Source organism: Rhipicephalus microplus, chromosome X (genome assembly GCF_043290135.1).
Source record: "Rhipicephalus microplus isolate Deutch F79 chromosome X, USDA_Rmic, whole genome shotgun sequence".
Lineage (NCBI taxonomy): Eukaryota > Metazoa > Arthropoda > Arachnida > Ixodida > Ixodidae > Rhipicephalus > Rhipicephalus microplus.
This window is the reverse complement of record NC_134710.1, coordinates 506,697,835-506,769,923: the sequence shown is the minus strand read 5'-3', so window position 1 is coordinate 506,769,923 and position 72,089 is coordinate 506,697,835. Positions and strand designations below refer to the sequence as shown.

At 46.8% G+C, this 72,089-nt stretch overlaps 1 protein-coding gene and 1 pseudogene across 2 annotated transcripts; one reads left to right on the top strand and one right to left on the bottom strand.

Moving 5' to 3' along the window:
* Positions 1–32,611: 32,611 nt before the first annotated feature.
* LOC119161662 (uncharacterized) lies at positions 32,612–36,986 on the bottom strand. 2 transcript variants are annotated; one of them, XM_075881070.1, is made up of 7 exons: positions 36,283–36,986; positions 34,845–36,164; positions 34,404–34,765; positions 34,090–34,266; positions 33,809–34,015; positions 33,549–33,746; positions 32,612–33,465 (listed from the first exon to the last, which is right to left on the bottom strand). In XM_075881070.1, the coding sequence occupies exons 3-5, from the start codon at positions 34,425–34,427 to the stop codon at positions 33,821–33,823; spliced, it is 396 nt and encodes a 131-aa protein (XP_075737185.1). In that variant the 5' UTR covers positions 34,428–34,765; positions 34,845–36,164; positions 36,283–36,986; the 3' UTR covers positions 32,612–33,465; positions 33,549–33,746; positions 33,809–33,820. The 2 variants fall into 2 exon arrangements, with proteins under 2 accessions (XP_075737185.1, XP_075737184.1); XM_075881069.1 differs by having other exon boundaries at positions 34,845–36,986.
* Positions 36,987–42,009: 5,023 nt separating this feature from the next.
* On the top strand, positions 42,010–43,220 carry LOC119161627 (uncharacterized; annotated as a pseudogene).
* Positions 43,221–72,089: the final 28,869 nt, after the last annotated feature.

Below are 72,089 nucleotides of genomic sequence, written 5' to 3'. Positions count from 1 at the left end.
TCGGCGGAGGAGACGACATGGCGCCATTGAGTCAGAGCGAGAGCGGTGCAGCGCTCTCGCCTGTAGCGGGAAGTTGGTGTGAGCTGTCAAGGGTTCATCGAAAAACGCTCATTCAAGAGCAGCGTGAGGACCTCTCGATGAAAGCGCTAATGGAAGGCGTAAACTTGGGAAAAAAGAAAAAGAATGTTTCTTTCTTTGATAAGGCAGGGCTCCTCTATCGGAGCTACACAAATGTGTGAGGTCGCAAGTATGAGCAGCCCTCGTTGCCACAAAAGTATCGTCGCCAACTCTTGGAACTGTGGCATGAAAATGCATCGGCAGGGCATCTCGGCATAAAGAAGACCAAGACTAGAGTTTCCCTTGAGTTTTATTGGCCGAAATGCTGGAAGGATATTGAAGACTTTGTACGCTTATGCGACAGTTGTCACAGAGCGGGGAAATCCATAGACAAATGCAAGGCACCCATGAAGCTTGTGTCAATTATCACAGAACCTTTATGGCACCTAGTAATTGATATCGTCGGGGTATTGCCAGAGTCAAGACAAGGTTGTCGGTACATCCTGACGGCCCTCTGTGTAGCCACAAAATTTCCGGAAGTGATACCACTTAAAGGAGTACTGACACGAAATTTCGTGGGCGAGATAGCCAGTGGGGTTGATTCTCTCGAACATTAGTATATCATCTGCAAAATAGCAACAGCGAATATAGCTCGGAAGGTATTTTAAAATAATTCTGAATTTTACGTGAACGACCGACTTCATAGCGCTTAGACACCCTTGGAGGTGACCCCGAGGTGACCCTCTACTTCCCTCGCGCCACCACCCTGTGGTCAACAAAACAAGTTATGATGACGTTATAGCCACCATTTTCTTTTGCCGCAATGGTTCCCGAACTCTATATTTCTCGGCGGCTGGTTGCGCGTGCGCGGCAGTGACGCACGCTTAGAAAGTTATGTCTTTGGTGACAATCATGTCCCGTTTCTTATTCGAAAATAATTCTTGATGCGAGCCGTGCGGGAGTGCGTCACAGTTTTGTGTGCTGACGTGATCAATAGCTGCACACGCTAGGTGGCAACAGTTGCACCCAGTTTTCGGAACTCTCTCAAACCGAAACTGAAAGTAACTAGTAGTGAGGGGCCTGTATTTAATTATCTGTTCCGTGCTGCAGCAAACGATGTGTCGTGTCATGACTAACACGGCCCCAGCAACGCATTGCAGCAGAAAAACGCGAGGCCAAAGTATTTGTGTCAGTGCCCCTTTGAAGAGCTCAATTCCCCTCATGTCGTAGAGGCACTGCTATCTATAATCACACGTGTGGGATTTCGTTCTAAAATTTAATGCGACAACGGAAGTGCCTTCACCAGCTGCCTTACCTCTACTTTTGGATAACTTCGGAATAAAAGTAGTGCACAAATCAATCCATCACCCGCACGCTAATCCGATAGAGCGTATGCCTTCCATTCGGAAACGGATACTGAGAGCTCTTTGCTACGAGCACAAATGTGACTGAGAAGCGTGTCTTCGTCCCGCTATGTTTGCTTTGAGATCAGCTCCTCATGAAAGCACTGCTTTTTGTCCTGCAAAGCTGGAAGTTGCAACTTCCAGAGCTGTAACATCAATGCCTCTGCAAAGGCAATCTGTGTCAAGGCCAGCGATCAAGCCCGCCTGAGGCGATCAACTCAACGACGTTATCAAGTGGTGGTGCCAGTCTCTCTTACGCAATGCACAGCGAGCTTCCTCAGCCCACGAGCCCGATGAAGCAATCGGCGCCTTCCAGTCTGGCGAGTCTTACGCAATGCGTGGCAACATCACTCGTCCTTAGGTGCAACCCCACGCAGTGACTCCGGATTTGATGATTATGACGCAACCTAGCGGCACGTCCGCATTGGAGCATTCTCACATCACGGCCAGCGGCGCTTCTGGTTGGACGTTGGTGACGCAAAGGTTCACCTAGTGCCTATAAAAAGCCAAGCGGTGCGTCGCCAGCAGTTGAGCTATGCGCCAGAGGAAAACCGACGTAGGCGTGCGAGAGAAGACATCTCGGCTCTTCGAGTTGCTAAGCGGTCGGCCCCAGGGCTGAATTTGTAACGCCTCTATTTCTATGCTTTACTTCAACCTCCCCTTAAATCACCGTCGTTGTCTGCTCGTCTATAAGCTTTGCGCGGAAGCAGTCACGAGCTGAGAAGCACACGCTACCAAAGGCTGGTGATCTTGGCGGCGAGTTTCGGAGCAGTGGCACCTTCGGGACTGTGTTGGCGGCGCGCTTTCGTAACAGCGCTGACAGCAGAAATTTAATACGTACCTGGTGAGTGTGCCACAATACAATGCCACCCGTCGTCGCTTGAGTATAGCTCATCTTCGTTATAAGTAGCACTCGCAGAACACAAAAAACAAACACAGAGCGCAAGCACACCTCAAAACACAGCAAAAATTGACGCAAGACCGACTCCTGCGAGGCGCACCATGGCGATACCTGCGAGCAGCACGTCCGAACAAGTATCATGGCTACAGCCCCGTAGACGTACACCACATTTGGGCACAAAAAAAAACTTCGTTATTGCAGTTATATATAAAACACAAATGTAAAGATATGTTACACAAATACTTAGAGCGCAAAATTTTTGTATTTTTGTTAGGAAAAAAGTAAAATGTTAAGCGCGCAATTTGAAACGTTCGCCTGTGCTACACAGCGAACGCAAAAAGGGAAAAAAAGAATACCAGCAGTCATAATCACGACAAAACAATCAGGTTATTGGATTTTGCGAATACAGCATAGACCGAATGAACAAAAGTGGTCATAATCGCCACACAACATTCATGTCATTTGAATAACAATTATAAAATATTTGATGCAGACATGCACCTGCGAGCTTTTCTAGCAATTATTGATGGCCCTTATGTACTTGTGAACCATGGCGGGGGGGGGGCAGGGGCGGCAGCCATGGTCACACGTGCATAAGGTATTCATATTGTCACGCAGTTTATATAAGTACAGACCTACTGGAAGGCCGAGGAACGCCAGAAGAGCGAGGAACGCCAACAGGCCGAAAATACAAAACAAACGCAAGCTCGGGTCGCGCGCGTGCACCAACGCTGTGGCTTGCCGTTTCATGCTGCTTCGTCTTCGTTCGCATAGTTCCCTACATTGGCCCCCGGTGAATAGCGTAGCCAACCTGGCGACTTAAGGCGTAGTCACTATAGCGGGGTCGTAATACGGCTTCAGGCGACTCACATGCACAATTTCTCGGCCACGACGGCGTAAGTCATGAGACTGTGTCAAAGGCTCAATCTCATAATTGACTGGTGACGTACGGGCGAGAATGCGGTAGGGCCCGTGGTATCGTGCCAAGAATTTCGACGAAAGGCCAGGAGTGCTCGGTGGAATCCAGAGCCAAACGAGAGCACCAGTCGCGAAAGTAGAGAGATGTCGGTCGGTGTCATGCCGTAGCTTCTGGTGGCCTTTGTCCTCGGTTGTCAGTGAACGGGCCAATCGTCTGCAATCTTCTGCGTACCTGGCAACATCAGAAATTGCAGTGTACTCAGAGGAGTCGGGCGTGTATGGGAGGATAGTGTCCAGCGTGCACGATGGTTCGCGTCCGCACAACAGAAAGAAAGGGGAGAACCCTGTTGTCGCGTGCGTAGCGGTGTTATACGCATACGTGACGAATGGAAGGACAGTGTCCCAATTGGTCTGGTCTGAAGCTGTGTACATCGTCAACATATCACCGAGAGTGCGATTAAATTGTTCTGTGAAGCCATTCGTCTGCGGGTGATATGCTGTCGTCATGCGATGAACCATGTTGCACTGAGCGAGCAACGCTTGAATGGCGTCAGATAAGAAAACACGCCCCCGGTCGCTCAAAAGTTCGCGGGGAGCACCATGGCGAAGAACAATGTTGCGCAGGATGAAAAACGCAACTTCCCTCGCGGTTGCTGCGGGTAGTGCTGCCGTCTCCGCGTAACGCGTGAGGTGGTCCACGCCGACAATTATCCACCTATTTCAAGAAGACGACGTGAGAAGTGGTCCGTATAAGTCGATACCGACGTGGTCAAACGGACGCGCTGGACAAGGCAGAGGCTGAAGTGTACCGGCAGGCGTTGAGATGGGACTTTAAGTCACTGGCATGCAGTACAAGCACGTACGTACTTTCGGACAAATGTGTACATGCCGCGCCAGTAGTACCGCTGACGTAAACGGTTGCACGTTTTGAGAGCGCCAGCGTGAGCGCTTTGTGGGTCGTTGTGGAAAGCAGTACAGATTTCCGAGCGCATGTGGTTGGGTATCACTAACAGCCACTTCCGACCTTCAGACGTGTAATTCCGCCGATAGAGTAGGTCGTCTTGAATAGCGAAATGTGTGGCTTGACGGCAGATAGTTCTTGAGACCAAATTAGCTAACGGATCAGTCAGAAAGGCGAGGAGTTGGGAAATCCACACTTCTTTGCGTTGTTCCGATGCCACGTCTGTGAAGTCGATTGGTGTTATGACAGCTGAAGAAGGTGACGAGGGGGTTGGGTCAGCCGGTAGCGGCGAGCGGGATAGTGCATCAGCATCGGAGTGCTTGCGGCCGGATCGGTATACAACACGAATGTCGTATTCCTGTAGGCGAAGCGCCCAACGACCAAGGCGCCCCGACGGGTCTTAAAGCGATGATAGCCAGCATAGAGCGTGGTGGTCCGTGACGACTTCGAAAGGGCGGCCATAAAGGTATGGGCGGAACTTCGTCAAAGCCCAGACAATGGCGAGGCACTCTTTTTCCGTGACGGAATAATTACACTCGGCTTTCTTGAGGGTTCGACTCGCGTAAGCGACAACGTATTCTTGGTACCCTGGTTTTCGTTGAGCCAATACAGCACCAAGACCGACACCACTGGCGTCGGTGTGGACCTCCGTAGGCGCATCAGGGTCAAAATGACGTAGTATTGGAGGTGATATTAATAACCGCCGAAGCGCGGTGAAGGATTCGTCGCACTCTTTTGACCAAGCAGAAATGCCTTTGGAAGTTGTCAACAGGTTGGTAAGAGGCGCGATGATGGAAGAGAAGTTGTGCACGAATTGACGAAAGTATGAGCACAGGCCGACAAAACTTCGAAGCGTCTTGATGGAATTGGGCTTCGGATAGTCGGCCACGGCACGGAGGTTCGCCGGATCCGGGAGAACACCCTCTTTGCAGACGACGTGACCCAGTATAGTGAGCTGACGTGCGGCAAAATGGCACTTCTTGATGTTAAGTTGAAGGTCAGCAGAGGTGAGACACGTGAGAATAGCACGAAGACTAACAAGGTGAGTTGAAAAGTCGCGAGAAAAAACGACGATGTCGTCTAGGTAGCAAAGGCCCGTGTTCCACTTGTAGCCGCGAAGGATGGTGTCCATCATCCGTTCGAAGGTAGCTGGGGCGTTGCAGAGTCCAACCGGCATGACGTTAAACTCATACAGCCCATCAGGTGTTACAAATGCAGTCTTCGATCGGTCAGGATCAGCCATTGGAACTTGCCAATATCCTGAGCGTAAATCTAAAGAGGAGAAATATTCTGCCCCTTGCAAGCAATCGAGAGCGTCGTCGATGCGTGGCAACGGGTACACATCCTTCCGAGTTATCTTATTGAGCCAGCGGTAGTCGACACAGAATCGGATAGACCCATCCTTTTTGCGCACAAGTACAACAGGGGACGACCAAGGGCTCAGCGATGGCTGGATGACACCATGCTTGAGCATATCGTCGACTTGTTCGTTGATAATACGGCGCTCTTCCGCTGAAACTCGATATGGTCGTTGGCGTAAGAGAGCATGAGTACCGGTGTCTATGTGGTGCGTGATGTTCGCTGTGCGACCCAAAGATGGTTGAGCGCAATCGAAGGCAGAACGGAACTCTCGAAGAAGGGACAAGAGTTCCCTTCTTTGTGTCGGCGATAGCTCAGTGGCAACAGAGGACTGGAATGAGTCTGGTGTGGGCAGTGTGGCCACAGGTGGCGTCATAGCAATGAGCTGGAGGTGAGGTGCGTGTTCGGCGAACTCTAGAGGGCGCAAGAGGTCAACGTCTTGTATGTTACCCAAACATTCTCCGCGAAGTAAGGTAACTGGCGACGATAGCGAGTTCGCGACGAGCATGGCGGTGGCACCGGATTCCATGGTGAGTACGGCAAAGGGCAGGTGTAGGCTACGGCGGCGGGTAAATACGTCAGACGGGGTGAACAAAATAGTTCCGGCAGGAGCGGCCGTACAGGTCAGGGCTACAAGGGTGGATGTTCTCGGTGCTATTTCCGTGTCTGCAACAACGACAAGTTTGTAAGGTTCAGGAAGAGAATCCACCAAACAAGAGGTTGGCAGCGGTGTAAGGGCAACTTCTGCACGTGAGCAATCTATGATGGCCCGATGACGCGAAAGAAAGTCCCATCCAAAAATGACTTCGTGGGAGCATGATGCCAACACAAAATTTCAATGACATAAAGTTCACCTTGGATAATGACACGTGCAGTGCACACAGCTGTAGGTTCTATGCACTGCGAGTTGGCCGTGTGGAGCATCAGGCCCGAAAGAGGCGTCGTCACCTTTTTCAACTTGCGGCATAAGGTCTCAGAGATTATGGAAACGGCGGCCCCTGTATCGATTAGCGCTTGTGCGGCGGTCCCCTCAACATTGACGTCAATAAAGTTTTGCGGCGAGAAAGATGGAGGCCTTAAGCAGTTCGAATTGTATGCAGCTGTTGCCTCCGGAGCTGCAGCGATCAGTTTCCCTCTTCCGTAGCAGGTCGGCGACGCATAGGTGACAGGGAGCGTCGTCGGGGCGATGGTGACCGATGGTTTGCGTAGGGTCGAGGACCGTCAGTGGTGTACCTTGACGGCGTCCTAGACGACGACGCTATTGGCCTGCCCACAGTGTCGACTGGAGAGGGATCTCGGCGACAGTGGTGGGCGACGTGTCCGGCGATACCACAGGCGAAACAGATGGGCCTATTATCCGGCGTCCTCCAAGCGTCTGAGCGACGGTAAAATGGAGCTGAAGATCGCGCGTAGGAATACGGCGCAGCAATTGGGGTTGTAGGCACGACATAGGGTGGCGTGGCAGGTTGAGCATATGGCATACGCTGTTGCGTAGGACGAGCAGCGACGGCGGCGTACGTGAGAGGCGTAGTGACTGGTGGTTGCTGATGCACCGGCGGAAGGGCTTCAGCGACTTGGGTCCGAATGACGTGTTGGAGGTCCGGTGCCAAAGCTTGCGTGGGCTCATGTGTCAGTGGCAGCAGTGACAGCTGGCGCGCTACCTCTTCGCGGACGAAGTCCTTGATTGTCGCAAGCAGCGGCTGCTGATCGGTAGGTTGGGCAGCTAGGTGCAAGCTTGCGAGCGTGTCTGGCGTCGTAAGGGCTTGACGAGCAATTGCGCGCTGCCTACGCAATTCATCGAAGCTTTGACAGAGGGAAACGAGGACAGGAATTGTGGGGGTATTTCTCGCGAGCAACATCTGAAAGGCGCCGTCGTCAATGCCTTTCAATATGTGCCGGTTTTTTCTTCCTCAGGCATGGTAGAGTTGATACGGTTGCATAGATGCAACACATCTTCAATGTAGCCCGTGTAGGTCTCACCTGGTTGCTGCGCACGGTGACGTAAGCGGTGCTCGGCTTGAAGCTTGTGTGCCACAGGTCGTCCAAAGACGTTTGTAATAGCCGTCTTCAATGCAGACCACGTAGTAATGTCAGCTGCGTGGTTATTAAACCACAGTTTCGCGGTGTCCGCAAGGTAGAATGTGACGTAGCCCAGCTTACTTGGGTCGTCCCATTTGTTACTTGCGCCGACTTTGTCGTACCTCGCCAACCAATCTTCGACGTCCGACTCAGTGGAACCCGTGAAGATAGGAGGGTCTCGTTGAGGATACACGGCACCGCAAGTGACATGGACGGTCGAAGGTCCCACCTGAAGAGGCGTCTCGGTGGCCATGTTCGTGTCACGTAGAGGGGGAAGCGCACGGAAGCAAAGTTCCAGGTTTGTACGGGAGTCCACACACCTCCACCAGATGTCACGCAGTTTATATAAGTACAGACCTACTGGAAGGCCGAGGAACGCCAGAAGAGCGAGGAACGCCAACAGGCCAAAAATACAAAACAAACGCAAGCTCGGGTCGCGCGCGTGCACCAACGCTGTGGCTTGCCGTTTCATGCTGCTTCGTCGTTGTTCGCATAGTTCTCTACAATATATATATATATATATATATATATATATATATATATATTGTCATGTACTAGACAGAGAACAAGAGACAACACCCGATCCTGGGCCAGCTGTTCTTATTCTGACTTCCTTCTTCTCATCTTTTCTCTAGCTACCCGCGTGCCGAAGCGCCAGCGTCTTTCTTGGTCATGACACTCGGCCATGACTGCGCGCGCGTGGAGCTGGCGGCAAAGTTTTTGGTGGGCGAGCTTGGCTGCATCGTGGTGGTCAGCCCGGACCACAATGCAACATGGAGCGATGGTCTGGGGGAAGCGTCTCTGAAGGACGGCACTGACTGCCTCGAGCTGGTCGCTTTTTTACAAGCCACGATCTTTCTTGAAAAAGTGCTGTGGACTCAGGCAGCCGGCACTGGCTGCCCCGTTGCGGCCGACGCTCTCGGCCGTGCCGCGATTTGGTCTGGGTATCCCAAAGGTAGATCTGGTGGTCGATATACTGGCTGCATCTCGGAGGTCGGCCTTGGCCACGCTGAAACTGGGTGCCAGAGTCTACCACAAGTCTAGCGGGAGGTCGAGACTGGCTGCATCGTTGTGGTCGGTCTCAGCCATGCAGAGACTCTCTGTGGGAAGCAGCTAAACATGCACCTGACAGCGCGCTTTGGACGGGCTGCAAAATCAGCGGCAGTCGTTGAACTCCGGACGAGGGTAGCTGAAAGAGTATCCCAAAATACACGCTGGGTACCTTGGCTTGTGTCGAGAGTGGGCACGCAACTTCTGAGATGTGCGGCAGAGAACATAATTAACGGCCGGTTTTGGCATCTGCGGCCGGACATTTTGGGAAGGCGTCATCGTATTGGCTGCTGTCTGCATCTTGAGCGCCAACTTTCTCCTCATGATATTGGTCAGTGAGACCATCAGTGGATACCTTGGGCTCTACCGGCGCCATAGCCATAGGCGGCTCAAGCATAGGCGATGCTGGTGTCTCCACTTGCCTCAGTAAAGGTGGTATTGGGGCTGGCTTCTTTAACTCAGCTGTATGAGGACTGGTATTAGCCTCTTCCACTGACATGATGGCGTCGCGTACCGGCGCGGGTACTGATAGCAGCAGTGGCGTGTCGCACCTGCGTCTGACGTAATCATAGCACAGGGGGAGAAGCTTTCTGCCGCGCGGCTAAAAGGCTCCGAGGAACCTTCGAGGTGTTGCTCCACTTCAACTCGGTGTGCGAATGCGGGTGCGTCGGTGAAGGGCCATGCAGCACAGTCGATATGATTCTCTGCGGCTGTTTCGTTGGAGCAACGCCCTTCAAAAGGTCTGACTTTGGTAGCGGCGTCTGGCCGCAGTCAGCTTGCTTTGGGTATCGACAAAGTGTCTAACTTCTCGTGTGGTAAGCTGCAGCGCACAGCTGCAACTCGAGGTGGAAAGCCTCTGGAGCTTGCTCCTTGATACCGGTCAGGTTGGACGGGGTGGTGGTGGAAAAGTGGTAAGGATTACGACCAAAAGCAGCTATGAGCTCGCAGCTCCACTCCGCCCATGACTGCTGCTTCCAGCCTTCATACCGGTGCCACGCCACTGCACCTTCCCGAAGACGGTCTACAGCCATGGTCCGTTTCTGAGATTCCGTCCAGGCCTCGCGCATTGCTGTCGCGTTGACGGTTGCCACCCAGCTGTCGGCGTCGTTCCGGACCCCGTGGAATTCTGGTAGTTCGCAGACGGCTGGTGATTGTGAGGTGGCACGTGGCAACGCAGAGATCACCGACGCGAAGCAGTCGAGCTGGTGTGAGAGCTCGATCAGAGAAGACCGAAGTTCCCTTCGTTGCTCCGGTGTGCTTGCCTCAAGGTCGAATGAGGCAGCTTCATCCAACACTGCGTTAATGTCACACAATGCAGGCAACATTGTAGAAGCTCGCTCAGTGATCAACGCTGTCAGTTTGTTAGTCTCGGCGCGGAGCAGTGCGATGGTACGCCGCAGCTCCACGGCACTGTCGCACGAGGCTTCTGAACCGCTTTGGTTCGCGTCCGGGAAGTACGTGGTTCTAGTAGTACTCATGGTGGTGACACGCACGTCCAAGGAAGCATGAACAGCATTTCTTGGCGGCTCATGAGTTGGAAGAGTACCGGATAGAAAATGCAGGCCGTGGGAAGCTTGAACAGCATTCCCAAGGGACAGCATCCCGTGCGTATTACGGCCGCGAAGTGGTAGAATAGTGTCCAATGGGTGATGCCCTGGTACCACAGAGAAGGCATAGACACCGTCCACTGATGGTCCGATGGGCAGCTGAAGCGGCGGCTGGGTTGTTGACTCCATCGCCAAAGAAGCGTGAACGGCGTTCCTTGATGGAGAAGACCGCGCTGCCGATGAACCACGAAGACACGTACCGGTGGCTTCCCGCAGAGGGTTCACTTGTCAGCTTGCGCGGACGGCAGAATCCGTAGCCAAGGACGTGGGGATAACGTCCCTTGTGAAATGGTAATGGTAACGTGTACTGCAGCCGCCGAGGAGGCCTTGGCGCCGTCCTCAAGCGGCGCTTATCACGGCTGTCCTGGATAACGAAGCCGGACGTAAGACTTCTTCTTCGTTGACTGCGCCATTGTCATGTACTAGACAGAGAACAAGAGACAACACCCGATCCTGGGCCAGCTGTTCTTATTCTGACTTCGTTCTTCTCATCTTTGTCTTGCTACCCGCGTACCGAAGCGCCAGCGTGTCTCTTGTCTTGGTCATGAATATATATATATATATATATATATATATATATATATATATATATATATATATATATATATATATATATATATATATATATATATATCCGTAGGGAAGAAGACGCACGTACGAAGTGATTTTATTGACGTTTCGGCCGTGGGTCCGGTCTTCATCGGAATACAGTTTATGGCACGAGTGCTGTTTATATACATGTGCATATCAATAAGTTACAAATATGCAAACCGTCATGAAAGGCGATATATAGGCAGATATATATATGCAAGTAACACAATTTCAAGGGCACCTGATACACTAGTAAAAAGATAATGTTTCCATGCGCGAGCACGTGGCGAGCACGTTGTTTAGAAATAAAGAATAAAACGCATAAAAGATAAAGCACATAACTTGAAAAGTAGTCCAACCAGTAAAAGCAAAGGAAAAAACTATAAAATAATAATAAAAATCACAAATACGTTGCAAAGCTGCTACGCAATCAACCGATGCAGACAATGTAGTGCGACTTACTGAGCAAGGTTGAAAAAAGATGGACAGGGTGATACAGGTTACGCGGATAGGCTACTAAGTTTTCCTACGTTTACATTCAGACCAGATGCAACGGCGTCGAACTTATAGATGAGGAATGATTCACGGGCTTCTCTATCATAATTTGTGCGGAAACCAGATTCTAGTAATGTGGCCTGTAGATTTTCAAGAGTGGTCAGGGAGGTGCACGTGTCTTGAATTGGGCAAGTGGGGCAAGGTGTTAGCATGAGATTTATGGTTGTTAAAACGCAGTGTAAAAGGCCCTTCTGTTGGACCAATGTACTGTATTTCTCATAGAGCACATACTATCATGTATATCACGTTGTTAGAATCGCAGTCAAGATTGCCTTTGATCTTAAAGGAAAAGTTGGAACCAGTACTGCTCGCATGTGCGCAAGTACGGGCATACTTTGCATCGCGGTTTTTGGCAAGGATGGCACCCGATCGTGTCAGGACTGTCTGCTTTCAACGATGATGATGATGAGAGTATGTCTCGAATAGTTTTAGCTTTGCGATACACTGCTTTAGGTGGTTCGGTGAAAATGGGTCTTAAGCGTTCACTTTGCATTAGAATATTGTGGTGATTTCTCAGCACATTCGAAACACGCGGAACTGACGCAGAAAGGGTAAGGACTAAGTTTGTCTGCGGTGAGGTAGTCGACTTTTTAGCAGCGCACAACAGCGTTCTACGATTATGCATGTCGGCGCGTTTTATTGCGTCATCAATTAATTACGACGGGTATTTTTGTTTGACTAGAGCACCCTTTAGTGTTCTGCAATTTTTTTGAAACTCTGATTGCTCTGAACAGATTCTTTTAAAGCGTAAGGCCTGACTGTAAGAGATGCTAGTTTTGCAATGTTTCACGTGGCTCCTATGAAAGTGCAAATACTGTTGCCGGTCTGTAGGCTTCCTGCATAGAATAGTGGATAGCTTATCACTTACAATCGAAATGCTTACATCAAGAAAACTAAGCGTTGATGTGGAATAGGTGTGAGAAAATTATATTGATGGATGGGCATCATTAATGTCAGATATGAAGGAAAGCAACTCCAGTTCACCATGCGGCCAAATAAGGAAAATGTCATCAATGTAACGTTTATAATAAAAAGGTTTCAGCGCAAGGGTTTGCAAAAGTTCACTTTCAAGCTGGCCCATGAATATATTGGCGTAGTTGGGTCCAATACGCGTACCCATTGACATGCCGCTAACTTGGACATAGTGTTGCCTTTCAAATTGAAAGTTATTTAGCCCTAAAACGAACCTGAACAATACTGCTAATGTGTTGCTGTCGATAAATGCACCCAGTGACGCTGCTTCATACGACCTGGCGACTGCCGCTATTCCGTCTACATGCGGAATGTTGGTGTATAAAGACGCTACGTCTAGCGTGACCAAAAAGGAACCTTGAGGAATAATCAGATCAATTATACCAGAAACAAAGTCGGTAGTGTCCCTTACGTAAGACGGAAGTGATGCTGGGATACTACTGATCAGAGAATCGACATAGCTGGACAATTTTCCTGTGACAGTACCTATACCTGAAATAGTGGGACGACCGGGGTTGTTTATGTTGTGTATTTTAGGCAAGAGGTAAAAACGACCGGGATATGTCGTCCCACCTATTTGTTTGCTGAGACATGAGACATTAAGAAATGCTTCACTACAACTCACCCGAGTTACCCTTGATCATTATCGTTCTTCAAGCAAAAAAATCTTGCACCAACAAGATCAAATGTCAGAATTTGGACTCGCAATTCCAAGAACGTGATATACATGCTAGAATGTGCGCTATGTGAAATACAGTACATTGGTCAAACAGAAGGGCCTTTTAGACTGCGTTTTATCAACCATAAATCTCATGCTAACACCTTGGTCCACTTGCCCATTTCAAGGCACGTGCACCTCCCTGACCACTTTTTTGAAAATCTACAGGTCACATTACTAGAATCTGGTTTCCGCACAAATTATGATGGAGAAGCCCGTGAATCATTCCTCATCCATAAGTTCGACGCCGTTGCATCTGGTCTGAATAAAAACGTAGGAAAACTTAGTTGCCTATCCGCTGTTATGCCTGCGAGTCCACAGCTAACGTCCATGCCTCTGAAAAAGGCAATCTGTGTCAAGGCCAGCCCGCAAGCCCGCCTGACGCGAACAACTCAACGGCGTCATCTTGCGGTGGTGCCTTTCCGCCGCGCACGCACAGTGAGTCACCTCAGCCAGCGAGCCCGTCGAAGCAATCGGCGACTTCCTGTCTGGCGAGTCTGACGCAATGCGTGGCGACGTCACTCGTCCTTGGGTGCAGCCACGTGCAGCGCAGCGGCTCCAGATTCGATGAGAATGACGCGGCGCAGCGGTGACCCCTTAGAGGGATTCTGACTTCACGACCAGCGGCGCTTCTGGTTGGACATTTGGTTACTCAAAGAATCCACCCGGTGCATATAAAAGAAGCTCTGCGGCGCGTCGCGAGCAGTAGACCCATGTGTTAAAGAGGAGAGCTCGGCTCTTCGGGTCTCTAAGCTGTCAGCCCCAGTGCCGAATTTGTAACGCCTCTGTATATATGCTGTACATAGATGTTGTTTAACTCACCGTCGTCTCGTCCGCTCGTCTATCAGCTCTGCGCAGAAGCAGTCGCGAGCTGAGAAACCTACGCTACCTAACAGCTGGTGACCTTCCCGGCGGAGTTCGACGCAGTGGCGCCTTCGGGACCGTGTTGGCGTCGCCGTCTTTCGAAACAGTGGTTGCAGCGGTGAGATTCATGGCGCCCTTCATAACGTTGTGGGAGGCGCGCTTCGCAACAGTGGCTGGCAGCTGCCGGATCGGCCGGCGTCAGCGACATCGATGCGGTGAGTGCCTGATGTTTTCCCCTCAGTTCACTAGACTACTCTAGCTCAGGTTATAGTAGTTTAGAAAAGGGCTGTGTGAAGCATTACAGTGAGCTTAGATCGTTTTAAGCAAAGTCGAAGTGCTTTGAAAGCAAAGTTAACGCGGAGGGGGTAAACACGGGAGTGTTAAAAATTGCTTGCTCGTCTTGCTTGTAGACTTATAGTGGGTACGGCAAGTAGATTCTTAACAGGGGCAAACAGCAAGAGGCTAGTGTGAACGATGGAGAACCTTAAAGTGAAGGAACTCATCGAAACTTGTGAGGAACTCAGGATTACTTTGGGCCGTGCGAAACGCAAGCAAGCGATCCTTGAGATCATGAAGAATGAATGAGTGTCGGCTGAGGAAGTCGATGAGGCCGGGGCGGATATCAAAGCAGGGCGCGAGGAGGCTGAAAGACGAGAAGTAGAAGCTCGCGAACGGAAAGAAGCTGAAAGGCGAAAAGTTCGCGAACGTGAAAAAGCTGAAAGGCGAGAAGTTCGCGAACGTGAAGAAGCTGAAAGGCGTGAACGTCGCGAGCGCGAGGAGGCCGAGAGACAAGAGCACCTCGAGTTGAAACGAATAGAATTGGCAATCCTACAGTGTTCGCAGGCGCCTAGCGTAGCTTCTCCGATGATTCAGGTCAGCGGTTATAAAATTCGGGACCATTTGCCACCGTTAGTAGTAGGCAAGGACATGGCGAAGTATCTCGTAAAGTTTGAACACGTGTGTGAGTGAAGTGCCTTGGAGCGGTCTTTTTGGGCGCAAAACCTGTTAGCTCTTCTTCCCGGCGAAGTGTCCGACGCGATAACTTGCTTGTCGAGGGAAGCGTTTGAGAGCTATGACGAGATTAAGGAAGTGTTCTTTAGACGTTATAAGTTTTCACCCGAGGCTTCAGGCAAAGGTTCCGGTACGCTAAAAAGGGGAATGAGTCACACGTTGACTTCGTGTTTCGTCTTAAAGCCGATTTAGTTGAATGGCTCAAGGGCGAAGGTGTTTATGACGATCGTGATAAAGTGGTGGAATGCATTGCATTGGAGCAATTCTACCGCTGCATCGAAGAGGATGTCAAGCTTTGGCTGCAGGACAAACTTGGTGAAGTACAGCTAAACAGGGCAGCAGAGTTAACAGAGGAGTATTATGCTCACCGAAAGTTGCATAGCAGGGCAGTGCGCTTTGCAAAGAATGAAAGGAAAAAGGGTTTTTCAAAGAAACCTGATCAACGGAAAGCCGCTGCGCACCGTAATTTCAAGAAGGACCCGTCTCTTACGAAGGACACTGTAGGAGAAGGGCAAACGGAAGCGGAGAAATCGAGTGAGGTTCTTAAGTAACGCACTGATATTACACAGGCGTTGTACAGGCGTTATTACACAGGCGTTACACAGGCCTTGTTGTACGTGTAAAAAAAGTTGAGTTCTCATTTTAAGAGTCTTGTGTCCCACATGTGCCTCTTGATGTAGAGGGAACAAAATTCCGATAGACACGTAGCTAGGTATATGTTGTACTATATTTTGTCTGGTGTTCTGTAGGATGACCGAGGGCACTTGCTTGTGTCGTGTGTTGTCTGTTGTCGAACCGTTCTTGACAAGTTGCAGAACCATCGAGAAGTGCTGAGACCAAAGATGGTCAGAAGAGAGGAGCGAAGCTGGCCGACAAGTTGTGGGGTCAAGCCAGTGGAGCTGGGATCCGTCCTGAAGAATGGGATGTGTTCCCGGAACGGAGTCTGGAGCTGCATTCTCCCCATGTCCTTGGAGGCAAACCTGGAGGGACCTGGCGAACGAGCACGCCTTACATCCGAGCCACGTGGAAGCAGCTCGTCTTTCCGGCGCATTGTCTGGCGGCGGGGGTGCTGTTCTGCCTGCGAGTCCACAGCGAACGTTCATGCCTCTGAAAAAGGCAATCTGTGTCAAGGCCAGCCCGCAAGCCCGCCTGACGCGAACAACTCAACGGCGTCATCTTGCGGCGGTGCTTTTCCGCCGCGCACGCACAGTGAGTCACCTCAGCCAGCGAGCACGTCGAAGCAATCGGCGAATTCCTGTCTGCAGAGTCTGACGCAATGCGTGGCGACGTCCCTCGTCCTTGGGGGCAGCCACGTGCAGCGTGGCGGCTCCAGATTCGATGAGAATGAGGCGGCCCAGCAGCGACCCCATTGGAGGATTCTGACTTCACGACCAGCGGCGCTTCTGGTTGGACATTTGGTTACTCAAAGAATCCACCCGGTGCATATAAAAGAAGCGCTGCGGCGCGTCGCGAGCAGTAGACCCATGTGTTAAAGAGGAGAGCTCGGCTCTTCGGGTCTCTAAACTGTCTGCCCCAGTGCCAAATTTGTAACTCCTCTGTATATATTCTGTACATAAACCTTGTTTAACTCACCGTCGTCTCGTCCGCTCGTCTATCAGCTCTGCGCAGAAGCAGTCGCGAGCTGAGAAACCTACGCTACCAAACAGCTGGTGACCTTCCCGGCGGAGTTCGACGCAGTGGCGCCTTCGGGACCGTGTTGGCGCGCCGTCTTTCGAAACAGTGGTTGCAACGGTGAGATTCGTGGCGCCCTTCGTAACGTCGTTGGAGGCGCGCTTCGCAACACCGCATAACCTGTATCACCCTGTCCATCTTTTTTCAACCTTGCTCAGCAAGGTTGAACAACATTGTCTGCATCGGTTGATTACGTAGCAGCTTTGTAACATCTTTGTGATTTTTAATATTAATTTGTAGTTTTTTCCCTTGTTTTTACCGCTTGGACTACTCTTCATGTTATATGCTTAATTTTTTATGCGTTTTATCTTTTATTTGTAAACAACGTGCTCGCCACGTGCTCGCGCATGGAAACAATCTTTTTACTCGTGTATCAGGTGCCCTTCAAATTGTGTGACTTGCGTATATATATGCCTATATATCGCCTTTCATGCCGGTTTTCATATTTGTATCTTATTGACATGCACATGTATATAAACAGCACTCGTGCCATAAACTGTATTCTGATGAAGGCCGGACCCGCGGCCGAAACGCCAATATAATCACTTCGTACATGCGTCTTCTTCCTTACGGATAATCTTACCCGGACCCAGCATCACTCTTGTTTTTGGTATATATATATATATATATATATATATATATATATATATATATATATATATATATATATATATATATATATATATATAAAATCTGCTCTAGAGACGCTGTCTTTCACACGAGCTCACAGAGGCTAAAACTTATGCTCGAGAAACAAAAATACTCCCCACATGTAATTATTGACGCTGTTCAAAAGGCGAGAGAACTAAAGCGTGAAGACTTACTTATGAAGCGACCACCGCAAGAAGACCCACAACGAACAAACCTGTGCTTGATTTACAGCACAAACTTCCCCAATGTAAACAAAATCCTTAAAACATTACAACATTCTGGAACAAAGTTAACGTCTGAAACGCGCATTTCCATCCGCTCCAGGCGTCGTTTACCGACGACCACGTAACCTCAAAGACACACTTCTGCACTCTCAAATTAACACAACACCCCCCAATAATTCATGCCGACCTTGTTTAAAGCCACGAAGTCTTGTATACAAGGTGATGCGAGAAACACACAAAGCAACCAACACACAAACCAAGTTTTCGATTAACATACGAGGAAACCTAACATGCGATTCCTCTAATGTGGTATACCTACTCGAATGCAACGGGTGTGGTATGCAGTACATCGGACAAACAGAAACACCATTTAGGACTCGCTTCAATAATCACAGAGCCCATGCGAAGTCAGCCCCAAGTCTACCTCTATCAAAACATCTCAATCTTCCCGACCGTGCATTCGACAAACTATCAGTAACGCTCTTAGAGACGGGATTTAAATCAAATCGAGAACGTGAACAACCAGAGTCATACCTTATCCACCGATTTAACACCCTCGATAGAGAAATAAATGAGAATCCTGGAACACTTGCAGCAAATAAAGCATTAGAAAACAATAACGGCAATAATGAAAATAGTAACTGAGTTCACGGCACTGCAGCTGCGAAGGGCACTGGACAACTCAAAACAATTCCAAGTGTAACTACTCTTCGTAAGTGCAGCTGTCGTCTGTTTTTCGTTTTATTTTACTACCCAATCAATTGTGCCATGCATGACATTCCCAACAGCAACCCTATGCACAGCCGGGAGGCCCCCACTGCTCGCGTAATCCAGAAGCGGGCAAGGAATTCGCATTGCGCCCGCTTACCAGCCTCTGCCGCAATACGCGGAACCCATCTTTCCACGACGAAATGTTGACGGGACCCCGAGTAGCTTAAGGCTTAAAACTTCCTAAAATGCCCGCTTACCAGCCTCTTCCCCAATACGCGGTACCCCTCTTTCTACGACGAAATGTTGACGGGGCTCCGAGTAGTTAAAGGCTTAGAACTTCCCAAAAAAGCTCTTTTTTGCCCCACACCGAACAGCCAGTGCCAGGAGGCGCCGTCTGGTCGGGAAGAACGCGTTAGTGAAAGGAAGCATACACAGACCACTGACATCAGAAAGTTGAAGGGTAGAAAGGGAAGAGAGATGAAGGGGAAAGTGGAAGGAAGAGTGGAAGGAGGGCGCCCGAGGGGAGTCCACCTTATATTCTTTTTCTCTTTTTTTCTTTTTTCTTCTTTTTTTCTTTTTTTTTCTTTTTTGTGTCTTTTTCCTCTTTCCTTTCCCCTCTGATTTGAGATTGTATAAAGCTGAGCACCAACAAACTGTACCTTTTAATCCTGATGAAGGCCAGACTCTAGGACGAAACGTCGAAATAAACCACGTTGTGAATATATATATATATATATATATATATATACATATATATATATATATATATATATATATATATATTGTTAAAACGTTTATTGACGAACACTCGTTGATGATCCACGACAGCGACAGTCAATGCGGGGACCGTCTCTCTGCACGAGCTGCTCTTATGAAAAGGGCGACGCACTAGAAGGCACTGGATAGGACGACCCACTGTTCGAAGGCTTTGCCACAACTACCCCGGGTACGAAAAGGGAGCCGCCTGGCGACCTAACAGGAGGTTACAATGAGCGGGTCATGGTAGGCCTTGAGGCGCTCCACGTTAACAATGTCGCGTCCTCGACGGCGCATGTCCGAAGATGGTTCGATTGGTTCAACCAGCTAGTTGACAGGGGAAGTGCATTTGACGACACGGTAGGGGCCTTTGTATTTGGGCAATAGTTTTGAAGATAGGCCAGTTGCAGTGGTAGGGATCGAGAGCCAGACGAGCGCTCCAGGGAGGAACGTGGGCGCCGTAGTGCTGGCGTCAGCGTGAATGCTTTTTTGCCGCTCTTGATCGTGCGCAGTAAAAGTCTTTGCAAGCTCTCGACACTCTTCAGCAAGCTTGGCTGTAGCAGAAATAGGCGCCCACTCAGACGGATCTGGCTTGTACGGAAGTATCGTGTCGATGGTGTGCGACAGGTGCCTTTTATATAATAAAAAGAAAGGTGAAAAGCCAGTGGTGCTCTGAGGGGCGGTATTATATGCGTAATTGACGAAGGGTAGAATGGAATCCCAATTTGTGTGATCGACGGCGACGTACTTGGAGAGCATGTCGCCGAGCGTATGGTTGAAGCGTTCGGTGAGGCCATTCGTCTGCGGGTGGTAAGCAGCAGTTTTGCGGTGAACAACGTTGCACTCTTTAGGAATGACTTCAACGACTTCAGACAGGAAGACGCGGCCTCGGTGACTGAGCAGTTCCTGGGATGGACCGTGTCGCAAAATGAATTATTGGAGCAGAAAGGAGGCCACATCGCTCGCTGTAGCCGCGGGGAGAGCGGCCGTTTCGGCGTATCGCGTGAGGTGGTCCACAGCGACAATGGCCCAGCGGTTACAAGCCGACGTCAGTGGAAGTGGCCCATACAAATCGATGCATACGCGCCCAAAGGGCCTGGCAGGGCAAGGTAGAGGTTGCAGACCTACCAGTGACAGGTGCGTTGAAGCTCTTCGGCGCTGACAATCTATGCAGGAGCGAACAAATTTCTGCACGTAGCGGTACATGCCGCGCCAAAAGTACCGTTGGCGAATGCGGTGGTAAGTCTTCCATACCCCGGAGTGCGCACATTGCGGATCGAAATGAAAGAACTCGCATATGTCAGAGCGCACACTGCGAGGTATGACTAGTAGCCACTGGCGGCCGTCACCGTTGTAATTGCGCCTGTGGAGGAGGTCGTCGCGAACGGCGAAATGGTGGGCTTGACGACGCAACGCGCGAGTGGATGGAGTGGATGGATCAGCCAGCAAGTCTATCAGTGAGGCGATCCATTGATCCTTGCGCTGTTCAGTAGCAATGGTATGTATGCTAATAGAAGAAATGGCAAGGTGAGACGCTGAGTTGGGGGCATTGTCTCCAGGCAAGGGAGAGCGTGACAGGGCGTCGGCGTCAGCATGTTGCCTTCCATTGCGGTACAGCACGCGGATATCGTAGTCTTGCAGGCGAAGTGCCCAGTGGGCGAGACGGCCTGAGGGTTCTTTCAATGACGACAACCAGCATAGTGCGTAATGGTCGGTGACGACATCAAATGGGTGACCATGCAAATAAGGTTGGAACTTTGTAACGGCCCAGACGATTGACAAACATTACTTCTCGGTGACGGTGTAATTAGTCTCGGCCTTAGTAAGCGTACGGCTTGCATACGCCACAACATATTCCGGGAACCCTGGTTTGCGCTGCGCAAGGACAGCGCCAAGGCCGACACCACTGACATCCGTGTGTACCTCTGTAGGGGCCGTAGGGTCGTAGTGGCGGAGTATAGGAGGCGACGTCAACAAACTACGGAGCGTTGTGAAAGCGTCGTCGCACTGTGAAGACCACGAATGGAGAGGCCCGTTACTTCCGAGGAGCTTCGTCAGCGGCGATATTATAGTCGCGAAGTCTCGAATGAAGCGCCGAAAGTAGAAACACAGCCCTACGAAACTGCGCAATTGCTTGACGGATGTCGGCTTGGGGAACTCGGCCATAGCCCGAAGCTTAGCTGGATCAGGGAGAATTCCGTCCTTGGACACGACGTCGCCGAGTATTGTCAGCTGCCGAGCTGCAAATCGGCACTTCTTTAGGTTCAGTTGCAGACTGGCGTCACTCAGACGCGTTAAAACATGCCGTAGGCATTGAAGATGCGTCGAGAAGTCCGGAGCGAAAACGACGACGTCACCGAGGTAGCACACGCACGTGTGCCATTTCAGGTCCGACAGAACAGTATCCATCTTGCGCTCCAAGGTGGCCGGCGCATTGCACAACCAAAACGGCATGGCGTTTAATTCGTACAAGCCGTCGGGGGGGGGGGACAAAAGCGGTCTTCGGTCGAGCGTCCTCAGCCATAGGCACTTGCCAATACCCTGAGCGCAAATAGAGGGATGAAAAGAATTCTGCTCCTTGCAGGCTGTCAATCGCGTCATCTACCCGCGGAAGTGGGTGCAAGTCCTTACGAGTGATCTTGTTGAGGCGTCGGTAGTCCACACATAACCGCACAGAACCGTCCTTCTTCGTGACGAGAACGACAGGAGACGCCCAGGGGCTGCTAGAGGGTCGAATAACACCACGGCGAAGCATGTCGTCGACATGCTCCTTGATTACATGGCGTTCTGTAGGAGATACGCGATATGAACGTTGCCGCAGTGGTGGCGGTGTGCCTGTGTCGATGCGATGCGCAACGGTGGATGTGCGGCCAAGAGAAGGTTGGGCGACATCAAAAGAAGACCAGAATTTTCCAACAGGCTCAGAAGCTGGGAACGCTGGCCTGGCGTAAGGTTGTCAGGAATAGAGGAACCTAATACATCATCGGATGATGAAGCAGATGTCGAAACAGCACTAAGCGTACTGGAACTTGAGCAGTGCATGTCATCGGGTTGATCGATAACTTGTTCGTCTTCGATGGGTTCCACGCTGCCGAGACATTCCCCTCGCACCAACGTAACGCTGTACGGGGATGAGTTCACTACAAAAATAATGGTGCTGCCGTGAGTGAGTTGCACGGTCGCGAAAGAAACCAGCAAGCCTTTTCTGATGAGAACACGATGAGATGTCGAGAGGAGTGCAGCGGTGTCCGAAAGGCTTGCGCAGTAGACCGACACCGTCGCGGACGAGTTTGCAGGCACTTGGGTGTCATCTCTGACGAGTAACTTGCTTGCAGCAGATGGACTGGCGGTCGGCTTCAGAGAAGAGAATTGTGTGAGTTCTATTTCTGCTGGTGTGCAATGAATTACGGCGTCATTGCGGGAGAGAAAATCCCATCCTAGGAAGAGGTCGTGAGAGCATGAAGGAATTATGATGAATTCGACCGCATACATCACGTCCTGAATCATAAGGCGGGCTGTGCACATCGCTGTAGGGTGAATGCTTTGGGCGCTGGCTGTACGGAGGGAGAGCCCGGAGAGTGGCGTGGTCACTTTGCGCAGTAATCGGCTAAGTTTTGCGTCCATGACTGATAGAACGGCTCCAGTATCTACAAGGGCAGATGCACGAACGCCATCCACAAGTACGTCTATTACGTTCGACGGGCTTTCCTGAGGGCTTCCCCAGTTCGACAGCGTCGCAGCCCTTGCCTCGTGGACTGCGACGACTAGATTTCCTGGTCGCCCTCGAGTGGACGTGGCCGCATCGGTGACACTGAGCGACGTCGCGGAAATGGTGAACGGTGGGTAGACGGAGCGGGGCAGGACGACGGTGACGTAGGCGGCGGTTGGTCATAAGAGCGTCTTGATTGGCTGCGAAAGTTCGAGGCGACCTGCGGTTGCTGCACACGATTGCAATAGCATGCTACGTGACCGACGCAACCACAAGCAAAGCAGATGGGGCGATTGTCAGAAGTGCGCCATCGGTTCGCTGGTAGCATCCATGTCACAGAACGCGATGGGCGAGGCGGCTGCTGATATGACTGCATAGTTGGCGACGCTCGGTGCACATGGATGGCGTCGGCGTATGTAGGCGGCACAGTATCTCCGAAGGACTGCGGCCTGGCGATAGTTGCGGTGTAACCAATGGGGCCAGTCACAGAAATCGGTGGGGGCGGCCTGGCTACAACTTGGGCGTAGCTGAATGGTGCTGATACAGGAGGCGGCGGGTGGTATTCAGGAACAACCTCCGCGATTTCCTGCTGAATGGCTCGGCGAAGCGGAGGTAGAAGTGTACTTGATGGCTGCTGAGCATGTTTCGGTGGAGCAAAAACCAGTAAAGAGACCTGGCGGGCAACTTCCTCACGCACGAATGATTTGATTTCGGTGAGCAAGGTTGTGTGGTCAGGAACTGCCGACAAAGCCGAGAGACAAGCATAAAGTGGTGGCGGTCGACGGGTCATCAAGCGCTGCCGCCGCAGCTCGTCGTAACTTTGGCATAATGTAGTCACTTCTAACACAGTGTGAGGGTTCTTGGCCAGGAGCATGGTGAAGGCATCGTCGGCAATGCCTTTTAGAACATGCGTGATTTCGTCAGCCTCTGACATGTTCAGGTCGACCTTCTTGCACAAGTCAAGGATGTCCTCGATGTAACTTGTGAAGGACTCGCCGGTCTGCTGTGCTCGTTCACGTAAACGCTGTTCGGATTGCAGTTTACGCAGGGCAGGACGGCCGAACACGTCGATAACAGTTCTTAAAAGCGGACCAAGTCGGGAAATCAGATGCGTGGTTGTTGCGCCACATTCCGGCCACACCCGCGAGGTAGAAAAACAGGTTACCGAGTTTAGCTGTCCTGCCCAATGATTGGGGACGCTCACGCGTTCGTACATGGCGAGCCAGTCCTCGACGTCGGTGCCATCCGCACCGGTGAAGACAGGAGGGTCGCGGATGCGGGGGACACCGGGACAAGGCGTCGGCGTAGGAGGGAGCGTTTGCTGAGAGGCGTCCTGGTGCATGGTAGAAGGCACGGTTCGGGATCGAAGCTTCAAGGGCATCGAATGCGAACCAAAGATGTTTGAAGGGCACAGCACTCTCAGCACTCTCCACCAAATTGATTGATTTCTGGGGTTTAACGTCCCAAAACCACGATATGATTATGAGAGACGCCGTAGTAGAGGGCTCCGGAAATTTAGACCACCTGGGGTTCTTTAACGTGCGCCCAAATCTAAGCACACGGGCCTACAACTCTCCACCAAATTGTTAAGACGTTTATTGGCGAACACTCGTTGATGATCCACGACAGCGACAGTCAATGCGAGGACCGACTCTCTGCACGAGCTGCTCTTCTTCTTATGAAAAGGGTGACCCACTCGAAGGCACTGGGGAGGACAACCCACTGTTCGAAGGCTTTGCCACAATATATATATATATATATATATATATATATATATATATATATATATATATATATATATATATATATATATATATACATGAATAACTTCGGTCGCCGCAAGGTTATAAGTATGAGAAAGTATGAAAGTACATGCGCTTTCACAGAACAACTGTAATTTATATATATGTATATATATATATATATATATATATATATATATATATGGTTGTATGCGTTGGAGGCTTGCGTGTGTGTGTCGTAATGTAAAATGAGGAGGGATTTTACGGCAGATTAAAGAGTTATCAGCTACTTGTGAGAGAATCCAGCGCTAGCTTTTGCCCTGAGTCAGATTGAAATAATGTATTTCATAGACCTGCTGTCTTCTCAGCCGCCATGTTTGCCTTCATTCCCGACCGGTGGTGTCGTGAGTTCGTCGTGACCATCTTTACTAAACCAGAGATTTACAGCGCTGCGTGGCGACGTGTCGAGACCTTCTTGAGACGTTATGGGTGCGGTGAAGCGTAAAATTAGCAGCGCACGCTGATCCAAACGTGTGCACAAAGCACCGCGGCGCAATTCCTAGGTCGTCGAGCTCTCCGAGCGCTACGGAACGCCAATCGTCACCAGCAAAATAAGGGGGACGACTGAGCCAAAAGAGAGTAAGACGGCTAGCTTCCTGATCACTGCTTGTAAATTTTTACAAGCAGGTGACCACTGCCTGTAAAGAATGATCACCTGCTTGTAAAAAAATCCAGCGCTGATTTCTGCCCTGAGTCAGACTAAAATATTTCCAATAAAATCCAACAGACCTGCTGTCTTCTCGGCTGCCATGTTAGCCTTAATTTTCCACCGGTTGCGTCGTGAGTTCGTCGTCACCATCTTGACTAAACCAGGGATATAAAGCGCGGCGTGTCTCGACTTGCCGAGACCGGCTCCAGATTTCGTGGGTGCAGCGAAACATAAAAGCAGCAGCGCACACTCATTCAAGCGTACACAGAAAAACCGCGTGTAAATTCTAGATCGTCGAGCTCTCCGAGCGCGGCGCGACGCGTGCCGTCAACAGCAAATTCGGCGGGAAGACTTAGCGAGGAGAGGGGAGAACGGCTAGTTTTCTTGACAGCGGTTCACACATGGCCCGCATCTCCCGCGCGGTTCAACCCATTGCATGGCAAAGGAAGACTAATGGTTTGCACGCGGCACGCATCCGTCTGTGGTTACTACTGAAAGGTCTATCCGTTCATCGCGCCTGCCTATAGGCTCCGTTACTCCTTTTTTGGGTAATTCTGCCTTAGAGTGTACCTGACAAGAATAACAGAGGTAATTCAAGGTGAGCTCACTCACCATTGTTTTGCCGCACCAGCAACCGCCGTGTCCCTCAACACTTGCGAGATCACAATGTGTCGTACACTGCCAGGAACCATCACACGATTACCGTTCGCACAACTCCCTTCTGTCGTTGATAACCTTCGTTGCTGCATGCCATTTGTGAAATTCAGAAGGTCCTTAGAACAACTTCCTTTTCTTCAATGCGGCCGAACGCTTCGCACAATCCTCACTGCACCGCCTTGGTCTGCGCCATGTTAATTTGTAGGGAACGGCCTCCCAGCGGTGAGGCTGCCGGGGGCCTACGTCACTCCTCGAACAGCCAATGGATGCTTGTGAGCGATGACCCAGAGCGCTTGAGGAGCACCCACCGAGGCAAAAGCGATGCGCGGGAGCATTTCCGGAGAAACCACGGGAGCATAATCAAGGGAATGGCTCCGCTTTCCTCCAGTTGCCTTTTTCTGGCGATGGCCGGAGAAAAACAGCGGAAAACGAGTGTATTTGATCTGGTAAAATCCGGTTTCAGTGAGGTCACCGGAGCAGAGCGGGCGCATTCTTTCCCGATTCCTCCCAGCTGGGTATATTTTTGTTTACAGTGTATGCTGTTCTTGTCGTCAAACACTCGAGGCTGGCTGATTACGTTGACGGTCGGACAGACTGTCGCTAAGACCACTAGCCAAGCACGTAAAGCACGACAAGCATTGGCATCGGAAAAAGCATTGTTCCGCCATGGCTCCCCTGTATGAGTGGCTGAGAACATCCTTTCAAATCTTCGTTGTTTCTGCCAGAGGTGCCTTCATCATATAAAATAAAATAAAATAAAATTTTACTTCCTCCGCAAGCTTGTGTGTTGTGGAACACGAGTGCTCGACAAAAATTGGAGCTTGAGAAGCATCAAGCCCCCGTTTTACAGGACATACAGCGAAAGTGTACAATGCCTATAATTATTGTATATATAAAGTACCTATATAACATAATACGTATACTTGTGCCATAGAGAAGTAGAATAGTTACAAAATACCATATAATACGAAATTTACACTATGCCTAATGATAAATCCTTCCCAAATCATAACAAGAAATCAGCGTTCTTTTACACAATTTTAGGTGAACCAGAAAGAAACAGAAAAAATTTGGAAATGTGTCATACATCAGCCATACCACCCTTCACAATAAGGATACGTGTTAGTCTTTGATGACAAAGAAAGCCTTGATTTTACAGTTTCCAGAGTTTTTTAGAACAATACCACATTTATAAAGTTTATTTACCAGTTTTTCAAGCGTGTGACGAAGTCCTTGTTTTGTTAGAATGATGCGTGAAAACGACATTTTCTAGATATCTTCGTGGGAATCATGAGGCCTTGAAAGAGGTGTCAATTCGGATAATGTGCGAAGCAGTCCTTCTGCATCACGTTTACACTTTCTGGCTAGATTTATTGGGTACAAGTTGTGAACTGACGTGACAATGTATTTCACATACAAGGGTTTTGTCTCAGCATTTTTTTCAACAAACGCAATGGAACGTAGTGCTTTTTTTGTAATATAAGCAACTCGTTGAGATTTGTTAACGTGGTTGTGCCCAAACTAGGCAGAAATAGATTAAATTGAAAACAATGATGCATTTTAAATATTATGCTTGACAGCTGTCCGCAAGTGGAATTTGAATTCCGTCAGTATTCCAATTGCCTTTGCTACATGTATAGCAACATGAATAACCTGAACGTCCCAGTTACGTCTGCACGCAGCCTATAGATGTAGCGTAATAAGCCAGTGCAGGATATTGCACAGAGCGTTGTAAGCGTGTCATGCCAAGCCTCTTCGGGTGCAGAATGACGGCGCACCTGAGCAGACACACTCCTCTGACTCGTCTTCACTACAAAATGAGAGATGCATCAGAGGCAGGCCAAACTGTTTCTTAATACATACAGTACACTGTAAACAAAAACAAGCCGAGTTGCGAGTTTACGATTTGTCCTCTAGTGAATGGTCCGTTTGGGGTTTTAAACATACCACCAGGAAGGAGTAAAAATTTACACCCCAACAGGACAGGGTTTTTGGAAGGGTTTAAGGAAGGTTTATTTACATTCATCGGGGAGCTTTTTCAGGTCAGGATGAGAACTTTTATGTACATCCATCGCAGAACTTTTTAAGTCAGTATGGAAATGAATTTTTACATCAAAAAGAAAAAAAAACTTCCGCAGCCATTCTATGCGCAATCGTAACTTTAATTAAATTACCTTCGAAGCAGGCAATACCGATCACACGTACAGAAGCGCGCACACGAAGTTCGTGTATTATTATACCGTTCACATTGGTCACAGCTTGCCGCTCGCAAGCCAAGCCACACTTCTTTCGCCGGGCATGTATAGGCACCGTATTTTGACCTCCCATGTAGCTCTAGAAGGACCCTTTTTTTACGAATAATTAGGCAACAAAGACTCATAGCGTAGGTATAAAATTGTGATGGCCTCATGGAAACCCTTGAACACACACGACTTTTGTCTTAAGTTCAACCAACATTGCGTACTTTTTATTAACTACAGTGAAACCTAAATATTTGCTTGCGCTCAGTCGCATAAGCTGAATTTGCAGCAGCAGTAATGTGTGCGAATCTGTAAAATGAACTAAATCTCACGCAAAGCCCGCGCGCCGAGCCATCAACACTTCAACGGCGTGCATTTCACCGCACCGGCGATCGACCACTGGGCATCACTCACGTGTACGGCAAGGCTACACGATGAATGAATGCGGGCGATCACAAAACGCTTTCTCTTGTGCAGTTTTCGTCGTCATTATTTTTAACACGTACAAAAGTGGATGTCTGCTATCCACGAAGTTTGAGCTACAGAGCGAACGAAGAGAGCTACAGAGCTTAAACGAACGAGACGGTTCGCAATCGCAGTTCATGTTGCTCGCAGTCCATGGACATGCCTTAAGCCATTTCTCTGTGCCTCTGCCTTGTTCGGCGCCAACTATTGCGTCAGTAGTTTGACAGCTGTGGTCGCATGGTGCAGAAGACACACTTTAAACTGTTATGTCTACCAGCAGCCTTTATTTTTTGTTAAACACTTTCTTAGCTTCGCCGGTGTTCTTAATCCGGCCACGGCTCGCGCATTAGCGTCCATGTAAGTCCATCACTCAGTGCTCCTAAAAATATACGCATTGAATATTTGGTTCCTTATAACCTGCTTGCCCCACCGCGGTGGTCTAGTGGCTAAGGTACTCGGCTGCTGACCCACAGCTCGCTGGTTTGAATCCCGGCTGCGGCAGCTGCATTTACGATGGAGGCGGAAATGGTGTAGACCCATGGGCTCAGATTTCGGCGCACGTTAAAGGATCCAAGGTGGTCGCAATTTCCGGAACCCTCCACTACGGTGTGTCGCATAATCATAAGGGGTTTTGGGTGACGAAAAAGACGAAAAAAGAAAGAAAAGAAAGAAAGTAAAAAACAGGAAGAACCACTGTCAACACTGAAAACGAAGCCAACTGTCCGTCTTTTTTCTCTCTTTTTTTTTCCTTCTTCCAGTTCCCTCTCACTCTCGCAGACGTCTTTCAAGGCGAGAGGGACGCGGCAGCAAGGAAGTTCATGTCAGTATAACTCATCCCCTGATGAAGGGAGGTCCCCTCCCGAAACTGTTGGGAAATAAATATATTTATCCTTGTTGACAACGCTCCCGTTGTGCCATATCCCATATATATATATATACATATATATATATATATATATATATATATATATATATATATATATATATATATATATATATATATATATATATATATATATATATATATATATATATATTGTAGTGGGGAATTCGCAAGGCACTGCCTAGTGGGACCATCTCTCTCTGAGTGCGAAGCGCGAGTGGGTGCATCATGAGCTGTAGACGCTGGACTGCTCGAGCATTTCTGTCCGTACCGGCTGCCTGCCTACTACCTGGCGTCGCTAATAAACTCCCTTGCAATATATATATATATATATATATATATATATATATATATATATATATATATATATATATATATATATATATATATATATATATATATATATATATATATATATATATATATATATATATATATACCACTGAACAGGTCCAAATTTCCTTAAACTTAGAAAAGTGGTTCACAAACGAATACGGCAAGAACTTCACGTGTGTAGTCTCGAAGAATATGTACTGGCGGGTACTGCTCCAAAGGGGTTGCGCTTGTCGCTAACACTATCGATGCATAATTGAGCCAAAGATGAAATGAAACAGTGGAACAAAATTTTCGATCACGCCACAGAGGAGCTAACTAAGGTCACTATTGAACACTGCAGAAAGACTGAACGCACTGACACAGGAGGAGCAGCATAAAAAAAAAACTTTCCTCTTTCGGAGTGGAAGGCTAAAAAGCTCGCCGTATTTGAGCACAAAAAAAACCGGAGGACATTCAAAAAACTTAAGAGAAAAAAATTTGTGCGGGACAATGTCTCACCACAAGCAATACCCACTGCTGCTTACATAAAAAATAGCAAGCCAACTCACGTTCAGAAAGATTTGCCACCACACCCGAAAGAACCAACCATGATTATTCTTTCAGAGAAAGAACTTAGCAACAAAGAACTGAGCGTACTATCACGCGGACTTACAGTCTACCCTTGCAATCTAAAGTACAATGAATTCACGCTTCTGAAAGACTTAGACAACTTCACACGAAACGTACGATTGGAGGGATATTTCATCAATAAACCCTTGCCTCCCAAAAAACAACCCGCTATTTCGTGGGGTAATTGGACGGCAATGAAACCCAACGCCAACAGATATCAATACCTGGATGTATATATAGACGCGGTTCGGCAAGTTGTCATACATGCGTACATGGTGCCCAAATCAGGTATTAATAACAAATCAAGGAAAAAAGAGAGGCACTACTTGCGTTGAGCAACCACGAAGATTTCGTCATTAAACCAGCACACAAAGGAGGCGCGATTGTTGTTCTGAAAGGATCAGACTGCATCGAGAAAGGCAGGCGACAACTAAATGACAAACAATTCTACAAACCCCTGGACTGTGACCCTACCACCGAGCACAAAAAGATCATTGTAACAACCCTAGAGGATCTCACACGTGAAGGCGCCATCGATTCAAAGCTTAAGAAGGCACTTACTACGATACATTCGGCGCCTGGTCGTTTTTACATGCTGCTGAAGATTCACAAGGAGGTAAACCCTGACAGACCCATTATATCCAGCCCAGGAACGTTAACGAAACCCATTTACAGGTATGTTGACTCTTTAATCAAAGACATACAGCCCACAGTTGAGTCCTTACGTCACACAAACCATTCCCTTCGGGAGATATCAGACGTGAAAATTCCAGAAGGTGCATTCCTCCTAATATTGAATGTTAATTCACTCTACTAAATATCCCACATGACGATGGTATAAGGGCACTTGTTGAATTTATGGTACCCACAACCCAACGCATATCCCAGCAAAAAAGTAATTGAAATGTTAACGAGACTAGTACTCGAAATAACCAGCTTTGAATTTAACAATAAGTACTACCAGAGTCCTTCAATGCTTTTCTGGTCACGAAACTCCGCCCGAAGGTTGATATAGGGACAAAATCTGTCGCTAGAGGCACCACCCGTTGTATGGGGGCCACAAGCCGCCGCCACTGCTGGGCTTGTATGCGCACTGCGGCCGACGTTTCGACGCGATTATGTGCGTGCTGTTCTTCCTGTTACCTTTTTTTAAGCGTCTCTGAACGCATCAATGCCACCAGATAAATAAGTAGAAACGGGATCCAGTGTCGACGACGAATGAGAGCTGTTTACTTTGGAACGCACGCGTAGTTTACTTGGAAGTGCGGGCCCACCTAATAAACAGCAGCGCATTAAGAGTGTTCTCACACCGAGCGATAACGCATTGTGTCAATAATTGTCTCATAGCCCAATTATATGCATACTTACGATGCTTCGAAGCGGTACTTGCGAGCTATAGCTCGCAAGTGTTGAAAGACGATGCTTATGCTCCATGCTCTTGATGCGAGCAGCTACTGCTTGATCTGCTCGACAACATGTTTGTATTTGCGCCCAGCCAAAGGGCGATTATGTTTATGCGGTAGGTGAGCTTTATATTCTGGTAGGGCCGCTAATAGGGGCAGGAAGGTGAACGAAATGAAACACGACCGGGTAGTACAGGAGCAATCACATTGGTTTATATCCGGCTCGCCTCTCGCGCGCTACTACCCAAGTATTCAAATGAACTGAATAGTTGAGCCAGAAGTTTTATTCCAGACCTTTCAATTGAGTTTATACCCAAATGCGCAGTTGTTTTGGACACACGTTTGTGAGCGCCGGTCGCTTTTTTGACGCGGGGACTTTCGATGCCGCGGGCTTTCACGACCGCTCTAAACGTGCCCAACATTTGATTGATCACTTCTTTCCACGCAGTTTACACGGGACATCCGCCGCTTGACGTTTCCTTGTGTTTACTGTTTAGGGCATTATTATTTACCGGCCGACAACCCATGATTTCTCCGGGAACGGAAGTACAGCAGCCTAATCTGGAAGTTCCTTTTGATGCCAGTGCTAGCCGCTTGGCCGCCTCTGCCACTACCGAGGTACCTCATCACACATTTGTTTTTATTTTTTTGGGTGGGAGGGGGAGGAGGGCAGTTATGATTTAAGGCATGCAATAAATCTTAAATTTGGTGCTAATGATACGCCGCCTAGTTGTCAGGTGTGTACTTATGAATGGGAGATTCACATATGGTGCATGTATTGGGGAGAAAGTTGGAAAACATTTATTTACACAAAATACACTGAGAACAACACTTTGGAGAAGAAAAGCACTAGAAACTATTGCAGCTGTTTTGAGCAATGTTACACAATCTGTGACTCTACTGTACAATGTGTATTTCGTTTCATTAACAGCTGCACTCTGCCTTAGCTCACTGCCTAAAATAAACTGTATTTAAATATACACTATTTACACTATATGCAGATAAATATGAATAGTACGAAAATATTACTGTGTAATGTATACAAGATATACAACACTATATACAAATGGGAAGGCGTGCTCACATACACAGCCATTATGATTAACACTGTGGCTTCCGCCCACCACTTGCAGGGCAAGAACTGCGCACAGTTGCCCGCGAGGCTTTGTTTTTTTCTCGAGTGAAGAAATGTAATCTACATCTCAAAAAAAAGTGTACAACGTCAGCTGTTGTCCCTAAAAAGTGCAACAGACAACCTACACTTGCTGACGCTGTGCGGCTGTCGAGCAAAATGCCCTCAACAATCCTCGCGTGCACGTCACCGCATGCAATGTTTTGCACCGTGTACGTCTCCACATGTTCTTCAACAATTTTCAGGAGAGCAAGAAGACGGCTGCTGGGTACTTTCAAATAGCCCCTCGATTTTGTTTGGATCAAGGCAGATGGCTGACGTGTTGTGCTCAAAATCGTTTCAATGCAGCCTAAGCAATCCAGAGTAGAAAACTTCTTGGCCACTTATCCGCCGAGGTAATCCAAAATGGAGTCTTTGGTCGAAAGGGGGCCAATGTCATCCACGCAGTCTGTTGTTGGCTCCAGCAGGACATCATCCAGCAGAACAGCTAGTGTGTCCACCTGAAATGTGCACAACTTCCTGAATTTTCAAGGTGATAAAAAAGAAACTTCAGGACACATACAGGACATAAACTGCAAAATACCTGAGTCGTAGAGGGCTTTTCCTTGTCAAAAAGACCTTGCAGAGTGAGAAGCAGTTGTGGCCCGCTTCCGTCTACTGAAGCTCGCTTAGGTGGCCGCACGAGGTTGTTCACCGACAGCATCCGGTATATAAACAAAAACTGCTGAACAGTTGGTTGGCCCCCGTCTCCTGCAACATGCCTGGCTATCCCAAAGAAGCGCTGGACAGGGAAAAAGAAAGGTATATGTACCAACACACCGTGCCAAAAAGTACCTGAATTACCTCTAAAGGGTCTTAGCCGAGGTTTCCAACTAGAACATAACGGAAGCCAGACTTCAAGAGTCGATCAATCAGGGCCACCGTGCTGTGCAGCGTTATCCTCAGTGCACCACAAGTTGGTTTGCTAAGGAAGCACACCTGCCTCTGCTTCGGCAGGCTCTCTATGTATGTGCAGCAATCCTCCAGCCACTTTATGTTCGCCTTCAATGTCTGCAATGCAAGAAATATTAACCTTGAGTACACTATAAAAGAAAAACATATTTGGGTGTGATTTACTCGCTCACCGCAATGTGCTCGGCTTCGTTGTATTGCACGTCCTGTGGTCTTCTTGAGTTGAGGCAGTCAAATAGATCGTTCATCTGCTTCGTGAAGTCGTATGTACCTGCGGAGTTATGTAGCTTTTGGCAGCCTTCTTGCTTGCTATAAAACTCCATTGCAGACGCCGTGCTTCCGCTGAAAAGCTGAAAATGATGGCACACTGTTGTTGAACGAAAGAGCTTGCATTGAAATTTGTCTTTTTTGACAAATCATCAGCAAAGCTTTGTGTCATTAGTTCGCCTGTAAGTAGCCTTACTAATTACTAGGAATGGTTACTCGCCTGAACAGCAAGCCGGACACTCATCTTCTGGAAGGCGTTCGGGAAGATGTGAGCCCTTGTGAGCTTCGGGACAGCCCGAAGGCCAGCCTGTTACTCCTCGTACTCCAGCAGGGCAGAGTAGTGGAAGTGATGGACCTCATGTCCTTCCGGTAGCTGCGATAAAAAGGTGAAGCCACTCCTCGCAAAGGGAGTAACCTGACGTAGATACGAATTACTGCTTACCAGAAACTTTATAACCTTCTGAAGATTGTTCCTTATGCATTTGAAGACATGCGGTGGATCAATTAGTGCCTGCACTGTCCGTGAAGGGTCACATGGATGCTGGAATGAAGTTTGCAGCTGTTTCTGGTCACTGTTTATCCCTGAAAAGAACACATCAATGCAGTAAGTAGTGTTCAATTCTTAATTTGACAAATTTAACTCGTGTCCCCAGATACTAACCCAAGCTCCTTAAAGCTGAACGATTTGGTGTTGAATTGTCGCATGTAACAGCATCGACAATAGTGCCAGCGTTCGAAAGGTGCACAATGCACTGGAGCAACAACTTCGCTACTATTGAACCTGGGGCTGCACCGGAGGAAAAAAGGTCCCAACAGTCTGCGACCACCCTCCAAGAAATGGTCGGAAGAGAAAGACCAGGACGTGATCGCCATCTTTCTCACAGTCCGAGGGTCTTGTGTGCTCAGCGAAGTTAACTTTTCCGAGCAGAGCCATGTCTGACTCCCTAATGAGCACACTCTTTCTTACGCTCATTTCATCGAACATCAGGACACCTGTAAAAAAATACATCTTATTAGACATGCACCACATATGAGATATGAAGTCATAGAATGCAGTAGTAAGTTTGTGCATTGTTTCAAACCTCGACGCTCTCGCTCAGGAAGTACTTGCAGCTTGTCTTTGAGAACGGTGAATAGACTGCTGTCAAAACCAAAGTCAGCCTTGAGGCTCCTCAGGTACGTGTAGAGGGTGCGAGGGTTGGGCAAGGGAAGGTACTCATTCTCGTGAAGGAATGTATAGACCGCTGTCGACTTAATCTTCAGTAGCAGGCAGTCATAAATCCATGCTTTTTTGTACCTAAAGAGAGTGCAGGCTCGTTGTGCATTCAGGTAAACCGAGGCTGGTGAGTAAACAGTGCAAGTGCATAACCACAGCAAGCAGAAAAAAGAAGATGCACGACATGCATCACACCATCTTTCCTCATACCGCAATACACAACCACCGCGTTTAAAAATGCCTTGTCATTTTCAATATTAACATGCACCCCTACTCCAGTACGAGAGCAACAGACAGCTTGCATTGTGTGATCATGCAAAGCGGGCGATTTAGGATTACTCTGACATGCAATGCTAGCGTGCACTGCTCTTAAAAAATATGCACAAGACAGTGGCACGAAAAAGATGTGCGATTATATTCATAGCTTCGTGGCAGTTATGTGCGACTGAAGATTACCTGGCAGCTTTCGGAGATTTCGCGTTTGCCTTCATGATGCACTGATCGTAAATAAGCTTCTCGCTTATTTACGATCGCAAGATAGTTGCAAGATAGCTTGTCCGCAAGATAGCTTGTCCAGGTTTTGCAAGAGTCTTGCATTTTTGTTGGCCAGGACTCTCATCTTCGCAAGCTGCTTCTGACACCGTTCGAGTCGTTGCCGCGTACTCGAAAGCTGCGCCTTTAGCGCCTGCACTTCAAGAAACAAACACACTGCCTGTTCCGTTTGGCAGGCCTGATCTGCGTGTCCGCTATCACTGGCTGCTGCATCTGTAATACAATTCAATAACACTGTTCAGAAGCACCTCAATGCCACCAGCCGCTAACACAGGGTCATGCGACTGAGGGAACAAAGTAACGCCGCGACTAAACCGGCTCAAGAGCTTACCGTCACTGGCTTCTCCTGCCGAGTCAGTGTTGACATTTTGGCATTCCACTGCTGCGCATTCCGGTGACAATTCGCGCCGCCTCTTCGCTGGTTGCCTCTGAGTCGCAGGCCGTAAACGCGGTTTCGGCTTCGTCAGGTACGCCGGGAGCCCGTCAAAAATTCTTGGAACGGCGTTCGTGCGAAGCCTCGGTCTCTCTCGCTGAACCGACGACCACGATGTGCTCGTCGGTTCTCACAACGTCGCTAGCATCAAAATGCTTTTCGCACACCCGAACGTTCTTACTTTCGAAGCTGAAACCGCCAGCTTCCAACCGCGGTATAGCTCGCTTCCATTTCTCTCGGAGTTCGGCACTACTTGGGAAACAGAAGAGCGACGCCTTTTCTTTGTTGCTTCGGTATCCGGAGCTGCAACCCGTCACACAGCACGTCTTAGGCATTGTTCATTCAAATTTTCATGCCGTCCACCTTGAGCACGGTGCACTGGCACATGAAGTTCGCGTTTCGCTGATGCAGAAACCGCGAGCTGCCACCACACAACGCCTTCGGGATGCCGCCGCGGCCAGTGCGCCCCGCCGGGTGCAGCGGGGCGATGGCCCCCCTAGGACGGCTAGCGCCGCGTAGCGGCCGCTCTTGGCACCATATCAAGCTCTCCCATAGAGTGACGGAGAAGTTTCGTGACCAGAACGGTATTAAGGGACTCTGGTACTACCTTCAAATCAACGACACGGCAATGGGTACAAGAATGGTCCCAAACTACGCTAACATATTCATGCAGCATAATGAGTCCAATTTTTTTTCATCTTGTGATATCAAACCTTTAATGTATAAACGGTACCTAGACGATATAATCAAGATTTGGATACATTCGGAAAACGCGCTGCTCAAATTCATGCAGGCATATAACCAAGTGCACCTCAGGAATTAATTTACACACTCATATACTCTAACACAGAAATAAGCTTCCTTGATGTATTTATTCGAATGAGCGATGGTTCGTTAGTAACTAGCGTATACAGAAAACCTACGGACAGGCAACAATACGTGCACTTTAAAAGCTGCCACACGCGACACTGCAAGACTAGTATTTCCTATTCCCAAGCACATAGATTCCGACGAATCTACTCTCGCACCAAAGACTTCCACAAAAACAGCACACATATGCGCGAAGTACTCCTTCATCAAGAATACCCACCAGCTATCATTGATGACACCATCAAAAAAGCGGAAACTCTAGAACGCAAGACTCTTCTACACCACCAAAAAGATACCAACCAGCACCGTAACAAAAAGTTTGCTAATAACTTTCACGAGCAACCCACCAAACATAAACAAGGTCCTAACAAAACATGCTAACATATTGCAACAGAGAGTGAGACTATCCAAAATTTTCACTTCTCCTTGTGTTATATACAGGTGGCTGAAAAGTATAAAAGATCACTTGATAAATTAAAAGATAGGCGTGAAATTTCCAACAGGGTGTCGCCCTTGCAGAAAAAAACAGATGCAAGGTTTGCAAACACATGCAGACAATGACAGTGGCGGAAAGCACCCACTCGGATTCTAAGCACAGGATTAGAGGTGCACTGGACTGTGACTCGGATAATGTCATATGTCTTCTGGATTGTAGTATATAAACTTTAAGGCAAAAGAGTGTGAAAAGGGCGTGTGCTTCGTCCTTTCAGGGACTGATGGGGCTGCCACAACCATTAATGCACTTCAGGGCTAATGGCACCGCGTCTAACAGTTAGTTCCCACAGACGAGCTCAAGGGACTAACATTTAGTCCACAAATTTACACCTTCGTGAGTAACCGTTAGTCCTACAATTCACCTCAAAGGACTAACATTTAGTCCTCACATTTGCACCCTATAGAGCAACTGTTAATCCCCACAATCACGCCTTACCGGGAAACTGTTAGTCCTCACAGTTGCACCTTGCCGCACGAACGGTTGATCCACTCAAATACTCCAATCAGATGAACTTTTTGTCCCAAGTTGAAACATTGTTTATTGTTTATTTTCCGCCAGGCCCAATACTTTTTTTGCCCGTTTTTCTGCGCAGTGAGCAACAAATTGCGCAGAAAAGAACACGCGAAAAAGTAGTTTATTTATTTATTTATTTATTAGAATACCCTCAGGGCCCGTAGGGCATTACAGAGGGGGTGGGTACAACATTTATAACACACAAGAAAAAAAAGACAAAATAAAGAAACAAGTGTCAGATGCGCAAATCAGGAAGGCAACATAAGTCAACTAAAAATGTATAAGAATTCAAGCACATACAAGACAAAGATAGATAATGGAAACTGCGTATAGTTACAAGCATTGCTGAGAAATTGCAGTCTTGAATAACAAAGGGTCTGCTATTGCTACAACGGAAGAGGGAAGGTGGTTCCAATCGGCGGCTGTTTTCGGTAAGAAGGCTGCTGAAAAGAATTTGGTGCGGCAAAACGGAATGGCAACCTTATGCTGTAGTTAGCCACGTGTGTGTAACTGCTTTCGCACTCACGGCAACAACGAAAGACAAAAGTGAGACATCGAAATTTTTTATTTTTCTTCATACACATGAACTTTCTCCATTCTGCTAAGTGAATTCATGGTGAAGTGTACAAGTCCTGTCTCGTTGTAACACCTTGTTCACTCATTGTGGAGCTCCTCCGACGGAAGCGATAGATGAGAGGCATCGCAGACGCCAGCGCACACAGTTTTCAGCACGGTGTGTGCTGAAGACTTTGAAGGCTGCACAATAAGTACGTAAAATAGTAAGTTACACGTGACAAAAGATGAATACAAATGCATATGAGAAATATGTGCAAGGTGAAATGAAAACATATGTGAGATATGACATGCTAATAATTTCACCGTGATGACGATAGTTATAGCGCGAGAACAAAACGACGACACAGAGACAAGTACACGAAAGACACGAGCGCTAACTTCCAACTGAGTTTATTGCGCAGAGCGCGAAAATATATAGAGGAGACAGTGACCATGTGATAAAAACCATATGGCACAAAGAGCAGAACATGAGTAAGAGGTTATTCTTTGCTGTTTTTCAGTGCCTTTGTTTTTGTGTTGTTTGTTTTTGTTTTTCTTACTAATAGAGTAACTAATACTTACTAATAGAGTAATACTTACTTTCTTAATAATAGAGTACTTTCTCAATAATACTTTCTTACTAATAGAGTAATAGAGTATTAGAGGGTTTTCTTAGTAATAGAGTAACCGTTAGTCCCACAGTTCACTTCGAAAGACTAACATTTATTCCTTAAATTTGCACCTTATAGAGCAACTGTTGGTTTCCACATTTACACCTTACCGGGCAACCGTTAGTCCTCACAGTTGCACCTTGCCGGACAAACGGTTGATCCACTCAAATACTCCAACCAGATGAACTTTTTGTCCCCAGTTCAAACATTGTTTTTTGTTTATTTTCCGCCTTGCCTAATACATTTCGCCTGTTTTTCTGCGCAGTTAGCAACAAATTCCGCAGAAAATAACACGCGAAAAAGTAGATGACCACCTGTGTGTAGCTGCTTTCACAGTCACGGCAACAACGAAAGACAAAAGCGAGACATCAAAATCTTTTATTTTTCTACATACAAATGATGTTTCCCTATTGTTTTAAGTGAATTCATGGTGAAGTGTACAAGTCTAGTCTCGTTGTCAAATCTTGTTCACTCCTTGGGGAGCTCCTCCGATGGAAGCGTTAGAAGACGGGCATTGCAGACGCCAGCGCACGCAGCCTCCTGCCTGTTGTGTTCCCACCACTGCACGTAAAATATAGTAAAAATAGTTAGGCACACGTCAAAGAAGATGAAGATGCACGCATATGACAAGTACGTGCACGTTAACATAAAAAGAAGCGTTAAAACATGACACACAAATAAATATACCTTCACATCTCGCACAGTTCTTCTGAAACAGCTCTGACGAAAGAGATGGATGACGGGCATCGCAAACGCCAGCGCACAGTCTTCAGCCCACGGCTGCACGATGAGTATGTAAAATAGTGAGTCACACGTGACCGAGAATGAGTACAAATGCACATGAGAAATACGTGCAAGGTGAAATGAAAACATATGTGACATATGACATGCTAATAATTTCTCCGTGATGTCCCACATCGTCAAAGCCTCATTTCGAGCCCCGTAGCGCAACAGCTTAGAAGCGGCGGCCGCAGTCACAACTTCGCGAGCCACCGTGCCGCTAACAAGTCGGTGAGTTCTAAGCGTGTGACGTCGTTCAGCTCGAGCAAGCGAACGCGAGACCCAACAAGGCACGGAACGCGGAGTGTCTGCCGCCGGCGCACTTCGAACAGGATAGCGAGTGGGCTGAGTTCTGTTTGGCGTTGCATGATTTGTTGCCAAACTTGAAGGATGAGTGTTGCCCGACTGCTGCCAGATTTGGCAGGGAAATTTTCTCTTGTAGTTGTGGCTTCTCCGTGAGGATCTGGTGTCGTCCGCGGTGCATTTCGCGAGTGCATGAGCGACGCTGGCCGTTTTATTTAACGGAATGAGCCACGCCTTGCAGACGTTGGACGCGTTTTCTTGCTGTGTGCGCTGCTGTGCAATTAAGAGATCGTATCTCAGAGTTAGGGAATCAACGACGGGTCGTCCGCCGTGCATTTCGTGAGTGCGATGAACTCGTTCGCGAGTGTGTGTGTGCGACGTAATTACGCAATGAACCGCGCGTTACTGAAGTCAGAACGCGTTCTCTTGCTGTGTGCGCCGCTGTGCAATTAAAAGAGATCGCGTCTTAGTATTAGGGACGACGGGGAAAACTTAATAGTTGCACCAGGCGGGGCGCTGCCCCCCCCCCTTTTTTTTCCACAGCTGATCGTGCCGCGTCGACCGTGTGCCAGGACGGGGACGCTACGCTTCTCCTAGCTGTGTCAGCACAAGCCATATCGTTCGGACTGGTGTACATGTGACGAATAAACGTCTCAATAAAGATAGCTAATCAGGATACACCTAGAAGGCTGCTTTATCGCCGCAGTTGTAGCAAACTAGGCACGACGCGCGCGTACCTGTAAGTAGGAACCCGCCAACGATTCGCTATCGCTTGCAGGGCCCCACGCACAATAAGCACAAACGACCAAAATTCCAAATAATGAATGCATACGCAAGAAGGGGTGGGGCAGCGGACCACTTGCTGCGACTCTATTCAGTTTTCCCCACCGTCCCTTTCTTAATTGCACAGCTGCACACACAGCAAGAGAACGCGCCCCAACTTCTGTAACGCGTTGTTTATTGCGTTAATGACGTCACACACACTCGCGAAATGCATGGTGGACGACGTGTTGTTGATTCCTTAACTCTGAGACAGGATCTCTTAATTGCACAGCAGCGCACACAGCAAGATAATGCACCCCGACTTCTGGAACGCTCGTTTGTTATAACGACCAACGTAGCTCACACACTCGCGAAATGCACCCCGGACGACACGAAATCCTCACGGAAAAGCCACAATTACAGCCGCAAATTTCTTCGCTAGATTTGGCAGCAGTCTGGCAACAACCACCCCAATGTCTGGCAACTGACTTACGCAACACCAAACAGAACCTCGCCAGCGAGCGTACGAGCGTATCATTTTGGTGCGATAAATAAGTTTTTTTTTTTTTACGGTTCGTGGCTTTCGTGGCTTTATCTTCACAGTCATGGCTTTATCGTCATGGCTTTTTCGTGGCTTTATCTTGACAGAGTGGACACGGCAACCAAGCCCCGACGATGTCACCTAACGTACCCCTACTCGAGCAGGTTTTGACGGGATGCCTTTTTTCGCCGACCGGCTCATCAGCGTTTTGCACGGGCCAGCTTGATCTGCGTCACACCTTTGATGCACCGTTCAAGCTCGGCACGGGTATCGTTGCTGGTGATATCCTTGATACGCCAGTGGCGCCGCGCCTGCAGCCCGAACATCATCTTTACTGCGTACACCTACGTGACATGATGACGTCACCAGTTCAGCCCACCAGCGCCACGCCAGCGGCTATAAAAGGGACGCCAATTGCTTCAAGCGGCAGTGGACACGGCAACCAAGCCACGACGATGTCACCTAACGCACCCCTACTCGTGCAGGTTGGTGACTGGAAATATGGTTTCCGTAGTGACAATCCTTGCTTAATAGTGTTTCCGTGTCCACACACCATTCTAAACTACATAAGTGACTGTTTTGCGCTAGCGGGCCTGTTGCTTTCACTGTCGGGAGATGTCGAGCAAAACCCTGGACCTAATACGGATGCAATGTTTAAGGAACTGCTAGAAACGCAAAAAACTATCTTGTCTAAAATTTCGCAAATGCAAGAGCAACAGGCCTCATCTGAGTCTGCTATGATTCAAGTTCAAAACAGATTATTAACAATTGAGAAAAAATTAGAGTACATAGATAAAGTGGATGGTAGGCTGCTAAAGCTTGAGAATGCAGTCGATAGGAGCCATACAGAATTGAGTGCTCTATGCAGTAGGGTTGACGACCTAGAAAACCGCTCGAGACGAAACAACCTTATTATTAGAGGCGTAAAAGTAGAAGGCCCTGAGAATGATGATGACTTACTAAAAAAATAAGTGACGATATATTTGGCTTCATTCTCAACCAGAAACTGAATTCTACAGAAAGAATACATAGACTGGGAACGAAATTTCCTGGCAAAGACCGCCCTGTGATCCTTAGAGTGGCAGACTAGCGAGACAAAGTAAAGATACTGAAAAATTGTTTCAAGCTAAAAGGCACGCATATTAACATTAGTGAGGACTACTCAAAACATGTAACTGAGATACGGAGAAACTTGTGGTTCTCAAGTGTAGAAGAAAGAAAGAAAGGAGCGAAAGTTAGACTGGTTTATGACAAAGTTCTCATCAACAATGTTTTGTACACCTGGAGTGATAATGCCAAGGAGAAGATCAAGTGCAAAGCATCTGCTAAACCCAACCACCGATGACCTGAAAGACAAAAACAGGCCGATTTTAAGATCATAAACCTAAATGCTCGCAGCGTACTGAACAAAAGTCACCTAATAGAAAGTGTAACCTTGGAACATGATCCTTACATATTGGCAATCACCGAGACATGGTTGCACAGTGATGTACATGATGTGGAAGTCACACCGCCAGGTTACGTCTTAATAAGGAAGGACCGAGGCGGGAGAGGAGGCGGGGTAGCACTTTTGATTAAAAGAGACATAAAGTATCAAACTTTACCAGATGCTGGTGATATTGAAGCCGTATGGGTAAAGATTCGATTAAATGATCACCTTGTGTACATTGGAGTTAGGTACAGACCCCCCTGTTCTCCTGCTATGACTCTGACCGACTTAAGATGTTTTATGGATTCTAATATGCAACAGGACGACAAAATAATTTTGATTGGTGATTTCAACTTACCAGGCATTCAATGGGATTTGCATGATAATATAGGAAACGAAGTAGCTCATTGTGAACATCTTTTAAACATTGCCTTTAGTTTTAACTTATGCCAAATTGTGTCTAGCTACACACGTGTTTTTAAGGCTGTATCCTCTATTCTCGACCTTGTATTTGTATCTTCGCTCCTGGAGGAGAATGTTAAAACGTTTGATGTAATTGAGGGCATATCACATCATCAGATGGTTATGTTTTCCTTGGATATGGCGTTCGCTAGGTTGCACAAGGACTACAAAAATACAGTTCTGAACTTCGCAGCTGCTGATGGCTTCTCTGTTTTAGAAAAACTTGAACTCTTTCGATACTTTTGTTCTCCTGCAAAATTCTAATGCATGTCCAAATAGACTATGGGATTATTTCTCGCAGGTGGTCACTGAATGCATTCCATTCTATATTCCAACACGACAAAAAAGATAGCAAAGAAAAATTCTTGGATAACGCGTGACGTGATCCATGCCAAAAGGCAACTGAAACGAAAACGGAAAGCTCACTCAAAGAATCCTTGCCCTGAAGGGAAGGAAATCATTCACACTATGAGCCAGGAATTGAGACGTCTAGTTAAAATTTGCAAAGATAATTTTTATAATGTTAAACTAACAAAGTTCTTGCACGAAGCACCCGAAAAGTTCTGGAGATACGTGAATCCAAACACAAAAACCCATCTTAACGCAGATAAAGAAAACTCACAATCACGTGCTGAAAGTTTTAATGGCTTTTTTTTCGTCAGTATTTACCCACTATGACAGACAAGTACCGACTTTTAATGAGGCTTCTGACACACCTGCCATAGAAGGAATAACGATTAGTGAACAAGGAGTATTGAACCTGCTCCATAAAATCGACAAAAAGAAAAGTGCAGGACCTGACGGAATACCAAATGAATTTTATATAGGTACGCAGTTTGGGTCTCGAAGTACTTGACAATTATTTTCCAGTCCTCCGTAAGTGGTGGTTGCTTTCCCACTGCTTGGAAGGCTGGTAAGGTCATACCGATACACGAAGGTGGTAATACTAACGATTGCAAAAATTTCCGTCCCATCTCGCTCACAAGCACTTGTTCAAAGATTCTCGAGCATATTGTCTCCAAGCATCTTTTGGCTTATCTAGATGTTCACAACCTATTACACTCACAGCAACATGGATTTCGAAAAGGCCTATCTACTATTACTCAGCTTGTTGAACTTGTTCATTATCTCTCCTCTGAAATTAACTCACAAGGTCAGGTTGACATGATACTCTTAGATTTTGCAAAAGCTTTTGATAAGGTATCTCATGCTAAACTGTTGTTAAAAATAAACGCTATCTTTAAAAACCCAAACCTAACGCAGTGGTTTTCCTCCTATTTCTCCAATCGCAAGCAGTATGTTCAAGTCAGCACGAAAAAATCTGCCCTTGCCAATGATATTTCTGGAGTTCCCCAAGGCAGTGTGTTGGGCCCACTACTGTTTTTGATTTTTGTAAACGATTTACCTAAAGATATTACGGTCCCCATAAGGTTTTTTGCAGACGATTGCATAATGTATAAAACAGTCAGGTCTCCTACCGATCAATCAGAACTAAATCTAAACCTCCAAAAAATACAAAACTGGGGCACCATTTGGCAGATGGATCTAAACGCCGCAAAAACAGTAACAATGACCGTAACTAGGAAAAAACGCATTCTAAATACGACGTACTCTATAAACGATCATGAGCTTGGCAGAGTAGAACAACACAAATATTTGGGTGTATTAATAACTTCCGATCTACGATGGAATTTGCATGTAGACTTCGTTTGTGCTAAGGCTAACAAAGCATTGTGGAGACTTCGGCGAAATCTGCACCATGCTAGCCCGGAAATCAAATGCTTGGCTTACAAGGCTCTCGTACGGCCAATTATGGAGTACGCAAAGGTGGTATGGGATCCGTACACAACAAGTAATCGCACTAAGCTAGATAGAATACAAAGATTGGCGTCACGTTTCATATTTAACAAATACCAGCGCTGCCACTCCCCAACTCAGCTTTGCAAGCTGGCCCACCTTGAACCACTAGAACAAAGGACAGAGTATGAAAGACTTAAACTACTCTTTCTAATCACAAAAGAACAAGTAAAAATAGACAAATCGAAGTATATGTATATAAAAACTGGGGAAACGTCAAGGCACCGGCATAACATGTACATCCCCCCTTCTAGATCACACAACGATTGTTTTAAGTTCAGTTTCTTTCGCGGGCGATCAGTGAGTGGAACAGGCTGCCGAATTCCACTGTCTTATCAGAATATGTACCTTCTTTCTTGAAGGGCCTAAAGGATGTCGTGTGTAAAGACGTATAATTTATATTTTGCTTATTCTATGTCCTCAAGAGCAGAGTGCTTTGGCTATTTCTTGTCATTCATTGTCATGTATAATACAAGTTGTATAGGGAGTACCTATTTTTCTGTATGTATATTGGTTTCCCCCCCCCCCCCCTGTTATAGCCCAAATAGGGCTGACAGTATAATAAAATGAAATGAATGAAATGAAATGTCATGGCTAGCAAAGAAACAACTTCTAAAGCACTGGCATTGCACGGAGATGTTTTTTTTCCAACGGAGCGGTGCAAAAATGCGTGCGTGCCGCTGCTAACCCGTGTGGTCCACCAAACCGGAAGCCGCCGTATCCCACAGTTCCCTGCAATTGCCCATATTACCGGTCACCTTATCAAAAGGAGCCATTTGCGCCTCAGTGTCTGCTGTTGCGTTAGGCACCGCTCGCCGCTTTTCAGCCAGCACCACAGTCTGGCTAATATACTCCGAACAATAACCTGTTATCGCGAATGGGCCTTGATGTGTGTTCCCGCCTCCTTCGTTCGTGGTGTACCTTTACATTCGACTATTCACCACGCCGTGGGCCATTCTTCCTATTTTATTTATTTGCAAATACCTCACGGGCTTCAAGTGGGAGCATTATGTGAGGAGGAATATACAATAGTTATTTTAAAAAACACAAAACAAACCAAAAGAATTCAAAAGCCACGTAATATAGAATTGCTAAAACGTTTGTTAACATACACTGAATTAATGACTGATTCATATATGAGGTTTAACGTCCCAAAACCACCATATGATTATGAGAGATGCCGTAGTGGAGGGCTCCGCAAATTTCGACCACCTGGGGTTCTTTAACGTGCGCCCAAATCTCAGCACATGGGCCTAGAACATTTCCGCCTCCATCGGAAATGCAGCCGCTGCAGCCGGGATTCGAACCCGTGACCTGCGGGTCAGCAGCCGTGTACCTTAGCCACTAGACCATCAGGGCGGGGCGTATTAATATGACACTAATTTGCGTTATACATTTTTGAGCGGTTCGAGATGTCAGTGTACATGGAGGCCGAAATGTTGTAGGCCCGTGTGTTCAGATTTGGATGCACGTTAAAGAACCCCAGGTGGCCGAAATTTCCGGAGCCCTCCACTACGGTGTCTCTCATAAATGGTGGTTTTGGGACGTTAAACCCCACATATCAATCAATCAATCAAATCTCAATTTACAATAATAAACACGAATATAAAATATATGCTTAGGAAACGCAGTCATATATAGTTAGTATTCCTGAACGCCACGTGATCACTAATGCACACCACAGCATCAAGAAGGTTATTACATTGAACTATGGCACGTGCTAGCGCGCATGCGTTAGATGCTTGGGTGCTGCCGACATGACGAGCAAAACTATGCTGATTATGAAGCCTGCGAGATGTGCGATGGGGCTTTGTTAGTGGCAATGTATTTACGTGCGTGCTGTAGATGACTTTATGCAATGAACATAGAGTAGCTGTCTTCCTGCGCAATTCCAGGAATGGTAGTGATAATAAAGCCATCATGTTAGGCACACTGGAATAGCGATTGTAGTCGCGCGCAATGCACAGATTCTAGTGAGTCGACGAGATACGCTGGGTGAGGTGACCAGATTGATGATGCGTATTGGAGTTGTGGACGGACAAATGTTTGATATGCTAGTTTAAGTGTTATGGATGGCGCAATATGAAGATTACGTTTAGGTATTCAAGTGTGCGTGATGCTGTGGCAGTAACTTTTTTCAATGTGCGTTGACCAGGATATATTCGAAGTGAAGTTAATGCCAAGGTACTTATAGTGATCTGTTGCCAATATAGGTGTATCGTTGAGGGAATATGTGTCGGTGGAGTTTGACTGCTTTAGGTGTAATTTCATTAGTTTACAGTTCGCAGTGTTTACCGTCATCTGCCGCTTTGAACACCAGAATGTGATTAGGTCCAGATCCTGTTGTAATGCCAGATGGTCTGCTGGACTAAAAATTTTGCGGTATATGATGCAATCGTCGGCGAACAGACAGATGTTTGATAAGATATGAGATAGAATGTCAATAATGAAGATGAGAAATAATAAAGGGCCCAGGACGCTGACCTGAGGAACTCGAAAACTAACGTCAGATAATGAATATGAGGTGTTACTGACCCATGTAAACTACTTTATTTATTTATTTATTTATTTATTTATTTATTTATTTATTTATTTATTTATTTACAGATACTGCTGTCTCAATACACGAGACATAGCAGGAGTGGGTACATTAGGAAAAGGAACGGACATACATTAAGCAATACCAAAGAAACATACAAAGCATTTCAAACATATTACAAAATATGGTTAGACAGTTCTTTCAAAAACAGTTCAATTGGTTTTTCGCGTAGGGAGCCATCTAGGTTGTTCCAAATCTCAACAACGGCTGGAAAAAAGGAATGCTTAAAGCAATTTACAAATGGCTGGAAGGGAACAATGTTGAGTGGGTGAGATCGGCGCGTGGTTCGTCGTGCTGAATCACAAAAAGTAATCGGTGCTTCAATGCAACTGCGGCTGTGTACAATCTTATGTAGCAGAGTGATACGGTCAAGTGTGCGTCGGAAAGCAAGGGGTTCTAACGACAATGAGCATGCGTGAGATGAGGGAGAAAAATTGCGGTCATGCCAGCCAAATATAAATCGTATTGCTTTTTTCTGTATGCCCTCGAGCATATTTATGTCAAGTGCAGTATAGGGTGACCATACCGCTGAAGCGTACTCTAGCAATGGTCGGACGAGCGATTTATACGCCGTTAATTTGCAGTCCTTGGTAGAGTGCTTGAGTGTTCGTTTTATGTATCCCAGTTTTCGAAGTGCTCTAGCACTAATTGTTTCAATGTGATGGTGCCACTTTAGGTTTTGTGTGTAGGTAACACCAAGATATTTGATTGTATTAAAAGCGTTTAGGTAGTGCCCATTGTAACTATAACTAAACCTTAGCGGCTGTTTTTTATTATTAAATGTCATTTGAACAGTTTTTGGTAATTAATGTTCATTTGCCACGTGGCGCTCCAACCACAAAAGGACGAAAATACTTTGTTCAGAACATCTTGGTCATGAGCATTATTTACGCTAGTATATAAAACGCAGTCGTCAGCGTACAATCGCAGCTTCACTGGTGTGTCCTTCATGACCTGTGTGACATCATTAATATAAATAATGAACAATAGGGGCCCAAGCACCGAGCCCTGTGGTACCCCGGAAGTGACTGCACACGACGATGACTGCGCATGCTCAAACGTAACAAATTGTGACCTCAAACGTAGCCAATCAGCTATCCAGCCTATTATTTTGTCATCGTTGATAATACTGCTGAGTCTAGTAAGAAGTTTTTTGTGACATACTACATGAAATGCTTTGCTATAATCTATGAATATGGCGTCAACCTGTCCTCGAGTATTAAGAGCCGAAGCGATGTCGTGAGTGAATTCAATGAGCTGTGTAGTTGTAGAAAAACCAGAGCGGAAACCATGCTGGTTACGGGACAATAAGTTGTTATTAGTGAGGTGCTGAAGTACATGTTTATGAATTATGTACTCTAAAAGCTTGCAACAGGTACACGTTAATGAAAGAGGCCTGTAGTAGAAATGAGTTGCTTATTACCCGATTTAAACACAGGAATTACATTGGCGATTTTCCAAACGATCGGCACAATACCTGTTTCTAATGATTTAACAAAATTATTAATAAATAACGAGAATTTCATTCTGCGTAACGCTTCAAAAACATGTTTGGTATGCCATGTGGCCCAGCACCTTTAGTAGTGTCGATAATCAACAGAAGGTTAAGAACGCCAGTGTAGCTAATTTCAATTGCTGGAAACGAATCTATTTCCTGACTGCTACGAATGTCAGGGGTCGTTCCATTGTCATCTCCAAATATAGTTTGGAAATACTTATTAAAGGCTTCAGAAATTTTGGGTGAATCGGAGCAGGACACATCATCTACCATGAAGATTGACGGACAGGCCGTGGTAGGATTGATAGTTTTCCAAAACTTAATGGGATTATTTTTCATAAAAAAGCTTAACGTGGTATTAAAGTAAAACTTTCTGGCATCACTCATTTTAGCTTTTAGTTCAGATTTAAGCAAGTTAATTTGGGACTCCCCGTCATCATTGTGAACCCTCCGTCGCTTTCGCAGTCGCCTAATACGACGTTTAAGCTGTATGATTGACCTGGTATACCAAGGGTGTTTGGCATGAAGTTTTATGCTCTTGTGAGGAACAAACTGCGCTATACATTCATTATTTATACTGTAAAATTGGTTAGTCAACGTATCAATACTGCAGTGGTCACTACTCGATAATAAATCATCAAAGCATGTTGCAAGTTTAGCAAAAATAGAAGTGTCGTCTGCACATTCAAAATTCAGCACAGTCTTAAACGTTGGTCGTACTGGCTTACAAGCAACATTTAAATCAACAATAACGGCCTTATGGTCAGAAATTCCATCGACAACCCTGCACTGATATCCATTCGTAACCAACTCATGATTGGCAAAAACAAGATCTAGTATAGAATCCTCGCGTGTAGCCTGATCAACCAGCTGCGATAGATCGAAAGCTAGTGACAGATTAATTAAAGAATCACAAATTATTCTGTCACGACCAGTTGATGTTAACAAATTCCAATCTATAGAGGGGGCATTAAAGTCACCGGTCAATACGAGTTTAGAACAGTCCAGCCTTTGTCCCACAATATAGTCACTGACAGTCGAAAAAACGTCTGAGGCAGAGTTAGGAGGACGATAGAGAGCACCAACAACAATAGCGAGACCATAAAGCATTAGTTTGCACCATATAGATTCAGTATTTGGGAGTTCTGGCAGTAAAGAAAATTCAATACCACTTTTAATAAAAAGTGCCACTCCGCCACCACGGCCGGAAGGCCTATCTTTTCTTAGAACCGTGTAACCAGGAGGCAAGAATTCATAATCAAGGATAGATTCATTTAACCAAGTCTCGGTCACACAGATAGCTGATGGACTATGACACTCAATGAGCCAGTTGAAGTTAGCAATTTTATTAACTAGGCTTCTCGCATTTAAATTCAAAAGCGCAAAGGACTTCGCACTAAGCCGTCATTCAATGTTTGTAGCAGACAGCCGACGGCTTTCGTTAACGATAACTTTTTTCTTCTCATCCCAAGAACTTGCGTGACGTACTTGCGTGACGATGGACCGTTCCGGAGCCAAGATATGGTTAGAGAATCAAGATGAAGCGAAGACAGTTTAGTAATTAAACGTCAGTGTGCGACACCATCGAATGCTTTAGAAATATCAACGTATATGCAGTCTTTCTGTGAGTGGCCATCCATATTAGAATGAAGAATATGGGTGAATTCAAAAAGCTGGGTTTCACAAGACAAACCATTTCTAAAGCCATGCTGTTGGAGAAAAAAAGTAAAGGTTATATTCTAAATTCTGGGCAATATTTGATGCAATGATGTGTTCACGTATCTTGCAAGGAATGCTAGTGAGGGATATGGGTCGATAGTTGTTCACATCACTTTTATTTGCAGATTTGAAGATAGGTATCAGCTTGCCAATTTTGCAATCATGTGGAAGTGTACCAGTGGATAATGATTGATTAAAGATGTGATGAAGGATTAAACTGCAAGTAATAATGGTTAGTTTGAGAATCTTAGTGTTGATACCATCATGACCAGAGCTTGTGGATATTTTAAGTTGCTTTATTATGGATGCGATACCTTCGACTGTTAATTCAATGTGATTTCATATATATATATAAGTGACGTCGGTGACACTAGGAATATTTGAGCAGTCTTTTTTTGTCAATACCGATGTAAAATATTGGTTTAAGACTTCAGCACATTTTCTTCTTCTATCAAATTACCCTTTCCATCTTGTAGTGCTATGTTATTTGGAGAAGGAGTCGGGGAAATAGCATGTTAAAATTTTTTCAGATTGGTAGTCATCAGGGACTTTAAGTCATGCAAAAGAAACTTATTCTTAGCTTTACGAACGGCGCGACAGTATGCGGTTTCACAGAATTTTTGTTCCGACCAATGTGCAGGAGTTGAGTCTCTTAGCTGTTTTACAAAGGCGTTTCTTTTATTTTGTAGAGTTCGTAGAGATCTGTGAGACCATGGCTTTGACACCTTCAATCTGAATAAGATTAGTGGTATAAGAGCATTAGTTAAAGCCAGTAGCTTGTGTTTGAAGGTTGTCCAGTTTTTGTAGAGGGTACGGGAGGCAAAAGTAGGCAAACATTTATCAATGAACGTCGGGAGACCCGAGTTAATGCCAGTAAAATCGGCTTTTTATAGTTTAAAATGCGCTTAGGAGTAGTGGCTTGTGAATGTGAGGAAATAATAATAGTTAAGTTCAAGATTTTGTGGTCACTCAAGCCATCAATGACAAAAACGGCACTAGTAACATGGGGATTTAGCGCCAGAATGATATCGAGGGTGTTGGTCCTTTGGGTAGGTTGGTTTACTAACCGTACCAATGAAAGATTGAGAGTGAGTTTAATGAATTCATTCGAGGATTGAGAGCTAGAAGTTAAAGAGAGCCAGATAATGTCAGGGTTATTAAAATCGCCCGCTAACAATACAGTTGATTTGGGATATTTTCTGAAATAGCGTCTACATTAGTACGCCAGTCGGAAATGGAGGAAGCAGAACTATCTGGTGGTTTGTAACAGAGTCAAACAAATGAGTCAGTGAAAGATGACGTGATGCAGACCCATAGAATCTCCAGTGGGCTGCGAATGTCTACAATAAAGGATGTTATGCAGTTTTTAACGGCAATTAAAACGCCACCTCCTTTTTTTATTTTCGCGATCTTTGCGATAGACCACGTAGTCAGAGTCTGGTAGAATTTCTTGATCTAAGATAACCGAATTAAGCCAAGTTTCTGTAAGAGCTAGTATACCACACTCGCAGTTTTCAAGATGGAATTTGAGTTCAAATTGTTTCTGCAGAAGTCTGCGTATGGTAGTATAGGCGAAAGATAAACGTAGCGGCGCATTCTTTTGGCGCTGTAGTTGTGAAAAACACATGGTTTTTGCCATGTGATTCCGTACTAGCTATCACGTACATTGAACAACTACGCATGACATGACATCGTAAAATTATGTGTTATCAATTCGCAGCTTATCGAAGTTCAGTTTGCATGGCAGGCCCTTTGATTTCGCAAAATTGCGCAAGTTCTTCTTAGCAACTCAATTCTGCAAGGAAAAATCTTCGCGTAGTGCTAGTTTGCTGCCTTTCAGCTTGAACCAGTTTTCTCAGACGCTGTGCTTGTACTTGAAAAGCGTGAATTTACTGATAATTTGCCTTCACTTGTCCCCGTTCTACATTCCAAGGCGATGTGAACGTTCGATTTGCGATGACTGGATACTTATCCCGAGATTCTGCGAAAAAAATTATATCACTTTTTTTTTCGCAGACGACCAGTTTTCATCATGCAAATCAGGTATACCAAAAAAAAAGTATATTTGAGCGCCGGAGCCGATTCTCAGCGTTATCGCAGCGCGATTCGATAGCTTTCAATTTGTCATTTACACAAAAAATGGACTCCGGTGACCCTGAAGAATTTGATTGGCTCTTTTTTATTGTTCTGGTGTCAATCTCGAGTGCACGAAGTCTGGCTGTCAACTTCTTTAGCTCTATGTGTACAGATGCTTGCCAACTTTTCAAGGCTTGATAATTCTTGCTGATGCTTTGTTGTCCTGCTTCAATTATTTGAACGGTCGCTGGTACAGTCGCTAGAACCTTGTCAGCATTAGGCCCACGATTAAACTCAATATCCCCGCAAGTCAGTAAAAGCGTATCACCAACAAATGCAGCGACACTCCACGTACAATTCGTCAACGCACATATCAACTTTCTTGGGCACAACACCACAACTAGGAAGCGATCGTCGCTCGTGACATAGCAGTAAGAGTGGTCTAAATAACCAACCTGAAACAACAGCAAGGGTGAGTGTTCCGTCGCAGAATCGATGCTGTACCCCGGCGGAAGGTCACGGATGAGTGCTTTATATAGCGTGTCCGGTTCGCTAATAGCAGCATCACGTGTCGAAGGTCCGAGTGGCCAGGTAAATTGTCGTGGTAGTCCAAAACCAGACCGTCGGGACTGTCGGCATTTGTGCAGCATGGCTCCGTGCTCGATGAATTATTAGCCCCGCCAAGCACGAGGACCACCTGGAACAGCAGCAAGGGTGAGTGTTCCTTCGCAGGATCGGTGCTATGCCCCTTCTTACGGCAAGTATGCCGCATTAAAACTTACGTTCTTCGTTCTTACGGCGTCTTTCTTTCCCGGCTTGGAGCCCGTCTCGACCAAACGGAACAATGCACAGAGCTGATTTGGAAATATTTTTCCCGGTTCGTCTGAAACCGAAAGAAGTGAAGTGCCAAGAACTAATTGTAATGACTGAGACAGGTTAAGATCATGTACCTCTATGAGGCTGTTGGATAATAAAAAGTTTGAGACTTCACGTCACAGAAATCAGCGGGGTCAGGGCCAGTGCACAGAAACGTGCACTCTCCGCTGCTTTGTCTCCTGCGCTTCTCGTCCAAATGAAAATTGCCTAATTATGTAAAAATTAAACTGTAGAAATTTCACACGTTTGACTTCATTTCCGCTGTGCCCCATGCTGTTCCTTATTCTAGGGAATACTTAGTGTAGTTAACGTTCACCTAAGTGAAGTACTGCCCCGCGATGCTCGTCTAGTGGCTAAGGTACTCGGCTGCTGACCCGCAGGTCGCGGGTTCGAATCCCGGTTGCGGCGGCTGCATTTCCGATGGAAGCGGAAAGGTTGTAGGCCCGTGTGCTCAGATTTGGGTGCACGTTAAAGAACCTCAGGTGGTCGAAATTTCCGGAGCCCTCCACTACGGCGTCTTTCATAATCATATGGTGGTTTTGGGACGTTAAACTTCACATATCAATCAAGTGAACTACTGCCTTGGGTACTTCGAAGTTTACTGTACAAGGCCATGGCCGCATTCAGTATTGCCTTATGGTCAACCTGTGGCTAAATATTGCACTATTCCCGGTGATAAGCTATGCCTTTTTCCCCACGGACCAGGACATGAATGGAGTGTCTGCATCAATTCGACAGCATTATAAATTAAAGCCACCATTTTCATAGCAGGCATATCGTTGGAGTAAAAAAAGTCGGCAGATCCCACATACCTGAAACATCGGAATCCACGAATTACGAAGGATGCAGATGGGAGATGACAGTGTTGTAAATTTTTATTGAGGGATATATTACGAAGTGAAGCCAAAGATACGTACAAATTAATAAAGAGACTTACATTAAGCAGTCACCTATGTTTTGTATAACCAGACGTTTAGTGTTGCGTAACGATACCAACAGCTACATGAATATTATCAACTCCAGAAACGGGAAGCTGATATTAAGCGCCCATGCTCGCGAGGATGGTAGCCCTGGACACTGCTGCGTAAATCAAAATCAGAAGGAGGGGCCTAAACATTTACGTTAACATGGCGTGACGGTTGTATCAAAGCAGTACATATGTCCTCATTATCATCATCATCATCAGCCTGACTACGTCAACTTCAGAAAAAAGGCCTCTCTCATGTTCCGCCAGTTAACTTGGCCCTGTGCTAATAAAATGTTTATAAAATTGGATAGCCAGCACTGCAAGCACAACTCACGTTTCACGAACATTTGGGTCTATTTGAAAAGCCATTCCGAGACCTGGCGTGGCTCTTCTGTAGAATACTTGATTGCCACAAAAAATGTTGCGTTCGGATTGCTGCTGGTACCATACATTTCTTCTTTTGGTTCGTCGGGTCAACGCCGCCGATGTCAGCTTTTAGGGACGAGGCTCGCTATGGCATGGCTTGTGCATCCCTCGTTGTAGTGCGTAACCACCGGTAGCACATGCCCAAAACAGCGGTCCTTAGAATGTCCGCTGGATGGCGGTACTTGTATATAAGGAATACATGATGAAAAGATGTGAGATGGTGGTACTTGGAGTGTTCACTAGATAGACTACGAACACATGGACGAACAGACAAACAGAGGGGCGGACGCACGTACGAATAGATGGACGGACAGATAGAGGGAGGGCCGCGCATGAACAGACGCATGGGCAGACGGGCAGACAGAGAGATGAACGAACGGATGTAAGAACGGACGTACGGGCGGACGCATGGACGAATGCACGGACGAATGGACGCACCGACAGTGACACGGATTGACGGATACACAGACGGACGCACGGACGGATGCTTGGACAAATGAAAGCAAGAATGCATGGACGGACGCAATCACGGACAGACTGACGAACGCTTCGCCTCACCAATTTTCATTCACTACGTGGATATTCTGTGATTTTTTCTTAACGCTTACGCGTTAAAATTACACATGTCTATCTCGCCGTTCCTGAGTGGGTATAAAGTGTCAACCACTTGTGGCGGTTACCCTAATACCTCTGGCGCATACGCGGCCGCAGGTATCACATCTGGCGGAAAGGATTTGACAAAGTGCGTGACGGGATGCAAATAATATTCATGTCATTACCAGCGAGTCATATTTTTGAAGCCATCTTACCCTCCCGTACTAATTTTGTTTTACCCCAAGTTAAGAGGGTGACCATGAGAGCACCTAGGCGTAGGCGGCTAGAGATAGATAGATAGATAGATAGATAGATAGATAGATAGATAGATAGATAGATAGATAGATAGATAGATAGATAGATAGATAGATAGATAGATAGATAGATAGATAGATAGATAGATAGATAGATAGATAGATAGATAGATAGATAGATAGATAGATAGATAGATAGATAGATAGATAGATAGATAGATAGATAGATAGATAGATAGATAGATAGATAGATAGATAGATAGATAGATAGATGCTCAAAAGGCCAGCAGCAGGGAAACAACTGTTTTGTGTTTAATATGTGCGCACTCTTTTCAATGTACACATGGCTTATGTCTGCCCTGCGCAGGCAGTTCACTCCGAGCAGTATTTCAAGTGCACCAGGAACAACCACCATTGTCCGCTGCGCAATCACGACGAGCTCACCCACTTCTAATTTTGTGACAGACCCGAATTCATGGTCACGGCAGTGGGAAGAGCAAAAGGTGTAAAAGGAGCATGGCCCTGTAATGCCGCTCGTACAGGAAGATTCTAAAAGGATCTACACCTGGCAAAAAGTTTGGCAAGGGTGGTTTGGTTGGCGGGATAAAATTGGCAAGAGCCAGGCGCACTTCAGGGTGTGCCATAAAAACAAGCTGTGTAAGTCTGGGTAGCGAAATCTGGGGTGGAAACGCAAAAAAAAAGCTCGCTGCCCTGAGCGCTTGTTTATTTATTCTAGCGTTTGATTTATTTATTGACCATTTCAAGAACTTAGGAGTAAAAAAATGAAGAACGCTTGCGCTCCGTTTTCAAGATATGTAGCGATAGCGTAATCAGGCCTCGTGCGCATCGCCTTATAAACTGTCAAACTGCTTCGGTTCTTGGTGCATGCCTCAATCATGCACAACTATGCTTGTAAAAATCACCGTTTCAAAGTATCATCGAAGGCTTACTGTGAGAACATTACTTAGATGCCCCCAATGCCATAAATATTTATTTTAGGAATCAGCAAAGGGCCCACTACGCATCTATAGGGCAACACGTGAACCTGCAGACCTGTTCAGATAGTTCGTGGTTCTGTTGCTGATGACAATCAAATATATCATAGCACTTCGTAATGTCTGTGTGATTCGAATAACCACTCCTTGCTCGATCACACAATTTGATGTATGGCGCAATTTTACAATTCTGTCAAACAAGATATGGTGCGTTAAGCGCACTTCTAGGAAATGACATTCATATTGTGAGCTTTTTCAAAGTGGTGTTTACAATTATGTTAGCGCTAGGGCAAAGCACCTCCTTGGCAAGTAGATGGCTCTGGTTGAATTGTCGCTCAGAAGTGAAAATATTGAACGTGATAGTGTTAGACAGCTTGCCTTGTGGAAAGTTGATCGTTGGCGTTGGTGTTGGCACCGTCAGTTGTGAGCGAAAATTGGTATTGTACATGACCCGAAAACTGAGTGATATGCAAATAAAATAAAAAAATAATAATTTCTGGGTCAGGTTCAGAAACAAACTCAGGCCGTTTGCTTGGCAAGCCAGACTTCTACCACAGAACCAAACGTATGCTTGGAAATACGCTTAAAATCAACTTTTCTGCTTGAACATGCAGTGAAATAACGCTCTTGTTTTACGAACACACACATCCTGCATACAGGCTGCAAAACATAACATGTAATGTCGCAGTAAATTTACGCGGTGAAAGCGTACATTGGCATTGCGCAACAGCACAAATGTTTATCATAACTTCATGGTTAAAAACACGCCAGCCATTACAAATTTCACACATCTGTGCGCTTTGCCTTAAGACCGTCTGGTTGGTGCAGAGCAAGTTCGAAAATCTTTATGAACATAATTGCTCATGGTTTGAAGCATGCTATTATCATTTCACAGAATGCATCCATGCGCGAATGCTTCACTGACACAAGCTCCTTTCAACTTGATCGATTACATTGTAGTAAGCTACAATTTAAACTTATCAAGTAATATCAAACAATAAATAGTATGCACTAAGTGATTGAAGTACGCTTTGGGGACCGGCTATCACTATCGCATTCAACTCTTAAAGATGAAGCTTACGTTTTCCCCAATTTTAGTGTTCATTATAGCAAAGCAGCTTGGGGTTGAGCTCGATCTGGTGTGCTGCGTGACCACCCTTATTGTACATGCAAGTCCGCTTCCTCTCCTTCCTCTCCTATGCTCCCCCCTCTCGCCCTGCAACACCGACGCAGAGAGCGTCTTCTAACTCACGCTCGCTCCACGCTCTCTCTCCTCTAGGCAGTCATCTCCGCGGTATACACACCCATTGCGCATGCTCGTCCGCTCCCCCTTCTCCGCTCTCTGACATTCACCCCCTGTCTAGCCTTGCAGTGCCAGCGCAGGCAGCGTCTGCTGGCGAATTAATTGAAAAAAACGACTGACAGCGCTGCCAAATCGTGAACTGGCCACCCCATATATACAGGCTCTGGCTCATGACCTTCAAGGTAGTGCCATCAGGAAATTTCTCCTGTGTGCTCCTGTGCGTTCTCGAACAGTAAAAATTAGCATTGTGCGCATGAACTAAATGTAGACTGCGGGTCTATGTGTCTAATTGGAGTCTTCTGTCTCTCATTATCAATTAGCAGCGATTGGCATGTTCCAGTAGAAAACACCGGTTCATGACTACATGGTTCATGCTTTGCCAGGTTTCTCTTTAATGCCGCGATGAGCACCACCGCCAACGTCGCCAACAGTGTAAGCGTTAGCCCCCGCTCTTTCGCGTCTACATATGATTCCTTTTAGCAGGAGATGGCGCAATTTTTCTTTGCTTCTATGTCATTTTTTTCGTCACAGAGCTGATGATTTTTTGCCGGCAACAAACAACGTCAACGTCAGACTTTCTACGAAACGAACTCTAACGATCTCGCGTTTAAATGGAGAACGATACCAAAGATTGATCGCTCTTGAACAACTGGTCTGGTTCATTGAGTGGCATTAAAGAATGATGGACCAGTCAGAACACAAGAAATGGCAGCACCAAATGTTCAAAGGAAGCGTTTTGTTGTCGGCCTCTGGTAGGCAATTACGCAGAAGTCAACCTGGATCCGCTGCTTAGACATTGTTGCTTGAAACAAACTTGAGGTCTTCTTTCGAAATGCCAGTCCCACTAGCACATTCCAATGCACTCACTCAACGCAATGCTGAGCTTGTCGTGCCACAAATAATGCAGGTTCAAGAACTTGAGGTGCAAGCCAAATCACACAGAAGTGAGCGGTTTGTTTTGTACTGGTGGTGGGTGTACTTTTGAAGCCGTTGTTATAAAGCTAGTGCCTACAAAATGGTAGAGGTCTTCACCATGTGAATATATCCAACGCTCCAACCTTGGAGATAATTGCGTTCTCCTGATTATATATATATATATATATATATATATATATATATATATATATATATATATATATATATATATATATATATATATATATATATATATATATATATATATATATATATATATATATATATATATATATATATATATATTGCGGGCATTTGCTTTGCGCTTCTTCTCATATATCCATTATCATAATCATCATCTGTCTGGGCCTCTGTCCTCATCTTCATTGGGTGTCACCACAATCACCATCTTGTGTGTGCGCGCTCTGTCTCAGACTGCCGATTCGCTGCTGAGCCCTTGATCTGAATAAACGCTGTCTCAACCTAGACGTAATACGGGGTGGAGGTGTATTTTCGGTGCTTAGTCATCTCCTTCCTCGCTCGACTCCCTGGAGCGTCATTCAGGCCAGTATTTGCCCCCACTGTCCGGCAGCATGTCACAGAACGAGCCTGCTGGTGCTGTTGCCATCTCTCCCCCGCTGTCTTCAGCAGCGCCTCCTGTTTACGTACACAGCCACTAGCGTGATCTCCCCCCTCCCTCTCTAGGCCGGTCTTCGCGGGGAAAACGTGGAGGACTGACTCGATGAGTGCAATAACGTGAGTGTTGCTAATCCCTGGGACGATAGCGCCAAGCTCCATTGCGTCTCTTTCTATTTGACTGGTGTGGCGAAGACATGGTACTTTAACCGCATTATCGACATGCCGACTGGCCGACCTTCGAGCAGCAGCTCCGCAACGTTTTCGACACACCGGCCAGTCGGTTCGCAGTCGCGAAGAGAACCCTCGACACTCGCCAACAACATTCCGGTGAGTCGTACACGTCGTACATCGAGAAGGTTCTTCCGCTCTGCCGGCGCGCCAATTCATCTATGCCAGAGTCCGACAAAGTACGCCACATTTTGAAGGGTGTAGGTCCTGTTGCCTTCAATGCCCTGTTTGCGCAGAACACGGCTACCATTGCCGACGTCGTCACGACATGTCAGCGCCTCGATACTCTGGACTACGTTCGTCTACAACCAGACATTGGCGAACATTCTAACAGACCTCTCTGTGACCTCATAAAAGACATAATACGTGAAGAGTTGCAGAACGTGGGTTTCTGACCCATTTCACCGTGTTGTCCACAGGCTACTGGAGCGGCATTACGCGACATTATTAGGGAGGAACTGATATCTCTGAAACTTTCTGCTCACGTCCAGTCACCCCCGTATCGGCCCATACGAACCTACGCGCAAGTCGCTGCACCGCTTCCCAGCGAAATAAACACGACGTTGCCAGTACCATCTTACGCGTCGGTCGGTGCCGCTTTCCCCCTCAACTTCCGTTCAGTCACGTCTGCCCTTTCCTCTACACACCTGACCACACTCTTTCAAGGTACTCTGAATGCTTTATACCATCGCCCCTGGCTCTCATCTCGCCACGTTTGCTATTACTCTGGGTATCGCGGCCACATTCCTCGTTTCTGCCACAAGCGCTGGCAAGACGAGCGTCGCACTTACGACATGCTTGAATGAGACAATTCGTCCTATCAAGGCCAACGCCGTTCATCGCCTCTTTACCAGTATCCATCTCCACCGGCATCAAGGGCATCATGGAACAGCCGGACCTCCAGATGCCATATTGTAAGAATTTAGCGCTACCTCGACTATCGCAAATACTCACACAAGCACTCACACACCCACCCGAGTACGCACATGACACGCAGCGCTCAAGACATAATAGAGCGCAGCGTGTCGTGTGTGTTACTCGGGTGGATGTTTGAGTGCTTTTGTCAGTATTTGCGCGAATGAAAGTTGCGCTAAATTCTTACAATAGGACGAATAACCAACTAGCTCAACAACAAGTTTTATTGAGTTATATCTTCAGAGGCTGTTCACCTTCCCCTTTTTGCTGCTCCTCCTCCTCACTTCCGCCTGCCTCATTCCCCAATGCCAGTCATTCGAAAAACTAAGTAATGCAGTTTCTGGGGGAAAACTGCATTCCAAATTAGGACTGATATCCCTTCATCAAGCTCGTGCAACATGATTTTGGTGGTAGTGGAAGGAGTGTACACGGTTGCGGCATTTTCTGGTATGCGTGTTAATTTAGGCCAAAGTCTTAAGAAAGTGATGACCACTTACTATGGACCCACGTTGCTTGCTGCCAAGGGGTATACCATTCGCCCTTTTGCTTTTTCTACAGCCCGTGTTTCTATTGATGGTATCTGACATGACATTCAGTTCAGAGTCCTGGCTGACTGCTCTCACCAATGATGGAATTTTGTTTCGTCTGCCTCCGCGCATATTTGCTGTGGCCAACGTGTCGTCCACCTCACCAACATGAACTACACGCTCAACGACGACACCCAGAGGCCCAGAGGCCACTTCGTTTGAGAGCTGCGGAGGACACCGAAATACCACCAGGTCAAGAGCGAATTGTAACTATCACCTCCAAAGACATCGACCATGGCGATGTCTTGGTCTCACCATTTTTTAGTTGCGTCGTTGAAGACATCGTTCTCGCTTCCTGTGTGGTTACTTTTTTCAATGGCTCCACGCTTGTCGCCACCGTAAATACAACATCTGAAAAAATTCTACCTTCTTAGAACACCAAGGTAGCCTGCGTGACCTATCCTGAACCTGCGTGCGCCGAGCCATTTCATGCCGTCTCCTCTAATGACCACCCTAGGGGTGACTCTCTTTCGTCTTCTGCCTTTACTGCAGCCATTAGCGACGACTTGACTCCTTGACAGACGCAACAGCTTTTTGCTTTGCTAAAGAAACATGCAAGTTCTTTCGATGTGTACTACTCGACGTTGGGCCGCACTACTACTACAACGCATCGAATCCGCACAGTTGGAACATCTATTGTACGCCACCGGCCCTACCGCGTGTCTCCTGCTGAGAGAAAAATTATCGAAGAAAACGAAGCTGACAGGCTTCAACGAGAGGTAATTCGCCCCTCATCTAGCCCATGGTCATCGCCTGTGGTTCTGGTTCATAAGAAGGATAGCCCCGTGCGCTTTTGCATCGATTACAGGGTACTCAACAAAATCTCTCGAAAGGATCTGTACCTAAGGTCATGCAGTGACGACGCCTTGATTCTGTACAAGGCGCGAAATACTTTTCAACCCGCGACACACGTTCCGGGTACTGGCAAATTCCTATGCACAAAGAGGATAAAAAGAAAGCGGAATTCGTGACCCCCGACGGGCTATATGAATTCAACGTTATGCCTTTCGGGCTGTGCAACACGCCCGCTACATTTGAGCGCATGATTATATACCATGCTGCACTGCCTCAAATGGAAGATTTCCCGCTGCTACTTGAACGCCATCGTTCTTTTTTCGTGAACGCATCCTCAGCGCCTATAACGTTTGGATGACGTTCTGACGTGCCTTTCCGGCGCTGAACTCCAGCTCAACACAAAAAATGCCATTTCGCCCCAAAAGCTATCAAGGTTTTGGGCCACGTCATGACCAAAGACAGAATTTGGCTGGATCCGGCCAAAATTGTTGCGGTGCTTTGCTTCCCGCGCCGAGAAAGGCCGAAGGAGTTGCGAAGTTTTCTTGGTCTCGCCTCCTACTTTCGCCGTTTTACACGGAAATTCGCATCAATATTGGCTCCACTGCACCATCCTCTTGCTTCCAACGTGCCCTTTTTGTGGTCGGAAGAATGTCAAACGCCATTCGACCTGTTGAAGTGTGCCCTCAAATCCCAACCTGTACTCTGCCATTTTGATGAAGCTGCCCCAACCGTCGCACATACGGATGGTAGCGACTGCGGTAAAGTGCCGTTCTGCTCCAACGCGTCACCTCTTCAAAAGAGAGAGTAGTTGAATATGCCAGAAGAGTAGTAAACGCGACTGAGAACTATGCGATAACTAAGCAGAAGCATGGTGTGGTCAGTGGAAAAGCTTCGCCCTACCTCCAAGGCCGACTGTTCACGATTGTTATGGACCACCACGCCTTATGCTGGCTTTCCAGGCTGAAGAACTTGTCTGGACCCTTGGGTCAGTAGATTGTACGTATAGAGGAGTATGACTTCGATCACGTATAGAGGAGTATGACTAAAGAATCACTTGGCAGCAGGGACAGCATACGACAGGGACGCTTATTGCTGTTGTTTTCCCAGGTGTTCGAGGCGTACCGTGGCTGACTATCAGCGTTGATAGCGGAGCGTGCTGCATCCAGCGCCTTGCGGGAGTGCCGTGCTGACTGACCGGCTACGGTTTTGCGCCCGGCACCATACCACGTGGCATAGGCCACCCCTGGCCCTTCAAAAAGACAGCGGCAACACCTCCCTCGATCACTTGGCAGCAGGGACAGCATACGACAGGGACGCTTATTGCTGTTGTTTTCCCAGGTGTTCGAGGCGTACCGTGGCTGACTATCGGCGTTGATAGCGGAGCGTGCTGCATCCAGCGCCTTGCGGGAGTGCCGCGCTGACCGACCGGCTACGTTTTTGCGCCCGGCACCATACCACGTGGCATCGGCCACCCCTGGCCCTTCAAAAAGACAGTGGCAACGCCTCCCTCGATCACTTGGCAGCAGGGACAGCATACGACAGGGACGCTTATTGCTGTTGTTTTCCCAGGTTAGGCATTTGCCCTCCTGTTTTGTATAGTTCATTCGCTATCCTAGCGCTGTCTCTGTTGCCTATTTTTCAAAGTACGTACTTGTTTTGCCCACTGTTGAATTTGTAACTTGGCCTTTAATCATGGGTACGGAGTTCGCGGACTTCAAACGCGACATTCGGAAAGAAATCAGAGAGTTAAACAAAAGCCTTGAATACATGATCAAAGACTACGAAAATATAAAACAAGAGTGCGCTGAGATTAGAAAGGAAAACACTGCTCTCAGGGCGTCCCAAGAGGCAATGCAATGTGAGATAGACCGTTTGAGAAAGTTGGTGCACGAAAATTCTACGCACCTAACTGCTCAGGATCAATACTCTCGAAACAAAAATATAGAAATTAAAGGGATCCCACGTACCCCTATGAAAACCTTGTGCAATGGCTTTCCAAAGTTGGTGACGCCTTGGGGGAGCCAATAAGTGAACAAGACGTTGAAATATGCCACCGTTTCCCAGCGAGGAGTGCCACTTCGCAAAGTAACACGGCACCAGACCCAGGTGTTGCAAGGAACAACGAGGTACGCCCTCATGCAAGCGCTGTTCCCAATCGGGGTAGCAAAGCAGGCAGTGATGCCCTCCTGAACAAAAACATCGTGGTTGTTTTCAATCGCCGAGCTAAGAGGGATGTCATCGTTAAGAAAGCAAGGAGAACTCGATTCAGAGCTGAGGAACTGGGTTTCACAACTAAACAGTCTGTTTTCGTAAATGAGCACCTTTGTCCCCAACTGAAAAAATTGCTGGGTATGACGATTGCTCGGAAACGGGAAATGAACTGGCGCTTCGCGTGGGCAAGTGGTGGCAAAATATTTGCGCGTGAAGCGGAAACATCTCGTGCAGTTCAAATAACATGTGAAGCTGACTTGCACAAGATGCACGCGGTCACTTCAAGCAGCCGCGGGGCATCTAGCATGCCGTAGGCTTATCTGATTAGCGCTTTTCGTTTTTTCGGTGCGACCATTTCTTTTTCTTTTTCTTTTTTTTCTTTTGTTAAGATGGCGATATTACCACGTGATGTCAATATACCTTACACGAGTGGATATTGCAGTATCATGCACTTAAATGCTCGCTCAGCTCGCAACAAGCACGATGATATAACTACGTTTCTCGACTAATTCTCGTTTAAATTCGACATCATCATGATTTCTGAAACTTCGTACACGTGCAATGATGAGGTACTATGCTTGCCAACGTATAAATCGTTCTTTCTAAACAGGCCCTCTCGTCGAGGGGGAGGTGTTTTGCAACTAATTGCTGACCATTTAGTTTGCAGCCTTCTCTCAGACTTTTCAGCGATTACACCAGACTATGAGGCATTATCACTAGCATGTCACAAGTATGTATATGTGGTAGTTTATCGTCCACCTGACGGAAAAACAGAAGCGTTTTTTTTTCAATTTCTTGAAAATCTGCTTACGTATGCGTGCACTAACAAGTTGCACATTATCATAGGGGGCGACTGCAACATAAACCTTTTACAGCAAACTGAAACCTCTGGTAACTTCCAACAACTACTTGATTCCTTTGCGTGTGCTAATATTATTACTGAACCTACACGTGTCACTTCAGATACTGAAAGCCTTATCGACTTACTTATTACAAATGACATAAGTGATTCAACCGTATCTGGAACTGTTATTGCCGATATTAGTGATCACTACCCTATATACATGTTTCAAAATCGCAACGAGTATCTTAATCGTGCAAAAGTATCAACTCCAGAATCATACAAAATACAGGAAGTTAGTAACAAAACATTAGACAGTTTTAGGCGTGAAATTGCGCAGATGTTGGGATCCTGTCTATAAATCAGTTAACGCTAATGAGGCGTATGAAATATTCATGTGCCTGTTAAGAAAAACTTACCATAAGTGTTTTAAATATAAAACTGTCGAAACCCTAAAGAAAGGTCGGAAACAATGGATGACGCGAGAATGTCTGGAAATGATTAAGAAGAAAAATCTACTGTACGCGAAACTCGTGAAAAAAAGACACCATAACGAACTTTCGGAATTCAGGCGGTATAGAAATTTTGTAACGAAGCAACTGAGAAAAACTAAGGATGCGTTCTATGAAGCTCTCTTCAAGAGAGTTAGCACTCGTGGCGACGTGCTTTGGCGAGAAATAATTAAACTTCTAAATAGAAGTTGCTCTCGAGACAACGCACTTGAGTTAAACATAGATAACAAGATAGTAAAAGGTCAAAAACTTGCTAATGAATTTAACGAGTACTTCACAACGCTGGTGTCCTTTGATTTATCAAACCCTTCTCGTGCCTGTAATAGTGATTACAGGGACTTTCTAGGTGTGCCGAACATGAGCACTGCATATTTTTAAACACAACTCCTGAAAAAGTATTGTCTGTATTTATGTCACTAAAGAACACTACTGCTCGGGACATAGATGACCTACAAGTTCGACCTATTAAAGCAGCACTTGATCTTTTGTTACCTGTTCTCACCCATCTGTTTAGAGAGAGAGAAACGAGAAATAAGGAAGACAGGGAGGTTAACCAGATGCTAGTCTCCGGTATGCTACCCTACACTGGGGTTGGGGAATAGGGGGTTGAAAGAGAAAGGGAGAGTAGAAAATAAATAAGAGAAAAACATCGACACACACGCACACACAAAATCAGTCCACTCAGAGGCGTTCCGACAGGCCAGTAGTTCGTAACAAGCCCAGTAGCGCTTGCACGGCTTTCTTCTGTGACGATGAGTCATGACGATGGCGCAGTATACTTTCTTCTGACAGCGGCTGGTCATCTAACCTGTTTAGTTTATTAGAAAGGTGTTGTCTTTCCAGATTGTATTTCGGGCCGTCACACAGGATATGTCGAATCGTTTCTTCATCTCCGCAGTGTGCACAGTCGGCAGTGTTGGCCATACCTATGCGGAACGCGTACGTACGGGTAAACGCGACTCCCAACCATAGTCTGCACAGAGCAGTAGCGGCGCCTCGTCGAATTTTCGTTGGAAGCTGCATGCTTAACGTTGGATCAAGGCATCGTAATCTTGCATGCGTAAAGAGAGGCTCATTCCAAAGAGCCAGGGAGCGTTGGCGAGCAAGCATGCGGAGCCTCCTAGCAGCGTCCGTCCTTGAGAGAGGTATTGACTGGTCGTTGTCTTCTGTATGGGCTGAACTGGCAGCTTGATCAGCTCGTTCGTTACCGATAATTCCACAGTGGCTTGGCAACCACTGAAATATAACGTGGTGCCCTTTCTCTGTTATATGATGTAGCATTTCTGCTGTTTCAAATACCAACTGCTCGTCTGGACCACGGCGTAGATTTGACAGAAGTGACTGCAGTGCCGGCTTGCAATCGCAGAAAATCGTCCACCGTTGCGTGCTCTGGTCGTTAATGAAACGCAGCGCAGCGTGAAGCGCCGCAAGCTCTGCTGCCGTAGTTGTGGTTGCATGAGCTGTCCTGAATTTGATGGTTGTGGCGTGCGTTGGAATAACGACCGCCGCTGTTGAGCTGTTTGGCAGGACGGAGCCGTCGGTGTAGACGTGGGTGCAGTCTTGGTGCTTCTCGTACAGCAGAAGTGAGGCGAGCTGCTTGAGGGCTGGTATTGAGAAATCTCGTTTTTTCTGGATGTCTGGTATTGTCAGGTTTATGACTGGCTGTTTGAGGCACCATGGAGGAATTGAAGGTCTCGCCGTGGGCGTAAAACCAGTTGGTAGGGAGTCACCATGTGTAGTTATTGTTCGAGAAAATGACATATGAGGTCTATCCACTGGCAGAGAGGCTAGGTGGTGATGGGGAGTCCGGCCCACATGCCTTATGTGTGTTCTCAAAGCTTCAATTTCAATATGGGTCTGCATGAGGTGGTCTTTGGCTATAGCTATAGTCGCCATTGTTGAGGCACCCTGAGGCAGACCTAGACATATTCGAAGCGCCTGTGCTTGAACGCTTTGTATCATGCGTCGATTTGTTTTGCTAGCGTTTGATAATGCAGGCAGACTGTATCGTAAAAATCCAAGGAAAAGCACCCTATACAATCGTAACATAGCATTAGGCTGCATTCCCCAAGTCTTTCCAGCAAGAAACTTGAAAAGATGGCATATGCCTGTCAATCGCTTTTTCAAATACGACACATGAGGGCTCCATGATATGTCTCTGTCGACTATGACACCCAGAAATTTGTGAGATCGACGGTACGGTATATTTTGACCGTTAATTGACACTCTGTAATTCGACATGGGTTTGCGCGTAAATGCCAGAAGAGCGCACTTTTCGGAGGAAATTTCCAGGCCTCGATTGCGTAGATACAAAGTAGTTGCAGTAGCAGCTCTCTGTATTCTCGCTCGTAACTGCAGGCGAGTTACTACAGATGTCCAGATGCAGATGTCATCAGCGTATGTTGATAGATAAATATTGTTTGGTAGGTGCGTATGGAGAGCGATTAGTGTTATATTGAATAGCACAGGGCTACACCACCCTGAAGGACGCCACGACAATTGAATTGTGTAGACGTGTTCCTGGTCTCTGTACTCACAAAATAGGATCGCATTTGGAGATAACTGCGTATCCACTTAAACATTCGGCCACCCACTCCAATCTCTTCTAGTGCGGTAAGGACGGCTTCATGTGTAAAGTTATCATAGGCTCCTTTGATGTCAAGGAACAGAGAGGCGCAAAGACGCTTATGGCCTTTCTCGTGTTCAACGTACGTGATTAGGTCGATGACGCTATCGATCGATGACCGACCACGTCGAAAGCCATCCATGGCATTAGGGTAGATCTCATGATACTCCAAGTACCACTCGAGTCGGCCGAGAATCATTCTCTCCATCTCTTTACCCACGTAACTAGCCAATGCGATCGGGCGATAGGAGGAGAGTTCCAATGGTGATTTGCCAGGTTTTAGTAATGGTACTAGACGACTAGTTTTCCAACTTAAGGGGACAGTGCCCTCAAGCCAACAATCATTATATAGCTGAAGTAGAGCTTTCTCGCGTGCTCACCCACATGACACAGGGCTCTGTAGGAGATTCTGTCAGGTCCTGGTGCGGAGGTCTGTTTGCACGAAGCGCGTGCTGCTTTGAGCTCCTGAATTGTGAACGGGAAGTCCATACAGGAGTCATGTGGTGGCGGACAACTGCTCGAAAGTGATGAGCTGCTGATGGCTGTAGTTTGTCCTGATAATCCGGCACAGAACTCTTCTGCAACGTCCACATCTGGTCGATTTTGGTGAAGGGCTAAGGCCTTGAATAATGACTTGTGAATGGGCGATGACCGCAAACCTCTAACCGTCCTCCATATCTGCGATAAAGGCTTACGAGGGTCGAGTGACTCGCAGAAAGTAATCCAGCGTTGGAATTTTAGCTTGTTCAACCGACGTTTGATCTTCTTCTGCATACGTCTAGCAGTCCGTAAATCTTCTATGTCCTTCGTGCGCCGGTACCTTCTTTCAGCTCGTCGTCGCAAGGCTCGAAGCCGCTCCAGCTCTATGTCGATGTGCATGATTCTTACAGGGCATGGGATCGTACACACAGTCTCTTTTACAGTGCTCTTGATGGCCTCTTGTAAATCGGATATGTGTTCTTGGCAGTGGTCTTCCATACGGGACTGAAATTTTTTCCAGTCCACTCTTTTAACGATGTCGCACACTTTAGGAGGCGACAATCCTCTGATCTTGACGTATGTTGGAATGTGATCACTCCCGTGCGTTTCTATATCCGTGAACCATTCAGTATGTTTCACTAGGCTTTGCGAAACAAAAGCCAAGTCGAGACAGCTACTGTATGTGTAGCCACGTAAAAATGTAGGACTGCCATCATTCAGTAACCAAAGTTGGTTGTCGGAGGCAAAAGACACCAAGCTTCTGCCCTTCATGTTGGTATTCTGACTTCCCCATAATGTATGATGAGCGTTAAAATACCCAATGATAACACATGGGTCAGGACTTAACGCTATAATGTCTCGTAATTTTTTTGATCGAAACGGCTTGATGGTGATAGGTATGCGCCAACCACAGTGATGTTGAGCCTCCTCTTTTTCACTCTTAAGCATACGTATTGGTTTCCGTCATGAGGTGGTACAGGTTGAAGGATGTAAGTGAGGTCTCGGCGAATGTACACCAGAACCTTGCTGCTTTCAGTAACAGTAGACGACATAAAAGGTTCGTATCCAGAGAGTCGTATTGCACTCGATAAGTTCGGCTCACAAATGACGATTACGGGAAACATATTGACGTACACAAATCGACGAAAGTCACCAATGCGCGATCTCAGTCCCCTGGCATTCCACTGCAGTATTGCTGCTTTACGAACCTCATCCCGGAAAGACAGTGGTGGGTTAGCCATGGTCTACTCTAGGGCTGCTAGCACTTGACTAAGCGCGTCCAGTACTTGAAGGGCACTTTTGGCTGACGGTGTATTCATGTCGCTTAACAACATGCGAATGGTGTCCACTAACGATCTTAGCATCACCATCACGCGATGATCTGGCTTCCCGGCCGTTGCTGCACTTTGTGCTTGTTCTTGACGCGGCTTCTGTTGAGGCTCGACAGGTCGCGTAGGCGGCTTCTGTTGAGGGTCAACAGATCGTCTAGGCTGAAGGGGTGGCCATTCCTTTGGAGAGAGAGATCTTCCAGCATCTTCTCTTTCAGCGCAGATGTTTGCCGTGCTAGGAGCCGCGCCTGTCGATTTCACTTGAGTTTCTGACTTTCTCTTCAGATTTTTCACTGTCCTTCGTGAGGACCTTCAACGATGACGGTGCCTTCGCCTTACTTTTTGCGCAGCTTCTCTGTGAGTCGAGTTGTCTCGCACCGTTTGCCTCTGAATATAAATCTCTTTCTTAATCTGAGGACAGTCCTTGGAGGAAGCACTGTGAGCTCCTTGGCAGTTGGGGCATTTCAACGTAGTTGCATTACAGTCGTCTTCTGAGTGGTGTTCACTGCATCGGGGGCACACTGCGGAATTTAGAGCTGGAAAACATCAAAGTCCGATCCATCATACCAGCGAATGGTGACACCGTAACAGGAGTTATCTATGATATAGACACTGATATCGCCAAGGAAGATCTTTCTGTACTGATAAAACCAGTGAGTGAAAACAAAGTCATTGTGCATGCTGGTCGCCTAGGCAACTCTCGTTGTGTGCGACTAACATTCAAGGGTGACTGTCTTCCCTCTTACGTGAAGGTGGGCCATTTCCGCCACCAGGTTCGCCCATTTATTCTGAAGCCTATGCAGTGTTTCAAGTGCCAGAAGATTGGCCACATCTGTTTAATATCTGCTTATCCACGGGAGTTTTCCCAGAAAAAAATGAAGCTTGCGAGAGTTAGTGTCTATTACAAATCTGGTGACCGAAATATCTTTTCTAATTATCGTCCGATCTCAATACTTCCTGTTATATCTAATGGGCTAGAGAAAATCATATATCAACGTGTCATATCTTTTTGTGAAAAGTACTCTATATTATCACCGCATCAATTTGGCTTCCGACGGGGCATGTCCACGGAACTGGCACGG

Excerpts from the sequence above, each read along its gene's own strand:
- LOC119161662 (XM_075881069.1), bottom strand. The coding sequence starts at position 34,427 with ATGAGTGTCCGGCTTGCTGTTCAG. Across the intron at positions 34,267-34,403 it reads GTGTCCGGCTTGCTGTTCAG|CTTTTCAGCGGAAGCACGGC; the intron begins GCGAGTAACCAT and ends CATCATTTTCAG. Across the intron at positions 34,016-34,089 it reads ACGAAGCCGAGCACATTGCG|ACATTGAAGGCGAACATAAA; the intron begins GTGAGCGAGTAA and ends CTTGCATTGCAG.